This window comes from Capsicum annuum, chromosome 9 (assembly GCF_002878395.1).
Source record: "Capsicum annuum cultivar UCD-10X-F1 chromosome 9, UCD10Xv1.1, whole genome shotgun sequence".
Classification (NCBI taxonomy): domain Eukaryota; kingdom Viridiplantae; phylum Streptophyta; class Magnoliopsida; order Solanales; family Solanaceae; genus Capsicum; species Capsicum annuum.
The window spans coordinates 1,906,222-1,978,310 of NC_061119.1; the positions used below are offsets into that span (position 1 = coordinate 1,906,222).

At 34.8% G+C, this 72,089-nt stretch overlaps 5 protein-coding genes and 2 pseudogenes across 8 annotated transcripts; 4 read left to right on the plus strand and 3 right to left on the minus strand.

The window, feature by feature from the left end:
• Positions 1–838: 838 nt before the first annotated feature.
• On the minus strand, positions 839–1,718 carry LOC107841736. Its single transcript, XM_016685576.2, has 2 exons — positions 1,368–1,718; positions 839–1,282 (listed from the first exon to the last, which is right to left on the minus strand). Exons 1-2 carry the CDS (start codon positions 1,716–1,718, stop codon positions 839–841), a joined length of 795 nt encoding a protein of 264 aa, XP_016541062.2.
• A 3,592-nt stretch (positions 1,719–5,310) lies between these two features.
• LOC107843214 (protein SCO1 homolog 1, mitochondrial) lies at positions 5,311–16,466 on the plus strand. The gene is made up of 8 exons (XM_016687443.2): positions 5,311–5,467; positions 7,691–7,913; positions 8,061–8,195; positions 9,822–9,912; positions 11,186–11,398; positions 11,711–11,800; positions 11,888–12,020; positions 16,047–16,466. The coding sequence occupies exons 2-8, from the start codon at positions 7,752–7,754 to the stop codon at positions 16,165–16,167; spliced, it is 945 nt and encodes a 314-aa protein (XP_016542929.1). The 5' UTR covers positions 5,311–5,467; positions 7,691–7,751; the 3' UTR covers positions 16,168–16,466.
• Positions 16,467–19,351: 2,885 nt separating this feature from the next.
• Positions 19,352–25,219, plus strand: LOC107843212 (monodehydroascorbate reductase). The gene is made up of 10 exons (XM_016687442.2): positions 19,352–19,511; positions 21,563–21,634; positions 22,188–22,239; positions 22,574–22,654; positions 22,809–22,927; positions 23,007–23,226; positions 23,366–23,484; positions 23,570–23,695; positions 24,193–24,333; positions 24,684–25,219. Exons 1-10 carry the CDS (start codon positions 19,461–19,463, stop codon positions 25,002–25,004), a joined length of 1,302 nt encoding a protein of 433 aa, XP_016542928.1. The 5' UTR covers positions 19,352–19,460; the 3' UTR covers positions 25,005–25,219.
• A 1,709-nt stretch (positions 25,220–26,928) lies between these two features.
• LOC107843213 lies at positions 26,929–32,059 on the plus strand (annotated as a pseudogene).
• Positions 32,060–32,382: 323 nt separating this feature from the next.
• Positions 32,383–36,730, minus strand: LOC107843211 (APO protein 3, mitochondrial). The gene is made up of 3 exons (XM_016687441.2): positions 35,489–36,730; positions 33,433–33,863; positions 32,383–33,086 (listed from the first exon to the last, which is right to left on the minus strand). Exons 1-3 carry the CDS (start codon positions 35,815–35,817, stop codon positions 32,677–32,679), a joined length of 1,170 nt encoding a protein of 389 aa, XP_016542927.1. The 5' UTR covers positions 35,818–36,730; the 3' UTR covers positions 32,383–32,676.
• LOC107843210 lies at positions 35,834–48,851 on the plus strand (annotated as a pseudogene).
• Positions 48,852–55,175: 6,324 nt separating this feature from the next.
• Positions 55,176–68,878, minus strand: LOC107843209 (cell division protein FtsZ homolog 2-1, chloroplastic). 4 transcript variants are annotated; one of them, XM_047395949.1, is made up of 10 exons: positions 68,687–68,839; positions 67,198–67,308; positions 66,352–67,090; positions 64,190–64,489; positions 62,281–62,371; positions 58,590–58,714; positions 57,758–57,850; positions 56,023–56,088; positions 55,766–55,918; positions 55,176–55,506 (listed from the first exon to the last, which is right to left on the minus strand). In XM_047395949.1, exons 3-9 carry the CDS (start codon positions 66,979–66,981, stop codon positions 55,787–55,789), a joined length of 1,437 nt encoding a protein of 478 aa, XP_047251905.1. In that variant the 5' UTR covers positions 66,982–67,090; positions 67,198–67,308; positions 68,687–68,839; the 3' UTR covers positions 55,176–55,506; positions 55,766–55,786. The 4 variants fall into 4 exon arrangements, with proteins under 4 accessions (XP_047251905.1, XP_047251904.1, XP_047251903.1 ...); XM_047395948.1 differs by lacking the exon at positions 67,198–67,308 and having other exon boundaries at positions 68,687–68,844; XM_047395947.1 differs by lacking the exon at positions 55,176–55,506 and having other exon boundaries at positions 55,519–55,918; positions 68,687–68,836.
• Positions 68,879–72,089: the final 3,211 nt, after the last annotated feature.

The window sequence follows — 72,089 nt, forward strand, 5'->3', positions numbered from 1 at the left end:
TGGAATGTTGGTTTTTGGGCAACATTATATGGATGGCAGTTATTGGTTTTAATACATTTACATAAACTCTTTTTTACTTATTCTATCTTATTTGTTAATTACTCATTTAAACTAACTTGATATTAAAAAGACTGTATAACAACATTTTACATATGTAAAATGTCACATATGTATAGTAAATTAAATGTATGTAAAACATTATTTTTTTCCGACATTAAAGAAGTAAATATTATATTATGAGTTAATTATACATTGAACAGGTATCAATTTATTTTTAAGAAATTCAGTAGACAACATCATACATGTTGAAACGTCTCATTGCTTAATTGAAAACAACTTCATATTCAATTTTTTTTTTTTCAAAAATAACAATACATCGTAAATTGTAAACAAACTTAATTTATCAACATTTATACATAATACTAATAACAAAACAAAAAAAAAATTTACTCTCATACATAGATCTTAATGTATAATCCATAATCCGCACACAAATTCGTTTTGATTCATATTATTATTAGTTGTTATGCTTTTAAAAAATATTTACATAAAAGTCATACATGTTGTCAACGTATAATATCAGACATGTTAAATATATTATACATTAATATTACATATTACTGCGCTGCAATAATAAGCAGTAAAGTCATAAACTGTAAGAATTCAAAACTGTGTGATATTGTTTTCAAAATATCAAACATTCATTCATAATTAAAAAGCACATAACAAATAAAAACATAAAATAAATGTCAACAAGCAAAGAAACAAAAAAAAAAATTGACGTTTTGTAGTTATATCCAAACAATCACTTAGCATTTAGAAAAACAAACTAAAATCTTCAACTTTCTTTAGGGAATAAACTGCACTTCCTACGGTTGTGGCCTGCACGCCCGCATTTACCGCAATGGTTTGAACTTATAAGTGATTCACTAGATTTCAAATGTCTTCCTTTTTTTGGCCTCCCGGGAGGTCTTCTGTATTTGGGTAGCAAGACTTCATCTGCATCAACAAAATCTGGTACAATCCAATATTTCATATCTGACATAGGAATTATGGGGAGTTCATACGTCTTTACAATGGTGTTTGGATAGTACAGTTCTGAATAGTAACGCCCATACTCTTTTACATCTATATTTATACTCTTCAAAATCGCAATTGCGTGTGCACATAGAATTTCATCAATTTGATACCGACAACAGCTACACGTGCCATGCTCAATATCAACAATGTACCTCCTTCTTGATTCATACACACAGTACAGATAATTACCAGTTGCTTTAACCTGTAATCAATGATTAATTTTATACATTTAACAATACAAAAATTAATAACAAATAAAAAATAGATTCAACTATCAGAATACATACCGTCATCCGCAACGATTTAACCCCATTATCAGTTAGTATTTCTTGAAATCTTCTCCCAAGCGGTGTGTTTGTATAAGATGCAATTTCACTGTTCTTACAATTCCATGCAGCAAATAGAATCCTCACTTCTTCAAGGAAACCTAAAATAGGAAGTACTCTAGCCTCTACCAAACAACCATTAATACATTCAGCTATATTAGAGGTCATCATTCTACCTCTATTAACAGGGGCGTGACATCGAGACCATTTCTCATAACCAGGTTCTTTCAAATATTCCTTAACCCTTGGATCAACCTTTCCAACCTTTGACATAATGTAATCAAAATCTTCTTTTCTATACGCTTTAGCCATGGAATAATAAAGGTCACTAAGTCTATCTTTGCTTTTTGTAAAATATTTACAAATATTTTTTCATAAATGCCAAATACAAGCAAGATGGGGGACATTAGGATAAACAATGCTCACACCTTTAATAATACTTTTGTTACGATCCGATACAACACACATGTTGTGCCATTCTCCAAATGCTTCTGTAAATTGATGAAAAAACCAAGTCCACGAATTGTCATTTTCAGAGTCCACTACACCATACGCTAATGGAAGAATACATCCTAAACAAAAAAAAACAACAACAGTTCTATTAAATCTGTACACCATTGCACAGATCTGTAATTATTTTTCACTTAGATAATACATGACATCATACATGTTGTCCCACCAGTATCACTATGTTGAAATCAAATAAAATATATAACTCCACACATTTTAATAACGTATAACAGTACATCATACATCGTAAACATACTGTTAGGGAATTATATACTAAATATAAAATATATAACAAAGTATGAATATTTTACAACATCATACATACACCATTGAGTAGAATAGATAATCATACACAAAGCACAAAAAACAAAATCTACTTACATTATACTCGTTCAATTTTAAAATGAAAATGAAATTTCTAAGGTTGTTTAAACAGAAACTAGCATCCACTTTATAGAAAACATCAAAAACACAAAATAAAAGGCGTATATTGGTATTTTATGTACTCATTAAGCAAGTTCAATTTTTATTATACATACTAGAGCAACATATAACCTGCTAGGACGCATGCACAATGCTGAAATACCAAATGTAAATACTTCAAAGTATAATACCTGCACCATCAAGAGTGCTCGTCTATACAAACGTTCCTTGATATGGCCCGCTTAAATGTGCACCATCTACAACTTCCACTGGACGACAAAATTCGAACATGTAAGACAATAAACAAGTATTTAAACTCGTTATGTAATGTCTTATGCATTCGAATATATGATCCAGGATATACCTGGTTCAACATATATATATAATGGGGCATTTTTCGATATCCATCAGTTGGTCCACCTCTAAGCATCGCAATTGCCTTTTCTTTTGCCCGCCAAGCCATCATGTAGTTAATATCAACACCGTATACAACCTTCATCTCTTCAATTATGTCCGTCGGTGTGTGTATTTTCTTGTAATTAATTAACTTTGGTGCAGTAAACTCACTGACAAAAGCTGTTGTTGCAACCAAATTATTCAGAACTCTATCACTCAAGCTGCAACTATGTTTCGAAACAAATATCTTTATCACAAAGATTTTCGAATGATTCATCGAATACGCCTTCAGGACCCATTTACAATCTTTGACACGACAATGTAACACATAGTTGCAAATACATTTTAAAACATGTTGTCCATTTAATCACATACATATAAAATCTTTACTTTAAATAAGAAAGTCATAACTAAATTGTTATAGTTTTATTATACATTCGCATGCATGTATGATGGAATATTATACATAAGAACTGTAACCTTTTTTTATGCAAACAACAAAGTCAGAAATTACAGTCAATAATAAAACTCGTTTAACAAATGCTATTACAACACAACAACATCCTTCACAACATCTACAAATAAAAATTAATAAATTATTCCACACCTGTGTATATCAGATCGTTTAGTAAAGGTGTTAAATCCATTCGATATCGCATATTTCACCATAACCGATACCAAAGTTTGCTTATCCTTATAAAGTTGGTTCACTTTTATTTCAGTGTTCTTGCAATCAGTAATGAAATTATTAACTTCAAATTCTGGAACGTATAATGAATACTGATTCTGCGTTTCAACAACAGTTAACACAACCGAATCAGATTCACTACCTTCAATACACATTACAATCCCAGTTTTGCTATCAAACTCGATATCCTTAATCGATTTGTTGGAAGTTGTTATACATAGCGGAAAACTTATAAGCCCAGAACACTGTTTCTTTAACTCAATATAAACCTTGACTCCATTATCATTTCTTATGATAATTGGTGAAGAATTACCATCAACAATATATTTTACTTCAATTTTTTTTCGAACATCATCAATACCCAATTCCATCGCGATTGTCGCAACCAATTTCGCAAAGTTAATACTTTCAGAAACAACAATAGCATCACTTTTGTATGCTTTAAAACTTATTTTCGTCTCCCATAAACTTGAATGACGCAACAATATTGGGATGTTCATATTTTTTCTCACAAGAACGTACGAGAATTTTTTTTTTTACACAGAAAAGTAAATCATAAAAGAAGACAATTAAATGTAATGTTTAAGATTTTTTGTTTTTGAAATTCAAATTTCAATTACTATTTTAACTCATACAATAATTAATATCAGGTAATTAAATAACGTAATTTAAGGAATAGTGATACATTTACTGATTCCTTATCCCTTAATTTTAGGTAAATCAGATTTATCATACATTCAGCGAATGTGTAACAATCAACTGAATGTATGACAATATTTTGGATACAAGGAAAAGAGAAAACCTCAATTAGAAATTATGTAAATAGTTTCACTTTTGCAGTATATATGTTGTTTATACTATTGTGTAGTGGTAATAGTGTTAACAGGTTGAAGAAGAAATATGTCAAGTTTTAGTGGGCCGGATCCTAGGTTGGGCCTAACTACACGCAGGTATAATTAGCTGGATCTTTTGTAAAGATATATAATTAGCTAGCGATACATTTTTTTGATTTTGAGTCTATTGAGACATACTATTAGCTCTTGATACGTCCAGCAAAGTTACATAATTAGTTGAATTTTTCGTAGTTACTTTGTAAGAGTGATCATTTGAATCTATATGTTAAGGTGTAAGTTTATGTTATTTTTTCCTTTGTAAAGATATATAATTAGGTGTTTATGTTATTTTTTTTCCTTTGTAAAGATATAATTAACTCCCGATATTTTTATTTTTTTTTGAGTCTATCAAGATACACAATTAGCTCTTGATATATCCAACGAAGTTATATAATTAGATGAATTTTTCGTAATTACTTTGTAAGAGTGATTACTTGAATAAATATGTTAAGTTAAGGTGTATGTTTGTGTTATTTTTTTCTTTGTAAATATATATAATTAGCTGTTTATGTTATTTTTTTTCCTTTTTAAAGATATATAATTAGCTCCCGATATTTTTTTTTTATTTTGGGTCTATCGAGATACATAATTAGATCTCGATACATCCAAAGAAGTTACATAATTAACTATTTTTTTTGTAATTACTTTATAAGAGTGATCATTTGAATAAATATGCTAAGTTAAGGTGTATGTTTATGTTATTTTTTTTTCCCTTGTAAAGATATATAATTAGCTCTCGATATATTTTTTTTATTTTGAGTCTATCGATATATGTAATTAACTCCAGATATATTCAACGAAGATATATAATTAGCTGAGAATTTCGTCATTTCTTTGTAAGAGTGGTCATTTAAATAAATATGTTAAGTTAAGGTGTATGTTTATGTTATTTTTTAAAAATATTACCTTTAGTGCAAATCACACATAGCAAAGGGCTATCCATGCACAATTGTATAATGGATCAGGCCTTGTGGATCCATATATAGCTTTCAGGCCCAATTCATTCGACCCAATTAATTAGCCCTAAATTTCAAAATTCGCGCCGACTTCTTCCGCCAGTCGCCACCGTAGTCCACCGGACTGTAAAACTTTGCGCTCTTTTCTCCCAATTTCTCGCGGCGGCGATCTCCTTCTCCGGCTAATTTTAATTTGTAATCCTCTTAAACCCTAATTACTACTACTTTTTTTTTTTTTTTTGATTTGGTGAAATTTGAATTTTGGAATTGGAGATTCTTAGTATTCAATTTCTATTAGCTGTTTGTGAATATTTTGTTGTTTAGTTTGCATTTTTAGCTGCAAAGTAAAAAATATGTGTTTATAATAAGTTTGAAATTTATTGAGGTGAAGAGGTAGTGCTTGCAAGGATTCAATTTCTATTAACTGTTTGTGAATATTTTACTGTTTAATTTGCATTTTTAGCTGCAAAGTAAAAAAATATGTGTTTATAATAAGTTTGAAATTGATTGAGGTGAAGAGGTAGTGGTTGCAAGGATTCAATTTCTATTAACTGTTCGTGAATATTTTGCTGTTTAATTTGCATTTTTAGCTGCAAAGTAAAAAAATATGTGTTTATAATAAGTTTGAAATTGATTGAGGTGAAGAGGTAGTGCTTGCAAGGATTAAAGTACAATGGTTCGGGTTTTCGGTTACCTATGCAACAAAAAGAAACTCAATGTAGTCGCGAAAGTGGGGTCTGGGGAGGGTAGAGTGTATGCACACGTTATCAATACCTCGAGGAGGTAGTGAGGCTCGAGTAATGAACATCAGAGCAGCTAAAAAAAATGTATTTATAATAAGTTTGAAATTGATTGCGGTGAAGAGGTAGTGCTTGCGAGGATTAAAGTACAATGGCTTGGGCTCGACCTATGCAACAAAAAGGAACTCAGTGTAGTTCCGAAAGTGGGGTATGGGGAGGGTAGAGTGTATGCACACGTTATCAATACCTCGAGGAGGTAGTGAGGCTCGAGTAATGAACATCAGAGCAGCTAAAAAATGTATTTATGATAAGTTTGAAATTGATTGCGGTGAAGAGGTAGTGCTAGCGAGGATTAAAGTACAATGGTTTGGGCTCGACCTATGCAACAAAAAGGAACTCAGTGTAGTCCTGAAAGTGGGGTCTGGGGAGGATAAAGTGTATGTAGACCTTATCCCTATGTCGAGGAGGTAGAGAGGCTTGAGTAACTAACATCGGAGCAGCTAAAAGAAAAATACAAAAGTAAAGAGGACATGGAAAACATAACTTAGCATTCAAAAAAAGATCAATAGAAATAACAATAACCAACTAATGTGATAATTGATGAAATGATATTTAAAATCAAAGTGAATTTAGAAGGACTCTTTAATTGGAAAACTCTTTTTTTAACTTATAAGGTGGGGTAGATTAGTTTAGATGATGCAAGCAGCATGATTTTGCAATCATTGAGGCCAATCTTTATGTCTTGATTAGGTTTCGATGTAAGTTATATAATGGCGATCTTCTAACTTAGTGAGTAAAGCAGGTATTGGTTCAAGACCTCCTGTGGAAAATTACATTACATTGTTTATACATGGTTAAAATTATTTTGTTTATGTATATATAGTAGATGTTGACCCTCCCCCCCACCCCCCACCCCGTGGCGCTTCTTCATGTGTTTACTTGTTCAATTTTGACACCCGTAATGAAAATATTGGCTCCAACATTTGTCCGATCTTCTAACTTAGTGAGTATAGTAGGTAAGGATTGAAGGACTTTAGTCCTGTTAGGTCTTTGTGGTGATCTTCTAACTAATTGAGTGTAGTAGTGAGTTGATTTACAATAGGTAACTCTTCATCAAAAAATAGAGTAATAACTCGATATAATGAGTTAAATTGTACTACTTAACAGTATAAAAATGAATTAACATTTAAAAATGTGAAAAGATAAAGCAGCTGGAAGAAGAGATATGTATACCAAAGTTGGGAGCGAAAATAGGAGGAAGATTATCCTTTTCTGCAGCTAACATTGGTAGTAAAACCAAAAAAAGAGAGAAATAATTACTAAATTTGGAGAAAGCCATCTTCTCTAATTAAGCCAAAAATTAATATTTTTTTTTTTGTCGTGTTTATTTTATTTTATTTTTTTGTGAGGAGAGTGGAGAATGTGAAGGAGAGAATGTATACTTTGTGTCCAATGAGATGTAAATTTATAGAGGAAGTTTGTGTTGAATTTTTCTTCACCGAAGCTGCTACTTTTATCAAAATTTCAGGAAATTGGTTGTATGAATTTTCCACAAAATTCTTAAAAAATAAGTGTCAAACCTCATTGAATTGAGCACTTCTCATAAATTAAATTATCACTTGAAGAACCATAAAACCAAAATAAAGAAATAATTTCCACTTGTTTCTTCTTTTGGTAGGGCGTTTGAGCTCTGTGCAGTTTTCAGCAAAACTTTCAGCGTGCGATTGTACAACAGAGGAATGGCGAAAGCAATAACAACAACAACAAGAAACCAACAAATTCGCTATCTCTATCACTCCCTTTCTTCCCAGCAATGCCGTTCAACCAACCCTTTCTTTCATCGCATCCATTCCCTTTCAAATACTTCCACCGCCACCAAATCTCTACCCCGTTCTCCATTGGTTAGTCTTCCTTTATTCTAATCTTAAGTTTTCAATTTCTTTTCTTTCTAATATCGGTTTAATAAAATCATCTTTTTTTGTTATCTTTGAATAGTACGGTTTCTTTTTCATGTATCTAAAAAAATTTCTCTATTTCTTGGATTACAGGCTCTGCGTTTGGATCGAATGGAAAATGGATTGATTTCTTACAGGTTTCTCTGTACCTCAACTCCTACTAATCAATCAAATTCTGGAAACAGCTCGAGCTCTGGTGGTTCACAGGGAAAGTCTATTCGGGGTAGTGTAAGTTATACTTGCTTTATTTACAAACATATAATGCTCCCACTACTCATATGGTGCACTAAGCTTCCGCTATGCACGGGTCTGGGAATGGATGAACCATAATGGGTCTACTGTATGCAGGCTAACCATGCATTTATGCAAGTTGTTGTTTTTACATGTCAACAACTTTACCAATTCCGATGCCCCTTCGCTATTCAATATGCTCAGTGGCGGAGTCGGGATTTTCATTGCGGGGGTTCAACATCTACTATATAGCATAAAAAATATTTTTAACCATGTAAAAATAGTATAAAACCAATATAATTTTCTGTCGAAGGGGGTTCATGGAGCAATGGTGGCTCCGCCATTGCATATGCTACTCTGGGCACAAAATTAGTACAAACTAAAAACATGGAAATTTAGTGTGTGTGTGTGTTTAATGTATGTATGCATATTGAGTATGGAGGTAGTGTGTTCTGAAAACCTGTTGACTAACACTTGCAATGCAAGATGCTGTTTCCACATGACAACATCTTTACCAATTACACCCCTTCACTTTTCATATGCTACACTGGGCACAAAATTAATACAAACTAAAAACATGGAAATTTAGTGTGTGAGTGTGTGTGTAATGTACGTATGCATATTGAGTCTGGAGGTAGTGTGTTCTGAAAACTGCAGACTAATACTTGCATCTGGGCGATGTTTTATGTGTTATGTTTTGGTAAAAGTTATGTTTTGATCATACTTGGAGCTGCTGTTTACTTGGATATTGAGATTGTCGCTCGATTTCATGAGGCAATCTACATCGATGTAATGAACGTGAGGACCCACGACAATGACAATAGCTAGACAGAAATAAAGGGGAATGTTTATGCATATCGGCCCACTATGTGGGAATATACTGGTTTTTTTTTTTTGTTGTTGTTTATGTATATCGGATTCAATTGTCAACTGCCCTGCAGACTTTTTGCTTTTTTTGTGTGATTGCGAGTTCCATTTCTCTCTTTTGCTTTGGATAACTGCATTTTTAATGAAATGTAACAGTATGGATTCAGATGCAATCAGGGGTGGCTCAATGGTAAAGCTAGTAAAGCCTTCGCTTTAGGCCCCAAAAATTTTGAGGCCTCAAAATTTTAATAATAAACTCTGTGATTTCAATTTCATTTGAAATAATAATGAAGATTATGAAATACATTTTTAAAAATTATCTAAATAATAATAATAAAAAAAAAAGTTTTCATTTTTACAAGAAATATTTTAGAACTTTAAACTAAACAACTCAAACTTTATATTAATAAATAAAGTTTTAACAACAATATCTAAATTTATGCAGTGCAAACAAATGACAAACATCTTATTAACTAGAAATAATCTTTAACTTTTATTAATAAGCATTAACATGTGAAGTTAAAAGTCATGTATCTCTTAAAAATACTATACCAGTATTTTTGTATTTATGTTTTGGCTTTGGGCCACTAATTTTATTGAGACGCCTGCATCACTCTATTACCAGTATTTTTGTATTTATGTTTTGGCTTTGGGCCACTAATTTTATTGAGACGCCTGCATAACTCTATCTGTTTATGTTTATAGTAGGGTGTAAAAGATTTTTATTTCTGTTGAGTAATATTTTGATATGTGCAGCCTGTTTCATGGATGAGCTTCTTTCTACTTGTTTGCACTGGAGCTGGATTGGTTTACTATTATGACAGGGAAAAGAAACGGCATATTGAAGGTAGATTACTATGGTGAGTTGTATTAGTTTTAGGAAAACAATTGTGGTAGGCTAATCCAACACAGCTCAATAGTAAATCTTTTTGGGCTCATTAGACTTTGGGTTTGAAGGCACGAAGGAGGATTATTTTTTGTTTCAAAAGTTGCATTTACAATGCCACATGTTTGATTAGGCCGCGAATTTAGGTTTCTGGTTATACCACTGCCTCGTTCCAAATATAGTGCGACAATGGTCGTGCCTATGTGTTTATAGGCAGATATGTCAGAATACAGTCTTAGTAATTGAACAACATATTTCAAAAGTCAACTTTTGTTTGTTCCCTTTGTCACATAAACAGATATGTTAGAATACAGTCTTAGTAAAAGTGAACTTTTGTTTGTTCCTTTTGTCACCAGTAAGATTAGATCACAAATCACATCACTTCTAGAGTAATAATTTGGCATCAATCCACTTGTCACGTGTGCAAAACTTCTGAGTATGCTTCGTTTTGTGGTCCATGACTAAACTAATGTGCTCTTAAAGGAAAAACACATGCTGGAAATTGTTTTTTGCCTAGGTTGGGTTTTGTAGAGATATAATGTGGTATCGTTTTTTCTTTTTGTCTTTTTTTATAGCGTAAATGTGCATTTTCAGTCGTGTTTTATATCGGTAAAACACTGTTAAATGGTTGCTTTTACTGATACTATCACCATAGGTTCTGCTTAGTATTACTTGCGATAGCGTCTGTATTTGTATTTAATGGAACAGAACAACTTTGAGGTTTAAATACTCATTTTATGAAATTATTTTTTAAGAAGAAAGTCAGATTAGGTAGTCCATCTTTTACTTCAAATACTCCCTTCGTTTCGACATGTTTGTGCTATTTTCTTTTTTAGTCCGTCCGTTTAAAAAAGAATGCCTCTTTCCTCTTTTGGCAACTCTTTGGTTCTAACTTTCCACGTGACATATTTAAGACTACAAGATTAGAGGGTATTTATGCACATTCTACATATTTTTAGTTTAAGACCCAAGGTTCAGAATTTTCTTTTATTTTCTTAGACTCTGTGCCAAGTCAAAATTAGAATAACAAATTGAAACAAAGGGAGTAACAAACAATTGTATTTACTAATATTTCTCCTTTGTTCCTGTTGTTCAGGAAGCCTTAAGTTTGTTGTACTAATTTTTTGAAGATTGTACGATCATAGGCTACAACGTGTGTTCTTGCCTTGCCTCTGAGTTCCTATCATTCTAGTTTTCTAGTTTGCTGATTAAGCTTGTTAATTAATTGTTACAGAAATCACCAATGCCTCAACTTCCGTGAAAGAAGGACCTTCAGTGGGAAAAGCAGCCATTGGTGGTCCATTTAATCTTATTGATCATAATGGAAAATCAGTAACTGAGAAAGACTTCTTTGGCAAGTGGACAGTTGTGTATTTTGGTTTTACTCACTGTCCAGATATATGCCCGGAGGAGCTACAGAAACTCGCTGCTGCAGTTGATAAAATTAGTAAGCCTTCTCAGCAATATTAAGTATCATGTGAACTAAGAGCATGAAGTGCATAAACTCAAATGTTGCTTCAATTGTTACTCCATGTTGTGCATGAAAATGTTCAAACTGGTTTAAACATGAAACTGTTTCAAACTGGTTAGATAATCGTAGCGGACTACAATAAGGCAGTTGACTGTATGGTTACAATTTTTTGTTGTGAGAGAGAAGCCCATAAGCTCTAATCTTTAGCTGTCATGATGTCTTTTTCCTTTAAATTTAAGCATACAGGGATGTATTCATCTTCTAATTTGTAATATATTCAATATGCAGAGGAGAAGTCTGGAATCCAAATAGTACCTGTATTTATCTCGGTTGATCCTGAAAGAGATACGGTTGAACAAGTAGGCGAATATGTTAAAGGTGTGTTTCAGATTGAACTGATTATATATTGTGCATTATTAGATATACTTGTAATGTTGTAACCGACAACTTGCACTCAATGTTTAGAGTTCCACCCAAACTTGATTGGCCTCACTGGTAGCCCCGAAGAGATAAAGAAAACAGCACGTGCTTATCGGGTTTACTATATGAAGACAGAAGAAGAAGGCTCAGATTACCTTGTTGATCACTCAATAGTCATGTATGTGTTACTTGATCCTTCTTATCCTAGTATGATTGCACGTGTCAGTTTTGATTGCTTCTTTATTTTCAATGTCTACAAACTGCACTCCTTTGATTTTTCTGCAAAATGATCCGATATCCTGCATACGTAGTCTTTTAAATTTAAACACTTTAAACCTTTAGATGATGTGGTTTGCATATTAATGCGGGCATTATTCAAATTTATTTATACAAGTATACTGGTAATACCATAAACAGTACGCATAAGAAAACTAAATTTATTACAGTGGTGACCGTTTTCTTTATATTTTTTCTTTATGTATCTTCTATCTGGAAAGCACTACTTATATAGTGGTTGTATCCCCTCAGTTTCCTTTTGATCACTTCAAAAGTCCGCCTGCATTCTTGGTAATCATTTTCGATTAAAAAAAAAAATGCCTGCATTAGGACCTATGTGCGTGAACAAAGTCTTGTAGAGTTGGATATATACTTCCTTTTCGTATCTTCTATTTGGAAAGCACTACTTATATAGTGGTTGTATCCCCTCTGTTTCCGTTTGATCACTTCAAAAGTCCGCCTGCATTCTTGGTAATCATTTTCGATTAAAAAAAAATATGCCTGCATTAGGACCTATGTGCGAGCGGAGTCTTGTAGAGTTGGATATATACTGATGTGTGGAATGGGAGTGGAAATATCGTTGAAGTTGGAAGTGGTAGCTGGGAGGGAGCTCAAAGAGGTGTTAGCTTTTTGTTGGGAGATTGTGTGCTAATGGCTTGTTGGGAGAAGATATGGGTTGGTTTTTGATTAACTAAACTAATTCTTGTAGTTTGCATAAATGATTAGAACATGATTTACCATAAACTTATATTTAATGATGAAATTCATTTTATACTAAACTAAGTTGTGCGGACTCTTCACTTTTGATGCCGCACCCATGTCGGATTCTCCAAAAATACACCACTTTTGGAGAATCCGATATGCACCCGTTGATATTTTTGAAGAGTTCGAACAACATAGATATTAAATACAAAGATACTCCATCTAGGAATCAAGTACTTCATAGTCCAAACAACTAACTGGGAGACGTAATTTAAGCACTCTTGTCAAGCTGCTCGCTGCCGTTCATATTATGTGGTGTTTTTAGGTTGGACACACCCTTTAAGAAATCCACTAGCCCCTTCGAAGTAAGAGGTGTTTTCACTAAATTACCGTTAATTAGATAGTAGTACCTATTTACTATGGTTTCTTGAGCATCTAAAAGTTAACTATTTTGGACTAAATAAGTGCAAATCTAAAAACATAATGTACTATGGACTGGAGGGAGTAGTTTGTATTACTGGTTACTCGCAGATGACTTCTTCTCTGTACCCACTTAGATGCTACATTGATGGACATATATATCACCGTTTGGCCGTGACTATGATTTATATTTGAAATAATATTTGAAGGCAATTTCAAGTAAGTGTTTGATTATCATCAATTTGGTCCATTATTTGAACTTCAAACTAAAGATTTTGAAGCTTGATAATTAGTTTTAGGATCATTTCAAGTTGTTACTCACAAAAGTTTTAACTTTTTCTCCATTCGCAAACACCAACAAATCCAAATGCTCTTTCAATTACTCATTTTTTTCAAATTTCAACCAAATCATGCCCAAATGCTCGAGGCTTTTAGCATATAGAAGGTTTCTTGCAAAAGTGTTGTGATCCATATTGTAACTTGATGTGAAGTTCCAACCTAAAGTGATTCTTTGAGCTTAAAATAGTCCAGTATAATGTACCAGAAATTTTTAATATTTCAGTATAAGCTTCGTCTTGAGCCGGGGGTCTATCGGAAACAGCCTCTCTACTTTTTCGGAGGTAGCGGTATGAACTGCGCACATTTTACCCTCCCCAGACCCCTGTTTTTTGTTGTTGTTGTTGTTGTCAGCTTCAAAATTAGATGGGAGCAGCTGAGATGATTTGATAGAACAGATCAATGGATTTTACTTATACGCAATACAAAGAAATGAAGTAATAGTACATTGAGAAATTGTATCAAATAGCAGAAATCCTTGAACTTGTTAAGGAAACAAATATTTTTCTTCTCAAACCAAACCTGTGTGTTCTTGTTGAGCTATGGCTGTCTGTTTCTTGTTTCTACTTTCTATCTTAATTACAACACATTGTGTCATGTTCCATTCAAACGAGTGTTACCTCTGTCCTTTCCATTTCTGCCCTAACGGTGACCGGATCTTTGACCCATATCGGAATTGTGTAGACGTTTCCACTGTTTGTGGGCTAATCTCTCTCGAAACTTTCCTTCCATCTCCCCAGACCTTGATGTGAGCACAGTGTAGGTGGTTCTTGAGAGTAGTCTCCTCTTCTGTTTCAATAAAACCACCACAATGGTCGCTGGCTATTTTGAAGATCTTCTCTGACCACAGATTTAGCGGGAGTCGTAGAAGTCGGATCCGCACCCAATCCCTCTTGATCTCTGCCGGCCAACATCCTGTTGAGGGTTTCCACCATTCCAAGGGGATCTTTCTCTTCTTCCAGATCCATTCTCCCGACAGTACATGTTCTGCTTCTTTCTTTGAAGGCATTTCGAAGAGGAAGTGACTATCGTTCATCGCAAAGACATTGATTCCAAAGACCGTCTTCCATGTACTGCTTGCCCATCTTCTGATGTCGTTTAGGGTGACCGGCTCTTGTGTTGAAATCTGGAATTTGCCTACTAAATATCTGCTCAATAGGTCCTTTTCCGATGTAGCTGCACCTCCGCTTATTTTGATGCTATCATCCTGGATCTGTATCTGTGCTGATCTCGTATTTTCCGTCGTCCATCTATTGCCTCTGCAAGCCTCCACTTCTTAATGACATTCCCCTGTACTTTGGATGCTTTAATGAATACGTTCACTAACCACTTTAAAATTTTTGAGCTAATCTTAACTCTCATTAAATACATGCGACGTTCCACCCATTCATACCATGTATCTGCACCACCAGCTTGGCATCTAGATATGTCATATGCCTTGAAACTTGCGCTGTAGAAAGTGATGTTCTCCTCGTTGTCCCCTTTTCTGGCCATGACTGCCGGAAAGACCATCTAAGCAATGGACAGGAACTGTGTCACGACCCGAGCCGAGGCCCTGGCCGCGGCGAGCATCTCGAATCATCAAGGTCCAAGATACCCCTGAACTCCTCAACCCACCAGTGATATTGTCCGTTCTGGGCCCAGGCCCTCACAGCTTTAAAACGCGTCACTAGGGAGTAAGACTTACTTACTTATATACCCAGCATCCCTCCTTTGTTTCTGTCGATGTTGGACTCCTTCTCCTATGTTGGGGTGTCACAAACTGACTTTAGGCTTGGAAAGTGACTGTCATAGGGATTCGTGCCTGGGAGCGTTTATACTTACACATTAGAGTAAGTACTCTAATAGTTGAAATAATATTTGAAGATAATTTCAAGTAGGTGTTTGATTATCAATTTGGTCCATTATTTGAATTTCAAACTGAAGATTTTGAAGCTTGATAATTAGTTTTAGGAGCATTTCGAGTTGTTACTCACGAAAGTTTTTAACTTTTTCTCCATTCGCAAACACCAACAAATCCAAATGCTCTTTCAATTGCTCATTTTTTTCAAATTTCAACCAAATCATGCGTAAATGCTCGAGGCATTTCGCATATTTAAGGTTTCTTGCAAAAGTGTTATGATCCATATTGTAATTTGCTGGGAATTTCCAGCCTAAAGTGATTCTTTGAGGTTGTTTATGCCTTTTAAAACTTGAAATCTTATGACATCTCTTACAAGGGTTCAGACCAGTGGTGGATCTAGCATATATCCAGGGGTTCATTCGAAACCCGTTCGGCGAAAAATTACACTATTTATACATGGTTAAAAAATTTTTTTACGCATATATTGTATATGTTAAACCCCCTTCGGCTAGTTCATGTGTGCACTTTCGAACCCCCTTAATGAACTTTTTTTGGCTCCGCCACTGGTTCGGACGTGAATGTTAGTATGGCATGTGAATTTGATGAGTTTGTTGATACAATATGCAGGTATCTTATGGATCCTAAGATGGATTTTGTCAAGTTTTTTGGGAAGAACAACGATGTCAACATGCTTGCTGATGGAATAATTAAGGAGATAAAGCAATACAAAGCGCGAGTCAAGGCGTAATACGCTTGGACTATGTTGCCCGACTCTTCAAAAATGTCATGAGGTGAGCGTCGGATCCTTCAAAACTAGTGCATTTTTTAAGGATCCGACACAGGTGCGGCCACATTTTCGGAGATTCCGAGCAACTTAGCTCTCGGTAAGGTCTAGTTGTTGCTAGAGCATTGAGCATTGCATTCATGGAAGTTTTTGTGTACACACTTAAGAAATTTCGAGTATGTTAGGTCTTTATACAATATTCTCTCTCTTGTTTGAATTTTATTATATGAAACAACCTCTCTACTTCTTCGGAGGTAGCGGTATAGACTGCGTACATTTTACCCTCCCCAGACCTCACTTTGTGGGAATACACTGGGACTGCTGTTGTTGTTGGTTGAATTTCATTGTTCGGAATTAGCTATCCGGGATTAATATTATGCTTATATTATATGATAGAAAATGAGATAAGCATCCAGTATCCTTTAAACTATGATAAAAGTTGCTACGACACATTCCAACTTCACAGGGATTTTATTACCCCTCTCAATTTTAGCGTATTTTTATTATCCTTTTATGCTGATGTGACATCTTTATTCCATAAAATAGGTCCTGCATCAGCTAAAATAGTTGACAAAATATGTCATGTCAACACAAAAGGGTGACAAGAATACGCTAAAATTAAGTTCAGGGAGTGATAAGACGCTCGTAGAGTTGGGAGTGTGCCGTAACAACTTTGGCCATTGTTCGAGAGGGTACTGGATGCTTTACTCATAAAAAAGTTATATTTTATATTTTTCTGGAAATTTCATGGTCAAAATTTTAGCGTATTTTTGTTATTCTTTTGTGCTGATGCGACACCTTTATTACATGAAATGAGGCTACTTCAAAGGTATCACGTCAGCTAAAATGATTGACAAAAGGTGTCATGTCAGCAACAAAGGGTAACAAAAATACGCTAAAATTAAGTTGTGAAGTTGGAGTGTGTCGTAGCAACTTTGACCATAGTTTGAGGGGGTTGTGGATGCTTTTACTCATAAAAATATTTATATTTTGTATTCTTCTGGAAATTTTCTGGTCAAAATTTTGTTTTGACCTTTCTTGTTCTAAGGTCAGCCATCAAAGAAGGATTTGGTAGTTGGGTATCTCATCATTTATACCATTCACACTTCAGAGTAGCTTTTCCCTTTATTTTTTACTAAATTTTTAATGTAATACTAATTCGTTATCTGATATTCACTGATTCGACTAATTAAAAGTGCATTATATAAGTGCATTATATAAGATTCATTAAAAAGAAAATATTGTCAAATGAGTCGTGAATATTATTGGTCTATGATGGATACGTCGGATTCAACTCATCAGGTTACCGATTAAGCGAGGATCTACGAATCAACGATATAATATATGATTTATATAAAACAATAACTTTTATCTACATCCGTACTCGATTGCTACGTTAATTTGCTTTATTCAACAAAACGATCAAACTTTTTTAGCCATCGAATCGATCTTGTTACTGCGTCGCTAAAATAGTAATTTCTGACTTTATCAATCATCAATCTAACTTCAGACGTTAAAAAAAAAGAAAATTCTTTCTCAATGCTCAAAACTTGAGATTTTTTTATTTTATTTTAATAATTTTGCAAAAGTGGTTTTGAGGGGTTTTATATGAAAAATGGTTTAATTTATTAATTTAGTTTTAATAATATATTATTAGTTGATATTTGACCAAGATGCCTTTCACACTTTCTTTACCAAAATTAAAAATAAAATAAAATATCTTTCATTCTTGGACTATTAGCTTTATGGTACAATTCTATTGTCTAGGCAATGACATCAATGATTATGACTTTTCCACAAAATTCTTAAAAAGACAAGTGTCAAACCTTATTTAATTGAAAATAAATGTACTAAAAAGTCATTAAAAAAAAAGAAAAGAAAAGAGCACTTCTCATAAATTAAATTATCACTTCAAAAAAACAAAATAAAGAAATAATTCCCACTTGTTCACTTTATTACTAGTTTCTAGAACAATAATTTCGAATTCTCTATCAAAAATAATTTTTTTATCATATAAAATTAAGACTAAGATTTATCGTTTACGTATAATTTATTCTTTTTAAACTTTACTTATGAAGTTATATCAAATATGTTATTATTGTAAAAACACTTTTTGAATAGAATTTAATAATTTATTATTCTCAAGCGTTACAAATAGATAAGACCCAACTTTAAAGTTAGTTCATTTATCACATTTTATTTGAAAAATATTTAACTTATTGGTGTGTGCTCATAATATCTTGTATTAATTTATATCAAAAGTTTTCTTTAATTGTACACAATAAATAAAGTAATATTATTATTTTTAAAAATAGTTAACATCTACACATATCTTATCTTCTTCTCATATTTCATTTATGAAATTACATTGTATATGGTTATTGTAATAAAAACACTTTTGGATAGACTTTTATCATTTTATTTCCGAAGTCTGAAAAATAATGATTAAAAATTTGAGCATTAATTAAAAATAGATAAGATCCAACTTTATGCCAATCGATTCATTTATCACATTTTATTTGTATTGAATTATATTAAATGTGTTCTTTAATTTTACATCCATAAATAAAGTATTTACTATTTTTGTGTACATTTCCTTTTCTTTTATCCAACTATCGTGGCAATGACAAAGTCCAATAAATCAAACGTTACACAACATGCCACGTGTACGTTCCTGATTGACTTACACAAATATTGTATACATTATGCATGATAAGTATATAACTTTAATTCATCAGTTTCCTCAAACAAAACTTCATATAATTTTTTTTTTTTCACATTAAATAATTTTCATCTTCAACAAAAAAAACTCAAAATTTAATCGTCGATTTACAATGGCGGAGAAATCATTCAAGTACGTTATCCTCGGTGGCGGTGTTTCTGCGGTGAGTATCTCGTCGATTGATTCATTATTACTTGAGTCAATTTAGTTCTTTTTATTTTTAATTAATTATGTAATCTACGTTTTTGATTTATTTCTAATTATTTATGACCAATTCATAAATATTTTTTATAACGTCAATGTATACTATAACGTCATATTCTTAATTTGACTTGATCTTCTATAGTCATCAAATCGAATGGCACATCACGTGCCACGTGTACGTTTGTTATTGACTTCCACAATGTTCCTCGTTTCAACCAATCACAAATCACCAAATGAGACTGTATCAAGTATAAATATTAGTCCACATCCATCATTTTCCTTCACAAAACTTTTCATATTTTTCCTTTAACAAAGCTCAAACAATTCATCAATGGCGGAGAAATCATTCAAATATGTGATTGTCGGTGGCGGTGTTGCTGCTGTGAGTATTTTGTTGATCGATTGTTCGTTAATTGAGTCAATTAAGTTCTTTTTATTATCGATTAATTTTTTGAGATTACGTGTTTGATTTTGAGTTTGGAATTACAATTATAGTTTTGTGGACTATTTTGTGATGATTTATATTGTGAGATTATTGATGTGCTAGATCTGAAAGTTAGCATAGTGAAATGACTTTGTGGACGTGATACCTGTCAGCCCACCAGCAACAGGTGCTAGGTAATTATGTCGACTGAGACTAGGATAGTCATAGAGGCGGATCCGGGATGTGGAACAGTAACGTATGTTGCATAATATTCACAAAGGAAGAGTGTACTTCATATTTATTAGCAAACATGTACAAAGAGTTTAGCCTTGTCGAGTTGGTTTATTCCACCTTTTAGCTCCCAACAGCAACAGGTTTCAGGTAACTCTGTCGACCGAAACTAGGATAGTAACAGTGGCGGATCCAGGATTTGTAATAGTAACGTATGAAGCATAATATTAAAAAAAGAAGTGTGTACTTAATATTTATTTGCAAACATTTACAAAAGGTTTAGCCTTGTCTAGTTGGTTTATTCCACGTTATACCTGTCAGCTCCCAACAGCAATAGGTGTCAGGTAACTTTGTCGACCGAAACTAGGATAGTAACAGAGGTGGATCCAGGATTTGGAATAGTAACGTATGAAGCATAATATTAAAAAAAGAAGTGTGTACTTAATATTTATTTGCAAACATTTACAAAAAGTTTAGCCTTGTCTCGTTGGTTTATTCCACGTGATACCTGTCAGCTCCCACCAACAGCAGGTTCTAGGTAATTCTATCGACCGCGACTAGGATAGTAACAGAGGCGGATTCCGTATTTGGAATAGTAACGTATGTAGCATAATATTCTCAAAGGAAGAGTGTGCTTAATATTTATTACTATAGAAAACATATACAAAAGTTTAGCCTTGTCGAGTTGGTTTAGTATAGGTTTTAGCTAGAAGAGGTTTAGGGTTCTATTCTACTTATCTACGATTCTTTTAACATGAATTTGCTACAAAAGGATGTCCGCATGATGTGTGTGAATGTGTTTTTTATATTTTTCAATGGTCAGTTGAAGGGGAGCCTTGGAGTAACTGGTAAAGTTGCCTCCATGTGACCAGGAGGTCACGGGTTCAAGCCTTGGAAATAGCCTCTGGCAGAAATGCAAGGTAAGATTGCGTATAATACACTCTTGTGGTGGGCCCTTCCCCGGACACCGCGCATAGCGGTAGCTTTAATGCACCGGGCTGCCCTTTTAATGGTCAAGTTGTTAGATTTTGGAGTGTGAGAGCTAGAATGTTGTTGTAGGTAAGCTTATCTCCTTGATTGTTTTGGTTTGTTGTTGAAATTGACTTGCTTCAAAATGGACTTGGAGGCGTGATACTAAGGTGTTAACCCCCCAAAAGGTGAATATTCTGGTGTTCTAACAATGGTAGATCAAACAACAACTTGATGAGCGAAACCTGGTGATTGAAAAAAAAGGAACTTTATGAATTCTGATGCCTAGCGCCCCTTGAAAACCTAGGTTTAGTGGTGGTAGGCTGATGTGGTATTTCGGAAACTGGGATTTGATGGTATGTGATGCTAGTGATTTGAAATGTAGAACATACTAGTTGTCTTATGGAGATACTGGGAGCAAGCGATCATGGCATAATTATTTCTATTTACTTTGGATGGTTATAACTAGTTGACACAAAATCAAACGTTTTTTGATGAGTTAAAGCTCCTCTATTTTGTCCGTTGGCATAGAAACTGTAGATATATTTGATTGATTGGATACTATAACTGTAAATCTTATATTATAATAGTGGAAATGGCATATAAGTTTCGTTATTTGTCATTCACTGTGAAGCATTTAGGCAGTTAGCTTCTTCTTTGGGATAACAAATGTTCCGGTTTCTTTGAAAAGAAAAGGATTATAACAACTTCCTCAAAATTCTCTAGTTTTGTCTGAGCTCTTTTTGGAACAAATCTTGCTGTTATTGAATAGTTGTAAATGAAATGAACAAGTTTGGGTGTATTTGCAGGGATATGCCGCTAGAGAATTCGCGAAACAAGGAGTTAAGCCTGGGGAACTGGCTATTATTTCCAAAGAGGCGGTAAGTATTTTTAATTTCTTTCTTGCCTTCACTAATTTCAATTGTAAATCAGAGTTGTTTGCTGCCTGCGTGGACTTAATTCTGGAGAAGGGAGCATTCATTTTGTCTTCTCTTAATATCATGTATTATATGTCACTAGATTTACCTTAGTATTCCAATTAGTTTTTATCTACAAGAATCTCTAAATTCTGTTATGTTTGGTGCTATGAGCTAATATTTCATCAGGTTATGCTTGTAAATTGCTTAAAAGCATTCATTCACTGTCTCATAGCTAATATACAAAATTGTAAATGACCCTTTGACATATGTTTGTCAATTTGGAAAGAAAAAATCTCTTAATCCTCTACCATCTGCTTAAGAATTTGTTCCTTCTTTGCTTTTGGAGTTTCTGATCACACCTCTCTTATCCCATAATGTGCTAGATGTTTTTCTTTGCTACTATCTACACTTTATCGCTATTTCTCATTAACTTTGTGTCTAACAATCTTTCCTTCTTTCAGTAAAATAGTGTTATATTTGATCTGATTTCTAAAAAATGTTTTTTCTACCTCAGGTGGCTCCTTATGAACGTCCGGCACTTAGCAAGGCATACCTTTTTCCTGAAGGCAAGTTTCTCTTTCCTTGGATATGACTTAAGTCTGTGGTGGTATGGACTTGAACAAAAGTTTGTATTAGATAGGACTGCAGAAAATGCATCTTATCTTTCTCCAGAGTAAAGTCCTGGCCGCTCGCTTTTTTCTTGTAGAATGATTATTCTCCTTGCGGCAAAGAAGATGATGGAAAGAAAAATTTGAGCATGATTTATTATACAGAATGTCATCTCATGTAATTTGTCATAAAAAGCTATTCCAAAAAGCAGCTGGACATATATATTCTTAATGTAACCTTGTATTAGAAATTCCTTTTCCCTAACATCTTAGATTGACCTTTATCTACCAGGAGCTGCTAGACTCCCAGGGTTTCATGTGTGCGTTGGAAGTGGTGGAGAGAGATTGCTTCCTGAGTGGTATGCAGAGAAAGGTAATAATTTCTTTGTGTTTATGCATTATTTGCAGACGTATGGTCGTGCATGACTTCTGTCAACTTTACATAATGGTGATAAATCTGGTTAAAAACACCTCTCTTATAAATTCCAGATTACATCTCTTTTGAACCATATGGTCTCGTTTTGCAGGCATATCGTTGATCCTGAGTACCGAAATAGTGAAAGCAGATCTTGCTTCAAAAACTCTTGTTAGTTCAGCTGGGGAATCTTTTAAATATCAGACACTTCTTATTGCAACTGGATCCACTGTGAGTCTCTTGGAATTGTGGCTCTGTCGTATATATTACTCTTGTCGTTACATGAACTTATTGTTCTGTTTATGTTCAGGTTCTGAAATTGTCAGATTTTGGAGTAAAAGGTGCTGATTCCAAGAACATCTTCTACTTGAGAGAAATTGATGACGCTGATCAGCTTGTGGAAGCATTAAAAGCTAAGAAAAATGGGAAGGCTGTAATTGTTGGGGGAGGGTACATCGGTCTTGAGCTTAGTGCTGTACTGAGACTAAACAACATTGAAGTCAATATGGTTTACCCGGAACCCTGGTGCAGTAAGTAAATTTCTTCTAGTTCCCACGCTGCATGCATACCATGAAACGTTAAAACTTTTCGATAGTAGTCAGTTATGGAGAATATATTCTCCTGCTTAATCGTATTCTAATCTTACTGTAATCCTCTTGCTTTTTGCAGTGCCTCGGCTTTTCACAGAGAGCATAGCTGCATTCTATGAAGGTTATTATAAGAACAAGGGAGTCAATATCATCAAGGGTACAGTGGCTGTTGGGTTTGATACGCATCCAAATGGAGAGGTTTTTCTCAAGACTGCACCATTTTGAGAAATCTTGTTGAGCTTTTAGAGCATTACCTCACAGCGTTCTTGTTTCCAATTTGCAGGTGAAGTCCGTCCAACTTAAAGATGGCAGAGTACTGGATGCTGACATAGTAGTCGTAGGAGTTGGAGCAAGACCACTCACGACTCTATTCAAAGGGCAAGTTGATGAGGACAAGGGAGGAATTAAGGTGTGTGCTCACTGCTCAGTACTCATCCTTTAATAAGTTCTGATTTGCGTGCTTTTCGATGATTTTGTCATTTTCACGGTAAAAAAAAGGGCAGCCCGGTGCACTAAAGTAGATGATTTTGTCATTTTCACGGTCAAACCTTAAAATAGTCCAGTATAATGTACCAGAAAAAATTTAATAGTTCAGTATAAGCTTCAAAAGTAGATGAGAGCTGCTGAGATGATTTGAAAGAACAGATCGATGGATTTTACTTTGCGCAATACAAAGAAATGAAATAATAATACATTTAGAAATTGTATCAAATAGTAGAAATCCTTGAACTTGCTGCTGACAAGGAAACAAATATTTTTTCTTCTCAAACCAAACCTGTGTGTTCTTGTCGAGCAATAAGCTGTCTGTTTCTTGTTTCTACTTTCTATCTTAATTATGACACATTGTGTCATGTTCCATTCAAACTTACTGAATTGCAATACTTACGCCTTGGCTTCTATTTGCAGACTGATGCCTTCTTCAAAACAAGTGTACCTGATGTGTACGCTGTAGGTGATGTTGCCACCTTCCCGATGAAAATGTACAATGATATTAGAAGAGTTGAGCATGTTGATCATTCTCGCAAATCTGCTGAGCAGGCTGTCAAGGTACGTGACAGCTCACTGATGCTGTCCCGAGTTATATTGTCGTCCTTCTTATAATACGTTATTCATCACTGATCACCTATGATTCTGCTCTAAATGAGTCATGATATAAACTGGATAGTTGAAACACAGTACACACGTAGATTAGGGTGTTCAAATACTGAAATACTCTCTCCATTCTACGTGCCTACTGGTTGTTTATGTCCTTGCTTCTGTATATTTGTTATTGCTGCATGAGTTAGAACAGCTCTCTACTCTTTCAATGAACTCGTGAAATGCAGTTTGAATCCTAAACTTCCCATTATTTATCGATGAAGTAAAAAATATTAATTCCTACATTGTTGCTGGTGCAGGCAATATTTGCCAGCGAGCAAGGGAAGTCCGTTGACGAATATGACTACCTTCCATACTTCTACTCCCGTGCCTTCGATTTGTCTTGGCAATTCTATGGTGATAATGTGGGCGAAACAGTGCTCTTTGGGGACTCTGATCCCAGCTCTGCAACTCACAAGTTCGGACAATACTGGATCAAAGATGGAAAGATCGTTGGTGCATTCCTCGAGAGTGGAACACCTGAAGAGAACAAGGCAATTGCTAAAGTTGCAAAAGTTCAACCAGCTGCTACCTTGGATCAGTTGGCAGAGGAGGGCATCGGCTTCGCCTCAAAGATCTAAAAACATCACTGTTTCCGCGATATTTACTATGTTGTGTAACCGTCTGACAGTTTTTCGTGCCTGGTTGATTGGTTAAATATGATGTTTCTTCATCTGAATTAAGTTGCAGAAGATCACTCTTTAAGGCATATATATACATACCTTAAGGAGTGTGACATATGAGCATGTATTTATATTATGTCACGCTTATTGAATGAAAAACACAGAGTTTATCACTTTGGTTAATGCACAAAGACAGTGAGTACTATGTGACACTGTTTACTTTTTGTTTTTGGGGGTTTCCCACCCGGTTTTCGGTGCCCGCATTGGAGCTCCGATTAATCCGGATCGCGCATTGCAGGGCACATTATGGGGGTAGCGCGTGACAATGTTTACTTTTTAGTCTGTTACAAAAGAACACCTTTCTACATTTATAAATAGTTTGACTTTGAACTTCACATTGTGAAGTGGAGACTTGGCATAACTGGTAAAGTCGTCGCTACGTGACTAGGAGCTCACAGGTTTGAGTTGTGAAAACGTCTGTAGCAATGCAAGATAAAGTTGCACACAATAGACCCTTGCCCAAAGATAAGGTTCCGACGCTGACGTGTTGTCTAAATGATCAGTTTGTAAATTAGTGTGTTCAACTGGTACAGTTGAGGCGTGTTGACGTACCTAGATATATATATTCAAAGTTCGAGTGTTTATTTGATAGCTAAGACCAAGTTCTATAGTTTGTTTATGTGTGTGTCATTTTAAAACTAAGGGGTATAATCATCAGCTTATAATGGAGCAAATTAAGGTGTCTAGATGTACATATTTAAAAAATTTAAGTGTTCACTTGACAGTTGAAACCAAATTTAAGTGTTTATTTACGTATTCTTTCAATTTTAAAACTAGTGAATAATCTCAAATGTCATCGAACTGTCAGAAATGACTCATCTATGTCATTCGTTAAGAGTTTGATTCATCTATGCCACTACTGTTACATAAAAGATTCATTTGTGCCATTTTTTCTAACGGTGGTTTTTCAAAACTATTTTTGTCGTGTGTCCTCTTATTAGAGGTCCACGTCACCAAATTTAAATCAACCAATATTACTTAAAATCAAAACTAAAAATCGAATCCATTAAAATTAAGCCAAAATAACATAAACATAGACCCTAACTTACCATATTTACATAATTCCGCACTCTTATAAAATAATTATAAAAATCTCAACCAATTGTATATCTTCGCTGGATGTATCGGGAGCTAATTTTGTATCTTGGCGGACCCAAAATTAGAAAAAATATATTGAAAGCTAATTGTGTATCTTTATAAAGAAAAAAATTGTATCTTCGTTGGATGTATTATGTATCTTGATAGTCCCAAAATCAAAAAAATTACATCAGAAGTTTATTATATATCTTGACAGACCCAAAATCGGGATTTCAATAAGTATGCAAAATGTCAGAATTTTATGTAATTAAGCTCTAAACTGTTAGAATTTATTTCATATGCCCTAAAATTAAACCCAACCCACAACAATACCGAATTAGTGGGTCCAATTTTTATTTTAACTAGATTAGTGTACCTGTTTTGCACGTGTCTCTCACATCAATCAATAGAATATACATAAGAATTAAGAATAATATTAAGAAAGTAGCAATATATTAACGTTAAAAAATGATACATCTATTTAAATAATATAAATAAATATTATATCTCAAATATATTATTGTATGATATTTTTCACTTCAACGTTTATTATAAACGAAAAGAACAAAGTTAATTTGAATTTCATGCAAATAAAACTCTTCTTTTCATGCAATATGATTTTCTACTTTAGTTATTTTAACTGAATCTATTTTTATTTAACTGAATCTATTTACTTATTTTGTCATTTTTAAACTATATAGGGGCCTAATTTTTAGCTTATAAATTTAGTAACTAGTTAACAAACCAAACCTATAAATACTCTTTCTTCTCTCATTTCATTTTCACATTAAATTTTCATCTTTAACAAAAAACTCAACAATTTTTCATCAATGGCAGATAAATCTTTCAAATACCTTATCGTCGGTGGCGGTGTTGCTGCGGTGAGTATATATATGTATATGTATATGTGTATATATATGTATATGTATATGTAAGTATGTATGTATGTATGTGTGGTATGTATGTATGTGTGTGTATATGAATATGTATATATGTATGTCTATGTATGTATATTTATATGTATGTATATATGTATATGTATGTATATGGTGATCAAGAGGCTTAATTTGTTGATTATTTTGTGATGATTTAGCACACATTTACTTCCTTTGTCACAGTTTATGTGTCACCCTTCAGATTTCGAGATTCAACCAAGTCTATCATGACCGTAATATTTTTCATGTGTTTTAAATGTTTTGAATTATCAATAATTGTGACTTATTAAGTAGTTTTATGTTTTACATATTTTGAATTGTCAATAATTGTGAGTTATTACGTACTTTTTACGTAGTTTTCAATTTTTTTTCATGTATTTTTTAAATATTTTGAATTGTCTATAATTGTGACTTATAACGTACCCTTTACGTAGTTTACAAATATATAAATTTCAATTCAAAAAGTTTGAAAATTTCATGTTCAAATTCACGGTCAAACTTAGATTGTTTGGCTCTCGAGAAGCAAAAAGTGCCACATAAATTGAGACAGAGTAAGTATACAACACATAAATGCACACAATTTGATGTATATGTGCATTTTTTCTTATGATAAATGTGAAATCCTTGAGGGATACGAATACATATAGTTCATTTTTTCGTACCAATACCATGTTTGTTTTGATCGTTACTTAAAAGAGATTGTATAATATGGTTTGATTCGATGTTTAGGTAACCACGAAAAGCCTCATTTTATCTGACCATCGATTTGATGGTATCGCGTCGTTTCCTTATTTAATAATCATATTTGATCATTCATCCTACCTTTTTATCGTAGCTCGACTTCGTATCCTACTTTTCGAGTAGATTTATCTATCGTTCAAATTATTGATGTGCGAGATTATGTAACGACTGAAAATGATACAATCTATCCAAATGTTGTATTCATTATAACAATATACTACCATACAATACAACCTAAGTTGCTCGGACTCTCCAAATATACTGCCGCACTCGTGTCGGATCCTCCAAAAATGCTCTACTTTTGAAGGATCCTACACGCGCCCGATGACATTCTTGAAGAGTCCGAGCAACATAGAATTTATACAACATAATACAATACAATACAATACAATACAATACAATACAATACGATACATTATGAAACAGTACGTAACAACCATAGATTATGGAGTCTGAAAGAGAGAATTATCTCCTTTCGAAGCTTTAGTCTGCTCTGGAGTAGTTGATTTGCTTCGCGAGGGAGTTGGTGGATTTGAGCACGAAGTGATTAGACACGGACACGTATGCTCATATACATATAAGTTGTGTGTGTGTGCGCGCGCGCTGGCTAGAATTTGTTGTAGATAAGCTTTATCTCTTTCGCTATTTTGTTTGCTGTTGAAATGAGTTGCTTCGAAATGGAGCGGGAAGCTTCGAGTACAAAGCAATTTGAAAATGTAGAACCTACGAGTTGCCTTGCGTAGATACTGAGAACAAGAGATCATGTCATAACTCTATCTTGTCGTTTGGCTTAGCAATAGTAGTCTTTCGGAAACAACCTCTATATCCTCCTCGGACTACACTTTGTGGGATTTCACTGCGTATGTTGTTGTTGTCGTTGCTTAGAAATAGTAGATGTCTTTGATTGGTTGGATACAAACAGACACATATGCTCGTATACATACGAGTTGTGTGTGTGTGCGCGCGTGTTTGCTAGAGTTTCGTTGTAGGTAAGCTCATCTCTTTCACTATTTTTGTTTGCTGTCGAAATGGAATTGGCATATAAGTTTCCTAATTTGGCATTCCTCGTGAAGCGTTTAACCAGTTAGCTTCTTATATGAGATAATATATGATTCGGATTCTTTCAGATATAATATGTATGGCTATTCAGATTTTTGAATTTGTGGTCGTAACTAGTAAAGTTACTGTCATGTGACTAGGAGGTCACGGGTTCAAGCCTTGGAAACAGCCTCTGGCCAGAAATGCAAGGTAAGGCTGCATACGATACACCCTTGTGGTGGGACCCTTCCCCGGACACCGCGCATAGCGGTAGCTTTAGTGCACCGGACTGCCTTTTTTTGTGGTCATAAATGAATTGAACAAGTTTGGTTGCATTCGCAGGGGTATGCCGCTAGAGAATTCGCAAAGCAGGGAGTTAAGCCTGGGGAACTGGCTATTATTTCCAAAGAAGCGGTAAGTATTCTTTGCGAAATGAGTTCCAATCACGATACTAATCCTCTCGGGTTGGAATATTTGCAACTTCGTATCTAACAATCTTTCCGTCTTTCAGAAAAATAGTGTTAGATTTGATCATATTGCGAAAAATGTATCTTTTTTCTACCTCAGGTGGCTCCTTATGAACGCCCCGCACTTAGCAAGGCATACCTTTTCCCTGAAGGCAAGTCTTCTTTCTACTTGGATAGTTAATTTCGACTTTAGTGTATGGTCGTATGGAGGCGGACTTGAGTAAAAGATGTGTTACACATCTGAAAATGTGCTTTACTCGATTTTGATATTCCATTTATCTACCAGGAGCTGCTAGACTCCCAGGGTTTCATGTGTGCGTTGGAAGTGGAGGAGAGAAACAGCTTCCCGAGTGGTATGCAGAGAAAGGTAATAATTTTGTTGTGTTTTCTTGCAGGCAATAATTTTTCGTGAATGTGTTGGAAGGTAATAATATGCAGACATATGGTCAAGCGTGACTTCTGTCGACTTTGTTGGAGTCTCGCATCGGTGGGTTAAAGGGTCTTTGGTCTCCTTGTATGGTCTTGGGTAATCCTCCCCTCATGAGCTAGCTTTTGAGGTTGAGTTAGGCTCGAGATCCATTCTTTAACATGGTATCAGAGTCAGCCCCACCCAATTCATCGTTTTCGTTGTTGGGTCCCCTATCTTATATTGTCCACGCGCCAGATGTCCAGTCCTTGGTATGCAGGGTGGGGGGGGAGGGGTTGGAGTCTCACATCGGTTGGTTAAAGGGTCCTTGGTCTCCTTATATGGTCTTGGCAATCCTCCCCTCACGAGCTACCTTTACATATAGTGGTATATCTCGTTGAAGACACATCTCTTATGAATCATATGATCTCTTCTTGCAGACATATCGTTGATCCTGAGTACCTATATAGTGAAAGCGGATCTTGCTTCAAAGACTCTTGTTAGTGCAGCCGGGGAATCTTTTAAATATGAAAAACTTGTTATCGCGACTGGATCCACTGTGAGTCTCTTGGAAATTTGGTTGTGTTGTATATTTTTACTTTTTGTCATATGTCATTACATGAACATTTCTTGTTCCGTGTCTGTTCAGGTTTTGAAGTTGTCAGATTTTGGTGTACAAGGTGCCGATTCCAAGAACATATTCTACTTGAGAGAAATCAATGACGCGGATAATATTGTGGAAGCATTAAAAGCTAACAAAAATGCAAAGGCCGTAGTTGTTGGAGGAGGGTAAATCGGTCTCGAGCTTACTGCTGTACTGAGAATGAACAATATTGAAGTCGATATGGTTTATCCAGAACCATGGTGCAGTAAGTAAATTTCTTCTAGTTCCCACACTGTACGCATAGCATGCAACGTTGAACTGTTTCATGATAGTCCTTTTGCTTTTTGCAGTACCTCGGCTTTTCACCGAGGGCATAGCTGCATTCTATGAAGGTTACTACAAGAAAAAGGGCGTCAATATGATCAGGGTACAACGGCTGTTGGATTCGATACCCATCCAAATGGAGAGGTTTTTCTAAAGACTGCACCATTTTGAGAAATCTCGTTGAGCTTTAGCGCATTACCTCACCGCATTCTTGTTTCCATTTTGCAGGTGAAGGCGGTCAAACTTAAAGACGGCAGAGTTTTGGAAGCTGACATAGTAGTCGTAGGAGTCGGAGCAATACCACTCACCAGTCTATTCGAAGGGCAAGTTGAAACCGATATAAGAGGAATTAAGGTGTGTGCTCGCTGTTCAGTACTCATCGTTCTAATAAAACCGGAAATCCTCGAACTTGTCGATAAGGAAACAACATAGTTTTCTTGTCCGACCAAAGCTGTGTTCTCGTCAGAGATATAAGCTGTCTGTTGCTAGTTTCTATCAAAATTACAGCGCGTTGTGTCATGTTCCATTCGAACTTACTGAATTTCAGTACTTATGCCGAGGCTTCTGTTTTGCAGACAAATGCTTTCTTCAAAACAAGTGCACCTGATGTGTACGCTGTAGGTGATGTTGCCACTTTCCCGATGAAAATGTACAACGATGTTAGAAGAGTTGAACATGTTGATCATTCTCGCAAATCTGCTGAGCAGGCTGTCAAGGTAAGCGACGGCTCCCTGATGCTGTCGAGAGTTAACATGAAAGCGTTATACTGTCATCCTGATTATAACATGTTATTCTTCACTGGTCTCATGAGTCATGATAGTAAATGTTAATGTTACGTTGTTGCTGGTGCAGGCGATATATGCCAACGAGCAAGGGAAGTCCATCGATGAATATGACTACCTTCCATACTTCTACTCCCGTGCCTTCGATTTGTCTTGGCAATTCTATGGTGACAACAAGGGTGAAACAGTGCTCTTTGGGGACACTGATCCCAACTCTGCAACTCACAAGTTCGGACAATACTGGATCAAAGATGGAAAGATCGTTGGCGCATTCCTCGAGAGTGGGACACCAGAAGAGAACAAGGCACTCGCTAAAGTTGCAAAAGTTCAACCTGCTGCTACCTTGGATCAATTGGCACAGGAGGGCATCGGCTTTGCCTCGAAGATCTGAGAACAGCAGCGATGTTTCTGCCTTATTTACTATGCTGTAACCGTTCGTGGCTGGTTGCAGAAGATCACCCTGTAAGGCATATATATGCATACCTTAAAAGTAACATATGAGCATGTATTTACTTGATTATGTTATGCTTTTTGAATGAAAACACAAGTTTATCACTTTGGTTATCCCGTTCAATTTATGCGACACTGTTTCCTTATTAGTCCGTTAAAACAAGATGTCTTTTTACAGTTTGAAATAGTTTTCACTTTAAGGGGAGTCTTGGAATAGCTAGTAAAGTTGTTGTCATGTGACCAGAAGCTCACGGGTTCGAGGTGTGGAAACAACCTCTTGCGGAAATGCAAGGGAAGATAGCATACAATAGACCCCTGTGGTCCGGCCCGGCCCGGCCTTTCTCGGTACTTCATACATAGTGGGAGCTTAGTGCGTTGTGCCCTTAATGACATGCTTTATAGACAGAAAGCTACAAATTCCAAATGTTTTCGATTTTTAAACTCCATGCATAGTAAAATTATGCCACATAAATTGAGACGAAGGACTAATAAATTAACTATGGCCTTGTTTACATTCTTGTTTAACACGACAAACTTCTTTTACATGTATTCACAACATTCTTTAAGGTTCATGTGAAGTTGAATTTCCAACTCCCAGAATCCGCGTAGATTACCCTAACAATCAACGAGCCCTTGCAACGATAGTCTTGGGTAATCCTCGCCAGCAACAATCAAACCAACGAAACAACAAGCTCGGTTCAATGATCCTTTTCCTCTGGCAATATGTTGGCCAGCATTTCAGAGCTTTATACAACAAATTTTTCTTCATCTAGTTCAGGAACTACGACATCTTCCCTCATCATGCGATAGTAATCATCTCCGACTTGTGCTCCAGCTTGACTAAACAGTTCAAGGACCGCAGGTAACTTTCCGTAATACCTCTTCAAAGAATCTACCAAAAGGTCACCAGCGTGTGGGTTTCGCACATGCCAGACATATACAGTAGCGAGAAGATCGTCTATCGTTGCTTCTTGCCAAGCATGCTGTCCATCCCTCATCTGGTGCTTGAAGGCTTGACATTGCCTAACCCGATGACCCTTCGGACCAACTTGCAACTCGGGACAATATCCACATGTTTGAACACCATACGTTTGCATGAGTTGTATGGCTCCAGTACGCAAAATTTCCCAAGCTTCCACTCCTCGCACAGCGAATCCTGGTGAAGAGATAAAAAGTAGCGGAAAATCAAACTAAAAGGTTCGGCATACCATAAGAAATACACCCTTCATTTCGATTTGTTTGTCTTGCTTTCCTTTTTAGTTCATTTTAAAAAGAATGTCTCTTTCCTATTCTGGCAACTCTTTAATTTCAACTTTCACATGACATGTTTAAGAGCACTAAAGGATATTTAGTTTAAGACCACAAGATTCAAAAGCCGTCTTTACTTTCTTAAACTCAGTGCAAATTCAAAATAAGTTTCATCTCCGGTGCGCCTCTTAATAGTTCACATTGAGAAATGACAACAATTATAAGAAAAAGCATTGTAGTAACATAAAACATACCTTTTATGTCATCATAGGGTAAATTCAAATGATTTTCATCTCCGATGGGCTTCTTAATAGTTCCCCTAGACCGAAAAGACTCTATGTCCTTCTCGGAAAAATCATCCTTGGGAAACCTCTTCTCAAAATCTATGAGTTTTCCAGCAACCCGGTAAACGGGGAACTTCCTTCTTCGGGTTGGATATTCAGGTAAGTCCACACCAGCCTGAATGCACAATTCCACAAGGGCTGGGATGCGATCAACTTGAAGTCGTTCATTATGTGAAACTGCTCTTCCCAACCTGTCGTAGAGATGAAAAGATTCTACGACAGGTAATACATGATCTACGCCCCCTCTTTTCCATGTATGTTCTTTGTTCTTCTGACTGCCGCTAACGTTGCAAGTTCTGATCTTATGTGGTGGATGACCAACATGAACTTCAGTACATAAGCTGCAAAAAAGGACAGAGATCACAACGATTTTAACTGTCGCATTTCATAATGAGTTGCCAGATAATCTTCCATCGATTAACTAGACCTCGACTCCAAATCAGCAGGAGTCAGCTATATGAATCTTCTATATCCGTTATGTTTTAGCCACTCACAAAATTTCAACTTTTCTCTAAGCGAAATTCACGTCAAAACATTTTTTTTTCAACTTGAACCAAATATTATCGAACCCCTTACCAAGTAATTTGCCTTCTACAGAAATTAGGATTCTTAATCTCACATATCTTGATAACTAGTTTAATCTGAACTGGTTGATATCGCCTATAAGGATCATTTACTTCTATCGCGTTGTGCTCTTAGCTAAGTCTCTGCATAACAATAAGTAACGAGTATCATATCTGACTAATAGTAAGCTAATCCTCAATCTACCACAAGTCCACAACCGTACACCTTTATTGGGACTTCAGATCAGTTTTCCTTCACAAAAATACGCTCTGCCCGGTAATACTATCAGCAACAATTCGCCATATTTTCTCCATGCTTCTCTTCTACTAAAACCGAGTTCCGGTTTACATAGAGTTAATTGCCATAAAAACACCTGAACTATCATTTTTCCGCGAATTTCACACCTTAACTATCAGTTGTTCCCTTATCTTACCTGAACTATGACGACTATGTGTTAAAACTCACCTAGTTGAGTATATAGTGATAATTCAGGTAGAAAAATGGAACAACTAGAAATTGTCCTAGCTAGCTTCGCGGTGTGTTTTAATTCAAAATTTGTTATGATTCAGAATTCAGATAGGAAAAGTGAGAATGGTGATAGTTTAGGTTGAAAAAGGTAAAAAAGCTGATAGTTGGCGGTTGTGGGACTCGCGAAAAAGATAAAGACTTCAGTTACAAACTCTAACTTCTCAGTCTAACATGGGCTAGTCCCTTCGCAAGCAAAAAAATCCTACTAACCAGACATAAAGTAAGCTTCCATTAACTATAAAAGTGCGACTGTCACGGATGTTTTTGACCATTAACTCCACCGAAGAGGAGTCACCAAACGTGGAAAAGACTAAAGAGCCCTTTTTCCTTACTCGAAGGAACCACTACCATAGGATGTAAGATCTTTTACATATGATTAGTTTCGACACACTATCAAAGTGCGACTTTTAGGCGTGTTTTTTACCATTAACACCATAGAGAGGAAGTCACCAGACGTGGAGGAGACTAAAGAGTCCCTTTTCCTTACTCGAAGGAGCCACTACCATAGGATGTAAGATCTTTTACATATAATTCGTTCCAAATCACTATTAAAGTGCAACTTTTAGGCGTGTTTTTGACCATCAACACCATAGAGGGGAAGTCACCAGGCGTGGAAGAGACTAAATAGTCCCTTTTCCTTACTTGAAGGAACCACTACCATAGGATGTAAAATCTTTTACATATGATTAGTTCCAACTCACTATCAAGGTGTGACTTTTAGGCGTGTGTTTGACCATTAACACCATAGAGGGGAAGCCACCAAGAGTGGGAAAGAGTACGTTTTTCTTCCTAGAATAAACCGCTACCATAGGATTTAAGATCTTTTACATGTCAGTTGCAATCAAGTAAGTTTAAATGCAAAATGAATCTTTACCTGCAAAAATAAATAGGAATATCCTCCGATATCCTCGAAACACAAGCTAACAACTGATTTCTTGAAGCTAAAACCTGATGAGCAACTGGTATTAGCTTTTCAACTAACAGTCCATTTTCCGGTGGCTGCAATGCAACTTCACGTACCACTCTTCTCTCTTGTTTGTCCACTCTTCCTCTCCGCTTAAGCTCGTGAATACTCGTCACCCACGGCTTCTTTTCCGCCTTTTTCAGCTTTCTTGGTAGAGCTTCCATTGCTGATTTACTTATAGTTGATAATGCTGCATTGCTACCAAGATTTAATATTGATACAACTCGTCTACGGAACATTCTAAAAAGCGACCGAATGCAAAATATGGTGCAGCCTCGTGGTCAATTAAGTGAGTTGAAAGCACGAGGTCTCAGGTTTGAATTCCAATGGAGACAAAACAACACTAGGTGATTCTTCTTATCTGTTCTAGCATTGCTGGATAGAGTTGCATGATATATATTGCTGGTGCAGATGGCAGGTATCTCTAGATTTAGTCGAGGTTCATGAAAGTTGGTCCAGACACTATGGATATGTTCTAGCGTTAGTAGAAAGAATTACGTGATATATGTTGCCAGTGAAGATGGCAGGTATCCTGTGGATTTAGTCAAGGTGCGTGAAAACTGATCCAGACACTATACATATGTTCTAGCATTAGTGGACAGAGTTACGTGATATTTGTTATGAGTGAGAGATGACAAGAGTTTCGCGGATTTAGTGGACATGCACAAAAGCTAGTCCAGACATTACGATTGTTAAAAAAAAAATATACTGAAAGTTGTTGAAGTTTATTTTGAATTGTATCAGCTAGGCATTATAACAAACAGTTGGTGTGCATATGGGCTGCAAAAGGTCAGCACCAACCACTAAGCTCGTTCGAGAAAAAAGTGGAACTATAAAAATCTACTGATTATGCATGTATTTAACTGACTACGTATGTAATAATTTTATCAGTTATGCTAAGACTATGAAGTAAAAGAAATTGAACAATTTTTAGTTGATGTATTGGCACTTTATAGGTAGAATATTAATATTAATTTTTAGAGCTAGTTTGATATGAGGGATTAGAATATTATTAACCACAAAATTATGTGCAAGTCATTTAAAGTGTTCGGTATTAAATTTTTTCTCTCAAATACTCGATCTTAAAATTTTATTTAGAGTTAATACATAAAAATAATTTTAAATTTGATACCAAATTAGAACTTTGATCTTACACTTTGATAGTGCACAAATAGAACCTTTAACTATTCAAAATCTGAACAAATATGACCTCTAATTTTATAATTCCATCCGTGAGTTTTACTCGCGCCTACGTGGAAAGGTAATCCAATCACACGGTGCCACATCGTTAAAAGGGTTGATTTGGAGGGAGGTCATATTTATGCAGTTTTAAATAATTAAAGGTCATATTTGTGCACTGTCAAAATTTTGTGTTAAAAAGGCATCGTTTTTATTATTATTATTATTATTTTTATTATTATTATTATTTTATTTCTATAGCTGCAACATCTAACTTTTTTTTTAATTAAAAAATCAAACCCGCGCAATAAGCTGAAGGAAGCGCCCAGGAAGAGCAAATAACACCACTGGACTATCTAAGTGTCTTGTTTCATGTGGTTCAACATTAACATACATACATACATATAGATTTTCTACCTTATATAGATAACGTATTTTTTTTACCGAGGGGGTTCAGGTGAACCCCATGGCAACCACGTAGGTCCGCCCCTGCATTAATTTAATAATATTTTAATAACGTTAATTTAATAACATTGTAATAACGCTAATTTAATATACTACTACTACTATTCTTAATAACGTTAATTTAATAACATTTTATTAAAACTATAATTTTTTTATTATTAGTATAGTTTCATCTTTAATTTAATATTTAAATAAATTATATTTAGATATATTATATAATTTAAATTCTCCTCTGCTTTATAATATATATACATACCCGCGCAATTTTTTCGTATGAGGCTGACCCACCTAATTAATAAATCTTCAATATTGCTTTTTTCTGCAATGACAAAAGAAATTAGATGTCATTTTCATCTTTGAGCCAAAAATAATTAAAAAATAATAGTGAAAAGTCATTTAAAGGTTATATTTATGCAGTTTTGAATAGTTAAATATCATATTTGTGCACTGTCAAAGTTTAAGGTTATATTTATGTATTATGTATTTAGATTTTAAGCTGGACGCGCCTAGTTTTGCATGTTAAACATGCGTTTTGCCCTAACTCTTTTATCTATTAAAGTGTATGATCTTAAATTTTTGTCGCCTTTTCTAACATTTGCATGTAAGATAGAATTTATGGTCAATCAAACAGATTCACTGTCATAAAATATTTTAAACATCTGTCAAAAGTTATTAAGTCTGTCTTATGAATAACATATCTAAGTTCTTATTATCATTGCCTGTAAGATAGAATTTCTGATCGATTTTATAAGTTTATTGCCTTGAAATATGATGAATATCAAACATGTCTATATGCAATGTTTATTTGACAATATTAAACAGTATACATGTATTTCTTTAAGATAAAATCTATGTTATTGATTAGCTAATTCAAAAATCATGAAATTAAATCTCATTCACACAAAAAGAAAAGTAAAAAACAATAGACCCCACATAAAAAAGAAAATTATACATGGACTTATTTACACAAATAGATCACCTCAAAAGTCAAAATCAGCTATAATAGTCAAGTAATTAATTTCTCTTTATTATAGTAAAAATTACCTAAATTAGATAAGATTTTTTATTAAGGTAAATGTCCTAATTTAGATGATACTCTTAATTATAGTAAAGACTCAAAATTAAGACCCAAAATTCTTTTATTATTTTAACATATTTATTCTAAGATCATTATACTATTTGAATTATAAAAAGTTATTAAACAATTATTCAAATTTAATCTCAACTTCCAAATAAGTGCTTCATCTTTGAGACTGTTCATCTAAACACCTCGACTCATAATTAGATACTCCAATTTATCTGTACTATGTCTCGCGGGCATCCAATGTTGATGTTCGCATGATAAATAAATTTTGGAGGTATGTAAATTTCAACTAGTACAGTAGAAACGACTTGAGATATCTAGATATGCATATTCAAAGTTGAATTGTTTACTTGACAGTCGAGATCAAGTTTGAGTGTTTGTTTACGTATGTTTTTTACAATATAAATAAACACTCAAACTTCACCTCAACTGACACGTAAACACTCAAACTTTGAGAAATATACATTCAGACACCTCAACTCATCTCCTCTGTTACAAAACGATCTATCTAAACTCCTCCAAAATTTATGTGTCACATCAGCATCACGTATCCATAAGGCACAATAGTGGTGGACCCAAGATTTAGGGATCGTGGGTGCTTGGGAGGTTCAAACACGTATATTGTTGTTCAAAGTTTTAATGTTTACTTGAAAACTAAAGCACTAAATATCTTCTTGATTTACTTGGTGTTTTTCTATGTCTTATACCAACTTTTATGCATTTTTTCATATAATTATACCTAACCTGCCTCAAATTTAACCAGCGTCGGAGCACCAAAAAGATGGTCATAGGTCCGTCCCTGGATACAATAAGCGTGCACTCTCAAAGTCTGAGTTCCTACCTGCTAGTTGAGACTAACTTTAAGTATCTATTTATGTATTACATTGTTTACGTAACATGTCATTTTAAAATCCATAGGGGTCTAACTATCATTTTAAAAACTATAGGGGTCTAACTGAGCTTATAAAGCTAGTAACTAACTTCCTAAACCTATAAATATTCCTTTTCATCTCCATTCACACTTCCTCTTAAGACTCAAAGATACACCAAAATCTGCTAAATTTCCCCAAAAAATCTGAAAATAACTTGCTAGATTTATTAAGAAAAATTGTTAATTTCACCGCGGAAATTCCACCGCGATGATCAATTTCAACATGATGATTTTGAATTGAAGGATATTCAAAAGCTTGAAGGACACACTGGTAAAGGTTTTAGGCATTGCTTGGAAGAAGGGTACCGGGGTATGGGGTTCTCCGGATGTAATCGCATCGTGTAGTGATGATAAAACTGTACGAGTCTGGGAACAGAATCTCTCTGGTTCATTCGTGTGTAAGGTTTGTTTTCTTTTTTTTTTTTCATTTCAAAATTGTTCATTTGTATGGTTATTACTATAATTTACCTGATATCTGTTGCTGGTGAGAGGTGGTAGATATCCTATGGATTTAGTACAGGTCACAAGAGGTTCGATTTCTTTTTTTTCATTTCAAAATTGCTCATTTGTAAGGTTATAAGTTACCTGATATCTGTTGTTGGTGAGAGGTGGTAATGGATTTAGTATAGGTCGCAAAAGGTTTGATTTTCTTTTTTTTTCATGTCAATTTGTTCATTTGTAAGGTTATAAGTTACCTGATATCTGTGGTGAGAGGTGGTAGGTATCCTATGGATTTAGTATAGGTCACAAGAGGTTTGATTTCTTTTTTTCATTTCAAAATTGTTCATTTGTAAGGTTATAAGTTGTCTGATATCTGTTGCTGGTGAGCGGTGGTAATGAATTTAGTATAGGTTGCAAAAGGTTTGATTTTCTTTTTTTTCATGTCAATTTGTTCAGTTGTAAGTTTATAAGTTACTTGATATCTGTTGTTAGTGAGAGGCGATAGATTTAGTATAGGTCGCAAGAGGTTTGATTTTTTTTCATTTCAAAATTGTTCATTTGTAAGGTTGTAAGTTACCTCTGTTGCTGGTGAGAGGTGGTAGGTATTCTATGGATTTAGTATTGGTCGCAAAAGGTTTGATTTCTTTTTTCATTTCAATTTTGTTCATTTGTAAGGTTATAAGTTACCTGATATGATATCTGTTGCTGGTGAGAGGTGGTAGGTATTCTATGGATTTAGTATGGATTACTAGAGGTTTGATTTTTTTTTTCATTTCAATTTTGTTCATCTGTAAGGTTATAAGTTACCTGATATCTGTTGCTAGTGAGAGGTGGTAGGTATTCTGTGGATTAAGTATAGGTCGCAAGAGGTTTGATTTATTTTTTTCATTTCAATTTTGTTCATTTGTAAGGTTATAAGTTACCTGATATTTGTTGCTGGTGAGAGGTGGTAGGTATCCCTTGTATTTAGTATAGGTCACAAAAGCTGGCCTTGACACTACTGTTATATAAAAAAAATCTACTCCATCCGTCCATTTTTACTTGTCCGCTTTCTTATTGGCACATGAATTAAGAAGTAGTAAATGATAGGGATAATTTTACCATATTACCTTTTGAATAATAATAAATTTAATAATTTGGGAAATGCATTAGCGAATGAATCATGTTTAATGTTACCTGATGATATCTGTTGCTGGCAAGAGGTGGTAAGTATCCCGTGGATTTAGTCTAGGTCACAATAGCTGGCCTTGACACCATGGGTACCATGGGTATCCAAAAAAGGAAAAAAATCAAGTGTGAATTTTTTAATTAGGAGCCTGTTTGGATTAGTTGATCGTAAATAACTACTCCCTTCGTTTTAAAACGAATGACCTACTTTTCGTTTTAGTCAGTTTCAAAAAGAATGACCTTTTCCTTGTTTGACAATACTTGAATTACAACTTTTCACGTGACATTTTAAGACCACAAGATCAAAAGGTAATTTGGTACATTTGATATAACTTTAATTTAAGATCACGAGATTCAAAAGTTTTTTTTATTTTCTTAAACTCCGTGCCAAGTCAAAATAGACAATTTTTTTGAAACGGAGGGAGTGTGAAGCTTAAGTGTTGAAACTGATTTTATAAAGGCATAATATATAAATAAACGCCTCAAATTTGACTTCAACTGACAAGTAAACACTTTGAGGGCTCGTCTAGTTGGGAATAAATTATTTTGGGATTAATTATCCCGGATTGTTATCCCACCATTAACGTGGGACAAAAATAATATTACAATCCCAAGATAACTAATTTGGCGATAAGTTATTCCATGATTTTATCCCAACCAAACATGGGATAAAATCATCCTAAAATTAATCTCAAGATTAGATATCAGTTATCCCTCGTACCAAACGAGCGATGAGAGTGCACATGTAGACATCACTACTTGGTCTCCATTGGCAACTAGAATCTCCATTTGTCCCTATTGTATACCATGGACAACCCTTGGGAGGCATCTAGATTATTATCTTGTAAGTTGGAGAATTTACTGATACAGTGGAGACGATTGAGGTGTCTAGATGTGCGGAGTCAAAGTTGGAGTGTATATTTGCCAACTGAGGTCAAGTTTGAGTGTTTGTTTATTTATTATGCGTTTTATAAATAAATACTTACGTGTTTGGGATAGAAATGCTGAAATTCTTAATAAGCAGTTGATGTGTTTGCTAAAAAAGTTTTGATAAGTTGTTCTTTTGTTAAAAATGACTAAAATTCCCTTAATTTTCTTTCAAAAACTTGTAAATTTAGAGGGTGTTTGGCTAAACTTATAAACTGGTCAAATGGACGTATAAGCACTTTTTAGCTTATCTACACTTTTGGTAAACCCCACGTTTGCAGGCTGTTTTGGAGGTATCATCTATGGTTAGATCCTGTGCTTGGTCACCAGAATGCAAATTGTTGGCAGCAGCTTGCTCTAATGCCACCACTGTCATTTGGAAAGATGACGGGGTTCATGCATATGAGTGTATCTACACTTTGAAGGTACAACGACTTTCTGAGTGAAATGCTCTTAGTTGACTGACGATATGAGAAATTAACTCTCTGTAAATACTGCAACACAAACTTCAGACAATTTGTCAGCAGAATAAGGGAATTTACAACTGCGGAGTTGTTTTGATTTGCCTTTTATTGATTCGTGATCCTAATTTAGATACTAAAATCCTGTCTGCTTTCTTACATTTCTTATGCTGGATAATGTCCAGGGTCATGAAAATGAAGTGAGAAGTGTTTCCTGGAATGAAAGAGGGCAACTTCTTGCGACGTGTGGAGGTGATAAGTCAGTCTGGGTATGGGAAGTTTTGCCCGGAGATGAGTTTGATTGTGCTACAGTGTTACAAGGACACACAGACGATGTTAATACTGTTGAATGGTATTATGATGATCTATTCTCGGCTAGTTGTGATAACACAATTAAGGTATATATTTGATGTTTAACTTCACGTTGTGTGCGTGTCGTGTGTTACTTGCTTTGAGAAATTCTTGCGTGCTTGCTTTTCATACCTCTATTACGTGTAAGGCAGAGAATTGGTAGTGAATGGAATTCGATCCTTTGCTAGTGAAAATATCTAATCTTTAGTGTTGCTTGAAAACTTTAGGCTTGGAGAGAGAGACGTGATAACGACGGTGTTTGGAATTGTATTATAAATTTGGGTGAGTCTGACAGGTAAGAATCATTATTGGGCATTACAAAACCTTGACTTTATTTTATTTACTGGAGGAGCAAAAAATGTACACCTGAACAATGTCATATTACTTTGTTTATCAAATTTGTAGTGTCTTGACTGCATTTTTACTGGGTTTTTTGTATTTCCTCGTGGCCTTTGGCCTAAGTTATCGTGTTTTTGAGTAGCTGCAGAAACGGAAAAAGGTAGTTTCCCACGGAGGCACTCTTTGGAACCATGATCAAACACAAATTATTGCTCTAATATTGGCAAAAGCTATGTTGCTCCGACTCTTTAAATGCCGATGGTGTGTACCGGATCCTTCCAAAATTGTGCATTTTTGGGCGGTTTGATATAGGTGTGGCAATAATTTTTTGGAGAGTCTAAGCAACATAGGACAAAAGTGTTTTTCAAATTAATTAGCCAAAAACAAGCTTCTAATCGTCAAAAGTAACTTTTCTAAAAACACTGCACAAAATAATTAGATTTTGGAAGTTTGGCCAAGAAGGCAATCAGTAACGTCGTTTAAGATTGTTTGGGAGCTTATGCCACTACATTGTTGAACTTTCAGCGGACATACATCTACTGTGCGGTCTCTCTCTGTCAGTAAGTATAGAGAATATATGGTATCTTGCAGGTATGGCTTTCTTTTCTGCTGAATTCATTTTAGAATATACGCTCTCAAGTCTTGGGTGTATCTTAAATAGGATATGTGTTTTAGTCACTACTAAACAGATCTTCCATTGAATTCTCTAACTTGCAGTGATGATCTTACCATTAAGATATGGATTTGCGAAACAGATAAACTCTATCTCACGGATTTTATTGGCCATTGGTAAGCCCCATCTTATCTTCACTTTCATAAGAATAATGCTATCTTATATAGTTGATTCACGGACTTATAGAGTCTGGCTTTACGTCTCAGAAGGGAAAGAGGATTGGCCTCATGCGCACATGAGAACTATGCTGCAAGGAAAAATGGTCGATTTGTGTCCGCAACCCCCTCCCCCCACCTCTCCTAGGCTCAAGGCTTGATCCAAGTCACATTTTGAATCCCGGGGAATTTCTGTTCTCCATATATTTTTCTATTAACTTAGCACACGGAAGTGTTTGCAACCACCAGTGTAATGGAGCACGGTGCTTTAAGAAGCCATCCTTGTTTATCCTCTGGGTAAATGTAAGCCTCCGGATGCCTCAAAGCACGCAACGGTCTTTTCGGGGTTATCTCCGCGCATTCAACCCATTCTACGTGACAGTGGTGGTGCCCTGAAACAAAGGGGCAGTCTTTGCCTTGCCGGGGAATACAGGTCTTAAGCTTAAGCTTTGACGAATTGAAAGACCTTACATATCTCCTAGTGTATGAAAGAGTGAAAAGGTGCTTTCATTGCTGTGGAATTATAAGCCTTTGTGTATTCTTATTTTTTCAAAAGAAAGGGTGATGCATTCGGGTGGACAAATATTTTTGTTCTCCTAAGAGACTGCATTTAGTGCTTTGGCTATTTTTATCCTCAATCCAAGAGCGGTCTTCATTTGTTTAATAAACTATGTTTGATGTAATCGTTATCAGCAATTACTAAGTTTTCAGAGCCTAGGATCTATTTGAAACAACCTCTCTACCCCCCGAAGATCCTACTGTGTGAGACTACACTGGGTATTCCGTATGTTGTTGTAATTACTATGTTTTCCAACTCCTGATTTACGACCATCTCCTTTATGTGCTTGTTAGGGTATGTGCTTGCACTCTATCTGGATATCACGACACAACAATTTTCTCAGTTGACTGGTTGAGGTAGCTACTTTATATCTATTTGTTATCATGCTCAGGCTAATATATGTTTTTTTCTGTTTGCACTCCTTAATATTACCTTTCTTTGAGCAGGGGATCTGGGTGGGTGGTGGTGGTGGTTGGGGGTTTACGATATACCATCTATTTTCCATGAATCAAGAGTTTCGTAACTTGTTTTACTGTCTAGAGTTCATGTTTGATCTCTTTTGCAAATTATAGCCATTCCTGAAGGCTAACATACTTGATATTCTAATATGTTAGAGATTTACGCAGTAGGGTAGTGCTGGATGAGCGGGACCCAAATATAATTGCGAGTTCAGGAGCTGATGATGCTATACGTGTATTCATCGAGAATAAGGACAAAGAGGTATCGGAAAACCTTCTATATCCCTTATACCGTTTAGTACTTCAGGTGCTTATGTTGCGTATAATGTTAATCCCTTAGTGGATCAATTCCAACGAGCCTTTTAAACTGGTACTACTAGTAATCGATTCTATAGCTTTTTCCATAAACACTGATCTTTTGATCATGTTTTGAGCTCCATCTCCAAAAACCGCCTCCTATTAACCCAAATTTCTTGTGGAGTGGGACGATTTTGGGGTGTGCTTCTACAACACTATGTGTGAACCCTTCAGATCCATCTTTGTCCGGCAAGATTATCTTGGTTTCCTCTGATTGTAAGCTATACATGCTGCCCCATCAATTAGTTGAGATGCACACAAACTTCCCCAGATTCACATGAATGATATTGTCCATATAAGCTAATGGTGATCATCTAATATCGTCTCTTCCAGCCTTATTTGGTATAATAAATTTACTTTTTCCGATGACAGGTTGATGGACTTACATTTAAACTACTTTTGAAGAAGGAGAAGGCTCATGAAACAAATATAAATTCTGTGAATTGGCATTCTGGGGTAAGTCACTCACTGGAATAATCGTGTTACCGATCATAGATGAATCTAGGATTAAAGTCATTTGCATTCAACCTTTAAGGTTCTTAGCGTTGGAACACACTGCATTCTAAAGTTATGGTTTCATCTACTACGTGTCACAATTTTCCTGATTCTTTGACATAAATTTCGTGCTCCACATCAAAAATATTGGTTCATATGAAGCCGGTCACAATACTCCACCTGTTACGGATCCACATAGGTGGTAAGATGTGTATGTCAGAGCTGACAAATGGTGCTTTGGACAAAAAATATGTTCGGCATTGCAATCGTTGTTGTATGTTTTTTCAAGGAGATAAAATGTTTTTGTCAACTACAAGGGTGAATTCACTCTCTAATGCTTACTACCCTTTAGTTTGATTGGTATCTGTCTTAGTACGACCCTTTATTCGAGTTTTTTTTCTTCATCACATTGTTCGTGGCTACGTGTTTGCCTATTTTGAGCTTCTCTTCTATTTCCCTAACAAAATCGAAAGCAAGATTCTTTTTTGTCCTGCAATATATTAACTTTCTTCTGTCAAAACCTTGCAGGATAAAAGGCTTTTGGCATCGGCCAGTGATGATGGGACATTGAAGATATGGGAATTTATTTGCCCGTGGCCACTGGCCGCATATTGACAACTGATACAGACGCCACACATCGTAATCTATATATAGCAATATCATTACTACCTTTTTTTTTTGCTCGAACCAAAGACCTCTGCTTAACGGTAGAGGGACCCTATATATCCCCTACCATCCTCAGTGATTCATTACTACATATTTTACTGAGGAAATGCAATTTTTCTCAATATTTGGTACTCTATCTCTGTAAGATATTCCTATGCATGTTATATGACAAATCTGCTGTCAACATTACAACAAAGATGGTATCCAGAATTTGAAGTTTATGAGTTTCTGGCAATTCCTTGCTATGCTACCGGATTAACATTTGGTTGTATGTACGTATTTAGTAGATTTATCAACAGATAAACAGGTTTTGAGCGAAAGCTATTGGATTATATCGAACCTGTACCATATGCTCCCTGACTTGAAGCTGGGACCATTTACATTTTGGGAGCCTTGGAGTAACCGGTAAAGTTGCGGTCATGTAACCAGGAGGTCACAGATTCAAGCCTTGGAAACAGCCTCTGGCAGAAATGCAAGGTAAGACTGCGTACAAGACACCCTTGTGGTGGAATCTTCAGTGCACCGGCCTGCCCTTTTTTTTTAACTCTCATGCATGTTGTATGACAAGTTGGACTTTAGCATCCATGGATGCATCTCTCCATCAACCACATTGTGTGATCTATATTTCATGTTGAAATTCTATTTTGGCTTTTTCTAATCTTCTTTGATTTCTCATTCAATGTCCGTATTCATTTTGGGGCCTGTCGACTGTTTTGGATTCATGTCGGGAAGTCCTATTTGAGAGGTAAGGTGTTTCATACAAATCGAAATCAGAATTTACCTATAAACTAAGGACCAAGAATGCTAATATTGACATGGAAATACACAATTATTATGATAATAAAACAATAATTCAAGCATAACATATTTCCTACATAAACTCACCAAAAACACATTTTTAAAATTAATTAAAAGACAGATTGCACTAAACCATATATCACACATATCGAAATCAGAATTTACCTATAATCCAAGAACCAAAAGCGCTCGTATTAACATGAAAATACACAATTATAATGATAACAAAACAGAATTCAAGTATAACACATTTCCTACATAAACTCACCAAAAACACATTTTTAAAATTAATTAAAGAAAAATTATACCAAACCATATATCACACAGATCGAAATCAGTATTCACTTATAATCGAAGAACCAAAAGTACTCGTATTAACACGGAAATACACAATTATAATGATAACAAATAACATATTTCCTATATAAAGTAACAAAAAACACAATTTTGAAATTAATTAAAGATAAATTATACCAAATCATATATCACACAAATCGAAATCAGAAATTACTTATAATCCAAGGACCAAAAGTGCTGGTATTAACATGGAAATACACAATTATAATAATAACAAATCAGAATTCAAGGATAACATATTTTCTACATAAAGTCACAAAAACACATTTTTAAAATTAATTAACGATAAAACATATATCATACAGTTCGAAATCAAAATTTACCTATAATCCAAGAACCAAAAGTGCTCATATTAACATGGAAATACACAATTATAATGATAACAATCTACATAAAGTCACAAAAAATCACACTTTTGAAATTAATTAAAAATAAACTATATCAAACTATATATCACACAGATCGAATTCAAAATTTAACAATAATCCAAGAACCAAAAGTGCTCGTATTAACATGAAAATGCACAATTATAACAATAACAAAACAAAATTCAAGTATAACATATTTTCTACATAAAATCACAAACAAAAAAACATATTTTCGAAATTAATTATCGATAAAATATACCTTACACAGATCGAAATCAGAATTTACCTATAATCCAAGAAGGACCAAAAGTGCTAATATCAACATGGAAATACATTATTATGATAATAAAACAGATCAACTACAGTAAAAAGACCATAAAAAATAGAAATCATAATTATTATTTTTTTCAAAATAATAACTTTTTTCTGAAAAAAAAACCTCATCTTTTTTTTTTTTGTGGAGCATATTTCAATAACTATTTTCAATTCTCAATCTTCTTCTTTCTTCAACCAAAGCACTTTTAGCTGACATTATTTTATTATTATTCATTAATGTTGAATCAAATGCATTACAATCAATCCAATCTTTTAATAATTCTTCTTGTCCCCAAATTTCTGGTATCCATACATGTCCTGCCACTTCAACTCTATGTCTTTTCAATCTCTCTCTTCCATTTTCTGGATTATTATCTGTCCTCATTGGCCCGCCCTCGTTATGCACATGCATGGTTGCATGCCCCACTACATGCACACCTGACACACCTCCTGCATCGTTGAATCTCTTTGGCTCCTGACGATTTTCTTGATGATCGCGCTTGATAGTTTTATTACTTGGTGGTCTTGTTGACTCGATCTTGTTATTTTCTCGTTTGTTTGTCATAATGAACGTATTGATAAACTTCTGGTGGTGATGGTCGTCGTCGTCTTGAATGAATTTGAAGAAAATTGTTGAAGGACGAAATAATTTTTTTTTTTTTTCTGGTTTTGGCTAGTCTCCAAACTATTGTGTTGTTTGGAGCTAGCCAAGACTCAAAGAGAGAGAGTTGTTTAGAAGGGAGAAATGATGGTTTTATTTAGTTCTTCAAAAGAATAATGTAAAAAGAGAGAATATATTGTTGTGTTGGAGAATAATGCTATATGAGGGGATTTACTAGTATTAACATTTTGTGAGGGGGAAAGGGCAAAGATTTATAATTAATATTGTGGGTGAGGGAAAGGACCAAAGATTTATAATTGGGGTGGGGTAATGAGTTTTTTTTTTTAATTATTTTGAAAAATAAATTATAGTAGTACTCTGTGGGTATTTTATTTTCTTTATTATCTAGCAGTGTGTTATCTGATCTTATTATGTGTTTTTATGTTATTTTTTTGTTGTATTATTATATGTTTTAAGTCGGGAGTCTATCGAAAACAGTCTCTCCACTCCATCTAAGATAATGGTATGGACTGCTTACACTTTACCCTTCTCAAACCCTACTTTGTGGAAATAAACTGAGTATGTTGTTGTTTTCATTGATATCTGATATCTGTATTGAAATTTGATTGACTAATTCGAATTCATGAGTTGTAGAATGCATTTCTCATGCATCACAAACTCCGATCCTGGAGATGATGCTTCCAATAAGATTGTTTTTCGTATTCAAGATTCGATCTTAAAATTTCTTATTTGGGACGGAAAAATCTTAACACCATTCAACCACAACCTTTAAGGAGGGGGGCGCAGGGTACAGTGACGGAGCCAAAAAATTGACAAAGAGTATGCAGATTTTCTTCTCGATTCTGTTAAGGGTATACAAAATTAAATACATATTTATATTAGCTAATATTTAATCTATATATACAATATAATTTTTTGACAAAAAATATACATCTGGCCACACTTTGATCTAATTGACTCCACCCAAGGTCATGACCACAAAGTGTGTAAATCTTTTTTTTTTAATTTATTTTTTTGTAAGGCAAGTGAGAATAGTACGTGTCTTTTGTGTGGAGATTTGATGCTCAAATTTGTGTGGTTAACTTCAAATCATTTTTTAAAAAATATATATATATACTATTACCAAAAAGTGAATGGAAAAAGATAGGCTCTACGTGTCTTTTGTGTGGAGATTTGATGCTCAAATTTGTGTGGTTAACTTCAAATCATTTTTTAAAAAATATATATATATACTATTACCAAAAAGTGAATGGAAAAAGATAGGCCTCTTATTAAACAACCAAGAGGAATACATTAATTGGTTAGTACATTTTTGGAGGATTCTGAGGTTGACACTGATTTTTCAGTAGTGGGGCTAGTGTAGGGAGGTTCGAAGCAGAGGCGGAGCCAGGATTTCAACAAAGGAGGTTCCATATTCAAAGAAAACTTAGTTGAAGGGGGGTCAACACCTACTATAACGATATAAAAAATAATTTTAATCATGTATAAATAGTATATTTTTCCGTCGAAGGGGGTTCGGCCGAACCCCCGAACAGAAGGCTGGCTTCGCCCCTGTTCGAAGGGTCAATAAATGTGTTCTAGTGTGTTGTAGATTCTTATTTGGGACGGAGTATATAGCTCGTTTTAGATTTTCGGCCAACGAAAATATAGATTTTGATATAAGGCCGATTTATATAGCTTGTTTCAGGTTTTTGGCCGATAAAAATATAGATTTTGATATAGATTCAGGAGCGAAAGTAACTTTACAACATCTTATTTATGTGAATTTACGTATAAAAAATTTATTACACTTAATCGGTGATTCTTTAAACGATTGTGACGTTGATATATAATTTTTCAATAGTGGGGGTAGGGTAGGGAGGTTGAAGGGTCAATAAGCGCATTCTAGTGCGTCGTAGATTCTTATTTAGGGTGGAGTATATAGCTTGTTTTAAGTTTTTCGGACAATAAAAATACAGATTTTAGTATACGTGATTCAGGAGCAAAGGTAAGTTTATGATATCTAACTCATGTGAATTTAATATTTTTGATATAGTACATAAACTTAATCGGGCGATTCTTTAAATGATTGTGAGGTTAACATGATTTTTCAGTAGTGGGGGTAGGGTAGGGAGGTTGAAGGGTCAACAAGGGCGTTCTAGTGCATTGTACATTCTTTTTTAGGGTGGAATATATAGTTCGTTCTAAGTTTTTCGGTCAATGAAAATATAGATTTTGATACAGGTGATACAGGAGCAAAAGTAATTTTACGAGATCTAATTCATGAGAATTTAATATTTTTGATACGGTACATAAATTTACATCGGTGATTCTTTAAAGAATTGTAAGGTTGACATTGATATTTGGGTGGAAGTCATTTATGAGTTTTTGATCAGTAAAAGTATAGATTTGATATAAAAGATTCAGGAGCGAAAGTAACTTTACGATATCTAATTCATGTGAATTTAATATTTTTGATATAGTAGATAAATTTTAAGCACAAAGATTTATTAAACTTAATCAAAGATTCTTTAAAGAATTGTGAAGTTGATATTGATTTTTATTGGAAGTCATTTCTTAGTTTTTTGGCCAGTATATTCAGAGGTGAATATAAATTTACAACGTCAAATTTATATGAATTCAGTACTCTGAATATAAAATGTAAACTTATGTGCAAAATTTAGGGCAAATTTTATATGTTTAAATTTACGACATAGATTTATATGAATTCAAAACTACTGATAAAGAGAGCGTAAATTTATGTGTAAAAATATACTATTAAATTTGATAAGTCAATTTTAGAGTATGGTGAGGTTGACATTGATTTTTGAGTGGGGATGAGGAATATATAAAGTTATTTCTGAGTTTATCACCCAATAAAAATGTAGAATTTGATACAGAAGATTCAGAGGCACATGCAACTTTGCGACATCAATTTATAGAATTAAATATTTTTCATGCGAACGTAAAATTTATTAAACTCAATTCATTGAATTTTTTGAAGAATTGTGAGGTTGACATTGATTTTTGATATGTGGTTGAGTTGGGAGTGGGAGTAGGGAATTGAGTTATATTTGTATCTTTTTATCAATAAAAATATATGAGATTTAGAGGCGAATGCAATTCTATTGTATTAAATTTATATAAATTTAATTATGAAAATTATATTATTTTTAATTACATGCGTCGAAATAAAATTATAAGTGTTTGTAGTGTGGGGAGTGATGGAATAAAGTGTTTCTAAGTTTTTTGGTCGATGGCAATCTAGAATTTGATATAGAGAATTCAGAGGCGAATGCAGTTTCATGGTATCAAAGTTCATACGAATTCAGTATTTTTCGACAAAGTCATTTCGATCGAGGGTTAATAAATCTATTCTGATTTTTTTTTCAAAATAATTTTTATATTATTTTTAATTAAACGTGTTTGAAACAAAATTATAATCTTTTAGGTTCCGGGGAGTGAGGGAATAAAATATTTCTAAGCTTTTTAGCCAATGACAATCTAGAATTTGATACGAGGATTCAGAGGTGGATGCAGTTCCGTGATATCAGAGTTCATGTCAATTCAACATTTTCGACTGAGGGCTAATAGATCTATTATGATCTTTTCTCAAAATAATTTTTTATATTATTTTTGATTAAATCCGATTGAAACAAAATTAGTATAATCATTTTGGGTCATGGGCGTGGAAAGAATAAAGTATTTCTAAGCTTTTTAGCGAATGATAATCTAGAATTTGGTAAGAAAAATCAGAACTGCATGCGATTTTGTAGTATCAAAATTCATATGAATTTCATATTTTTGATGTGAAACATAACTTCATGTACTTAAAATTACACAAAATAATAGGTATGAGCGCATAATGTTAAGTATTCTATAAATTCATTTTAATCTGGTCTTAAAATAACTGTATAAAATTTAAATTTTGAATTAAAAATTGTGGTGTATGTGTTTCACACTTATAAGGGCTTCTTGTGAGCTAGCTGTATCCAATCATTTAATGAGATTGAGACTAGTTTGGAAAAAAATGTGAGAAGATATTTATTTTAATAAAAAAAATTCATTTATTATTTTTTTTCAAAAATAATATATATTTTTTTTCATATTGTCAATATGTATGAAAAATTCTTGTCATTTTGAATTTTCAAAAACAGAAAAAAGATTGAAAATCATTTTTGATGGCTAATTACAATTTAAATAGAAAAATATAATTTTATAAAGATCTTATATTTTTTAAAACATGATAAGTAAATTTTATTTTCACTCAGTCTATATCAACTTGACTAATGATTTGGTATGTGAAAATAATTATTTTTGTACCCTAAAAAAAACAAAATTCTTGTCATGTTAGTTTTGATATGTACCATTTTGATCTTTTCTACTGAATTTCAACATCATAATAATGAGCCAAATTACCCAATTATACAATGAAAAAAATAAAAATGGAACAATTAAATATATTTTTTACCCATAAAGAAGATGTTTAGGACATTTCAAAAGAGTGAATCTGTTCAATTAATCACGACTTCTGCCTTGTAGTTAAATTTTAAAACTTACTAAGTGGAAATAATAATTCAACACCATACAATCTGCAGAACGATAATTCAAAATTGAATATTTGAAGGACCAAAATTTAAGGCCGAACACTTTAGGGACGCTAGTCATAATGGTATCCACTTTAGAGTCTGATTACTTTTCTTTCGCCAAAATACGTCCTGCCAAAGAGAATTTCCTTCTCAAAATTAGAGTTCGATATATCTAATTAAGAATAAAAAGATATTTACCGTCCCATCACAATCTTTGATTAATTCCTTTTTGTTCACTCTTTTATTCTTTGATTTTGTACCAAGGAGTATTTAAATTTCTTTTCTTTATTATTATTATTATTATTATTATTATTATTATTATTATTATTATTTTGTTTTATGTGAGGGTCACCACTTTTCTTTGTCAAGTCATTGTATAACAATGCATCCCACATGGGCTTGTCCACAATTGTGGACCTATTGGCAATTTGTCACATCAAATATTTGTATATTTTCTTGAATTTATATCAGCACTGTTAAAATTCGATTAATTCCAAATACCTAAGTTCATTTCTAGCAACTATTCTCTTAAAAAATAAATTATTTTTTCATTTTTTTGTGGAACTATTGCTAATTTGTCACATCAAATATTTATAGATTTTCTTGAATTTACATCAAAATATCCGAATTAAAATTCGATTAATATCAAAATACCTAAGTTCATTTCTAGCGACGACGCTCTTACAAAAAATTATTTTTTCATTTTTGAACGTTTAAATTTGAGATATTTAATTAAAAATAGAAATCGCAATCATCCCACCCTGACTCATAAATGCACATAAAAGAATAAGTTTGTATGGTCATGTCAAAGCCACTTGTGGAAATTGAAAAGACAAGTACAAATTCTTTTTTTTTTCAATTTTTTGTCGAATTTAGTAAATGCTTCATGTTTTGTCTACTTGATATTTATATTATTTTACATAATCAACTTACTTAGAAAGAGTTAAAATTAATAAATCTAGATTAGCGATATAGACAAAAAGAATATATTTGGCAATTTAAATATTTGAGATCTTTTTCTTTGAATAAGACCTTAGTTTCCGCGTCGTTTCAATTTTTGTTGTAATTGGTCGACATTATAGTGTTATAGAATAATAAAAAAGTCAAAAAAATAATCTTTTATTAGGTAGGAGCAAAATTTACGCATACGATATTCTCCTCAGACCTCACTAATAAGATTGTACTGTGTTTTTTGTTCTTTTCGTATTCCATTGTTACGAAGGAAAATCTTTTTATTGCATCTAAAGCTTCTATTCTCGATGAGATTGATATTGATGACAGTGACAAACTTGATGCTAGTGACAATATCGATAACCAATCAAAACCTTAATTTGAAGTTAGAATTGTGAACTAGAATGAATACGCTAACTATATATATGATACAACAACAATATAGCGGTGTGATCCGACAAGTGGGCTCTAAGAACGGTCGAGTGTGTGATACAACAACAATATATGCAGTGTGATCTGACAAATGGAGTCTGAGAACGGTCGAGTGTGCACAAACCTTATTCCACCTTGTGTGAGGTAGATGGGTTGTTTCTGATAGGCCCTCGGCAAATAGGACTCCGCTATGTCATATGACAATCGTTCCATGTATATAATTTGAAACGTCGTGTAATTCTTCTTTCTCGCTCTGAGAAATGCATCGTCGAAACTGGATTGGATCGACAAGTAGCTCTATACTCGGAGAGTAGGGTCGTTTATCGAATAGTTCAAATTACATGTTTGAACGAGGATAAATTTGATCCTAAAGTACGACAATGAGAGTAAATTTAACTCAAAAATACGACAGACGGTATGTTTAGCTAATTTTTTAAAGTAGAGGAACATATTTGATCCTTTTCCCTATATCTATTGAACGGTGATAGTTTTTTTTTTTTTTTTTTCCTTTTTTACTATATTCAATATTGTCAAAACGAAAATAAAATCATAAAATTAAAGATTAAAATTTTTTGAGGCCCCGAGATTTTGGAGGTCTAAAAGCAAAGGATTTACTAGCCTCACCGTTGAGCCACCCCTGTAGAACAGTCAGTATCTCAACATACCATTTCCAAAAAGATGCTATACATCTAAGTTGCGTGGACTCTTCACTCTCGATGCAGCACCCATTGGATTCTTCAAAAATGCACCAACTTTGGTGAATCCGAAGCGCACTCGTTGACATTTTTGACGAGTCCGAACAACATAATCTGCACATCTGATGAACATGTTAAAAACTGATCCTAAATCACATATATGTGCAGAATTACAGCAACATTTTACAGATCACAGAGTAAAGATTGTGCTTCTAGCAAACTAACATGTATAGGCACTACTACATTATTATCGAGAAAAACTCGATATTTGATGCATAACCAAAGATCCTGTATGTATAACGCGTGTATATCACTTTGAAATATAGCGATGGAACTCTGCGGAGAGCAGGAGGAAAAGGGGAAGTAACTATACATATAGGAAAAACGGACTAAGTTAAGCTCTTGGATAGCGCGATCGCCCTTTTTTCCTGAGGAACTCGGGAATTTCCACTGAACCACCTTCCAAAAAGGACGCAGGTCGTCTGTTACTTCCAAGAGAAGCATCTCCCTGTGCTAGTTGGTTTCCCTGTAATTGAACACGGTGGAATGTACATCATGAGATGATCGCCAAAACAAAGGTTTTTCACATGTAGCGTAGATGTGAAGGGAGACGGTGGAAGAGAGGAATACCTGGAGGGGCCTCATATCACTTTCTTCTTGGCGCTTGAAACCCGTGGCAATCAAAGTTATGCTGACCTGCATCACATGGATTACGATGGGATTAACCATGAAGCGAAACGTAGATTCGTTGGGAGTTCCGGGGAAGCAACAGATTCAAATTTGTAGTGAAACAGTACCACAAACAATTGATCGTCTACGCCTCAATACCGGTGAGACGAATTAGAGATCTTTACAACTAGAAGTTCTCTAAATCTCGTCTTATCCTTACACTAAACTACAACCCTCAAACCGGAAAAAGAACAAATGAAGACTCTGCAAACATCGAACTTAATGCAATTGTAACAAATAAGCGTTAATCCTAACAAGATTATTTTGCATGTATGGATGGATCCTTTACTTCCAGTTTACTTGTGAGTCGAGGGTCCATTGGAAACGGACTTGCTATCTTCACAAGGTAGGGGTAAGGCTACGTACACACCACCCTCGCCAGACCCTACTTAAGGGATTACACTGAGTATGTTGTTGTTGTTGGATCCGTTACTTCCATTGTATTCCATTCTTAGTAAAAATTTATATTCCATGACATTCATCTTGTGGATATCTAACATTTACCGTCATATAATATTGCTAGTCTCACAACTGTCTAAATTAACACAACCTCGTCCTATATATACTGCTAAAGAGCTGATCCATAACAAAGGTACACAAGTATAGGCTCATGTATACTATTCATTAGTTCGTTCATAACTAACTAAATGTACAATGATGATAAATTATGAGAATGGACTAGTGTCATGAGCTGATAAAGAAAAATGATGTATTAAATGAAGCCAAAGTCACATCAGCTGCATTTTTTTAATGGAATAATAGGTTCACATCAATGGCACGGAAGGCAGTATTGTTATTGTGTAGCGCAAGTTTTTATGTTCTCTAAGCATTTAATCTATCAACTAGACGATGTTTTGGTCAGGCAGGGACCATAAGGCTGCCTCCTCGTAGGCTGAACTTATTTAGGTCCTTGTGAAAATCGTGAAGGCTCTGATTCCGTGTATCAAAAAAGAAAACTGAAGGAAGGAGTTCACATAAATAACCATATTTGTTTTCATCCTTACCTCCGGTGCTAACCACCGGCACCCCCCACACTGTCCTAGCTTGCGCTCTTTTTTTTTTCTTTTTTGATAACCGTGGTGCTCAGGCCAGCTTATGCGCACCTCGACTCATTCCACGGAGTACCTGCTACCCCCCTCCAACACAAGTACCCGGAAACTCTGTCCACCAAAGCTTAGACAAAGGTAGGAAGAAATCACCTACTGTTTTGCTCTCATTTACTAGCAACCCTGAAAAAATACCAAGTTTCTTCATACCTAGCCCTTCTTAGTTTCTCTTGATTAGTCCTAGATGTCATGATCCCACTTCATCGAGATAGTTCGTATAGAATAGTAACCCATGAAGCACCGTCAAGATATCTCACCTATCCATTCAACTTTTGGATAACCTCGTGCACTATATAATGTAGTCAACTATTTATGCTTTCTGGTCTCATATTAAATTCAAGATGAGTCTCCCAACGTGGGAGCCTCCCACTTTGTGGGAATATACTGGGTATGTTGTTGTTATTGTTGTAGTCTCGCAATGTATGATATAACTGCTCTAAATACTTTCTAGCTTCAATGCATGTCAAAATCTGCAAAGAATCACGTCACCGAAAAGAAATATTATAACCTAGTGAGAGATACGAACATACCTGTCCACTTATCGATGGGTCTATCACCGCCCCAAAAATGAGGTTAGCACTTGGATCCACAAGGTCATATATAACCTCTGCTGCAGCATTTACCTAAAAATAGTGCAAAGAGGACATGCAAGGGTATTAGAGCCGACTTCTCGAATCAGATAAGACAGAGATTGAAAAGATGACATGCAGGATCCGACGTGGAGACACTTTGAAAGTCGGAGCATAATTCCACGAGCACAGATATTTCATATTTGTACATAATCCTTGTCATGGATTGAATATGCCCCAAAAATTAGTAACTATAAACAACATATTTCATCTATTTTACAAACCAAAACCAAAATTTTGGTTTAATGCCTCGTTAATTGGAGAGTAACTTATAATCTTGGCGTCCCTTCCAAATTATATTTGGTGTGTGCAGCAGATAAGTAAGCAGCAGGGACCAGAAGAATAGGTCTTTGGATTTTCACAACACGGATGCGCCTTTAATTAAGGCTTCTCTCGTTTTTACTTTCTAAGAAGCAACCACACGAAAAAATTCACACAATTATGCATGCTATCTTCAACAGAAATCTCTACACTGAAAAAGTAAAAGGCTTTTACCGCAGATCTTTTCTTCATTCTGTAATACTCCGTCTAACTTTTACGGTCAGCAAGAGGTGCAGGCTAAGGATGATTAATAAGTGTATGAGCGGAGAGTGGAGAAAGGCAAGGGCTGCGTACAATACACCCTTGTGGTGGGTCCCTTCCCCGGACACCGCGCATAGCGGTAGCATTAGTGCACCGGGCTGCTCTTTTTTTTAGCGGAGAGAGAAGAACAAGAGAAAAAATAGTTGGGTACCTCAAATAATGTTAGATCACTACCACCAGTCATATTCCACACAATTCCGGTGGCCCTCTCAATACCAATGTCCAGCAAAGGAGATTGAATGGCGTTCAGCGCTGCATCTCTGGCTCTAGTCTTTCCTGTAATATCAACAAACAATATCAATTGTATTCTTGAATAGTCAGTAGCAGCATCAACAGATCAACCCATTCTCGCAGAAAACATATCTTGTTAGCAGTAGCCTCACTACTAAATCCAACTATTTGGGAGATGCACAAAACCATACGTAGATAATATACATATCTGAAATCTTAAAAAAGGGCAACCCGGTGCACTAAAGCTACTGCTATGCGCAGTGTCCAGGGAAGGGCCCCACCACAAGGGTGCATCGTACGCAACCTTACCTTGCATTTCTGCTAGAGGCTGTTTCCAAGGCTTGAACCTGTGACATCCTGGTCACATGGCAACAACTTCACCAGTTACTACAAGGCTCCCCTTCACATATCTGAAATCTTGATATGCATAATTTTTCATGCAAACCTACTGGAACGACAGATGAGATATGTTGGAACTTTTATTTAAATATAAGTTATTTACAAAGAGTTCTAAGGCAAGGTGTCTTTTAGTCAAAGAGTGTATTTTTCTAATTTACCGTAACTTCTTTTGTTTATTTATAGACGTTGTGGTTTTGAAGTAAGATTAAAACGTCAATTTTCTTTTCGAAGTCTACATACTTCTAAGTCTCGTCTTCCTAGCTACCAAATTCGATTTTTCTTCTACAAAAATCTTGCTCTTGAAGACCAGAAAAGTTCTTGCTTTCCTAAGTTGGATTTTCTAATGTTTTGCTCAGCTCGATTTTTCATTTCTTCATTCGTAATTACAAGCATTTATCTTTGTGTTCTTGGATCATATTTTCCCACAAGATTTAGCTTCTTTTCATTGGACATGAAATATTTTCAAATAGCCATTGCAACGCAGAAAATGCATATAGTTTCTAATTTCCGCAACAGGAAAAGCCAGAAGTAAGAGGAGGTCAACCAAAAAATGGACCATCGATCACCACTTTCAACAAGTGACTGAATTGAAAAGAATCTTCACATGCCCGAACCATCTCTCGGAACCATCCAGAACAACCTCTCACACCTCAACATTTGAGCATCCATGCATCTCCTCTTCACATGCCCGCACCATCTGAGTCTCACTCCCCACATCTTGTCCTCCATGGAGGCCACTCCCACCTTGACGCAGATATCTCCATTTCTAATCTTATCTCTCCTCATACACACATCCATCTCAACAACCTCATTTACGCAACTTTCATCTTCTAAACACGAGAATTTTTTTACTGGAAAACAGTCCGTCGGGTACAACATAGTTGGTCTAACCACCACTCTATAGAACTTGCCATTAAGTTTTGGTGGCACCTTATCACACAAGACTCCAGATGTGAAACCCCATTTCCTCAACCCTACTCCAACACGATGTGTGACATCATCGTCAATCTCCTTCAACTTTGGATAATAGACCCAAGATATGCCAAAGAGAACTCCAACAACAGAAAAGATATAACTTGAGCATACCATATTGAAACCAAAGATTATAATAAAACTCGACAGTGAAATTGTAAAATGAAAGAGAGGCATTAATAGTAAGCTAGACAAAGTTGAATAACATTTTGAATTCCTCTATTTGCTAAACCCCCCCCCCCCCCCCCGCCCAAATAGCTAGCGTTCAATATAGAGTGAAATTGCAACATGCAAGCAGCCACACAACAGAAAAAGAAAAGGAAAAAAGTAATATAACATTGTTTTTGAATTGCAACTACTTAAAGCTAATCATCAAGGGTATCACAATCATCTGCATCTAATATTAAGAGGAGCATCCTTTGCTTCATGTAGAGAAATTGGAACCACCCTGATGATCTTGGTTGTCCAGATTCTTTAGCCTTCTCAAAGCCTGCGCAGCTTCGGCTTTAGCTGACAGAGCTTCCTTGATCCTATCCTCGGCGTTAATCCTGGCCATAACAGCGACATTGCGGATAGACTCAGAAGCAATGGTAGCAGCGGCAACCAACTCTTTAGCCAAATGGAGATCGATTTCAATGGCGTTATTAGCAGGATTGGGGGTAACATAGAAGAAAGTGAAATTAGGGTTAGAACAGGGAGGGCACAAGTAACCAAGGGAGGAGGAAGCAGCATCAGCGACGCAAGAGAGGTGTGAGATAGAGGGGCATTTTGAGCATCGGACATGGAGGTGAGGGGGAGGAGGGTTGTGGAGGAAGACTTCAAAGCAAATGGGACAAAAGGAACCGGGGTGGGAGTCCAGTACGCAGGCAGTGCAAAGATGGCGATGGATACCTCTGAAGGGGATGAGGTGGAGGATGAAGGGGCGAGAGCAAATCGCACATCGGCGGCCGGAAACACCTTCCGATGGCTGCTCTTCCATCTGCTGCATCATCAGAATAAACAATTTGTTGCTAATGCCTCTTCTTTCTAGATAGATCTGGAAAGCTTCGCCTATTCAAAGGGCTTCTTATTTAGAACCCTTTTTTTTGCTTAGTTGTGAGTAAGTGTCGGTTGGAGCGGCGGGATGATGACGAGATTAATCAATAAAGACCAAAAAAGAATAAATGTATCCCTTTGGTCTATCATAATTCGCATTTATTTATACGAGCCAATATAGGAAACTAGTTGAGATTCTAAGAATCCAACCTCCTCATTTGCTCTCCTATGTTCTCTGTAGGCATTCATGACTGATTGTAATAGATACATATTTCCTTTTTTTTTCATGGAAATTCCAAAATATCATACAAATTATTACGGTTATCTGCAGCAGCCACTTCTCTTCGTTACTAAAAGAAATTCTTTGAAATGCAAAGAGAAAATATTTTGTCTACTAAACATGACCTTCATTTCGCCTCAACTTCCACATTTCAATAAGTCGCTATATACACAAAAAAAAGAGCGCACCGCAGAAACATCTCAGGAAATCAGTCTCAAACTTATTTGTTATTTCAGTTTGGATTGTTACAATTCTTGTAAACCTTGAAATATGTCAAGGGCTGCACTTTTGCACAAGCGAATGGCACTGATGAAAAAATATGTCGTGTCTTCAACAGGTACAGGCACGACTAGTATATTACACTAGACTTTCTCAGAATATAATATTTTAGTCAACTGGTGGATAATTTTTATAAGTAAAAGTGCATAAATTTAGTCAATATGGATAAATTCTGACAGTTACATATGTCCTTTTTTTGTGATAACCATAGTGTCTGCGTTAGTTTGCACGCATCTCGACTAATTCCACCGGGTACCTGCTAACTCCCACCAGCACAAGTACCGGATAACTCTATTCACCAAGGCTTCTAATATGGGAAGAAATAACCTAATGTTTTGCCTCCGTTGAGAATTGAACCTGCGACCTCATGGTTCTCAACCCAATTTGTTGACCTCTAGGCCACACCCTTGCGTGTCATACGCCCGTTTCATCAGTTACAATACATTGGTTCTTTTAATTTAATGCCTTTCGAGGTTTTACGCGCATAAATAATGATTTAGCCATGTAGGCTGTCTGCATGTCTCATTAGGCCACATCAGTACATCACACAGAGACTTTAAATCACGTGACATTACGAATTAAAAGGAAACCAACAAAGAGAAATGGCTTAGCGCCAACAACTATTAAAATGGCTTTGGGAACTTACCCGTAGCAGTTCCTATTCCCATTAAAGAGGACCCAGCATTTGCCATAATAGCCCGCACATCAGCAAAATCCACATTTACTAACCCAGGAATCTGTAATTCATGCAGATATATCATGAATAATAAACACAGGCCTTGATATTCGCCCACTTAATAGAAGAACACACTTTTGGAAAGAAAATCCAATTTATGTAGACGGATAGAATATGCCAAATATAAAAAATTGACATGTATCTGCTACATTAAGGTCCATAAGTTCCGATGCATTTAAGTGAAGATGAACGCATGTAGAGTACATGGAGTTATCCTCCTTAGGCGAGTGATATGAGTACTTATGAGCCTCATTTGCTTTCAAAGTAGTACGAGGATCGAATCGTATGATGCATAAGCTTTTAGCAATAGATGAGTCGTCATTTCACATTATTGATAACATAACACACCTAGCGCTAGCAAATGGGCGGGTCGGAGTGTGATGGAATTGCCCTTTCCACTTACTAATACCAAGATCAAAACATTAAAAAGTAACAAGGGCAACCATCATTTGTGAGCCAGGTTTCATCGAATGACACCCCCTCGAGTTATATTTCACGTCACAGGGGGGCCTTAGTTTCCGTCGATCCACCTGTGGGATTACACTACTCCTTTAAAGTTCTATTTCACATCACAGGGGGCCTTAGTTTTATCCTCTCTACCCTCCACAGATTCAACTGTGTGTGTGTGGGATTACACTGGGTATGATATTGTTTGTTTGTTGTTTGTAAGGGCCTTAATATTTTTCATTCAAGTAAATATGTTTCATTCATAAACATGACCAAATTAACCGTCTATGCAAGGGGTAAACCAACAGGTAAAGAATCTACAACATAGGATTCGCTACAAATTCCACTCAATCACCTATACAACACGGAACTTTCTGTTTGCACCAAAAGAAAATAAGGGAGTAGAGACTACTCAACAGCGAGAAACTCGACTCTCGACTCTGTACCTTCAAAATCTCTCATATTTCTCGCTCTCTCCAAACTACCCATGGAATCACGTTCCAAGCCCTTCATCTTTTCCTCCTTCTCCCGCTCTTCCAACTTAACATAAAATTCTTTCACCATTTTTGGCATTGTCCATGAAATGCCAAACCACCTAAACATACCTCAATTCCCACCATAACCTCGTGGTTGCCCCACAACGTAGTAGAAGATGATTCACGTTCTATCAGAAACATCCTCTCTATCTTGACAAGGTAGGATCAAGGTTGCGTACACACCACCCTCCCAAGACCCCACTTGTGAGATTACACTGGGTATGGTGTTGTTAACATCTTTCGTTTTACATTAAGGCGCACGGAAATACAGAGATTTATACTTCATTTGTGTATAGCTTATGATTTTCCTTCAAAGCACAAACATAGCACATCCTGGTGATGCATATCAAAGTAGGATCCTAGATGTAAAGTATAATCAATTTTGGTCAGATTATTGACCCGTCATTTATTAGCTCAGCTCATCAAATTTTGGGCTGATATCTAACCCAAATTGGTCCATGAGAATCTTGTCAAAATATTTTCAAAAGGACTTCTTATTTTATCTGATATGTTATATATAGTCATAATAAAGAAAAAAGATTATTTTATAAGGTACTAAAATATTATTTAAAAAAAACAAATAAAGCAATTAAAACTTAGTAAGAGTTAAGCGGGTTGGGCTATGATCGCATTTAGCCCAGTTCAACCCAACCCATTTCAGCCCAAGAAACTTTTGGGCAAGTCAATAACCTGCCCATTTATTGACTCAGCCCATTTCAACCCACCCAAATTCAGCCTAACCCACTCGTTTGCCACCTATAATCACGCAAATGCTTACTTAGGATCCTTGGCACTATGCAAGCAGAAAACAGTAAGACTATGACCGACATACTTACCGTAATTATATCTGAAATACCACGAACACCTTGCCGAAGAATATCATCAGCCAGGTTAAAAGCTTCAGTTACTGGGGTCGATGGAGAAACAGCTGTCAATAATTTGTCATTTGGAATGACAATTAGAGTATCAACATTTTCTCTCAAAGCTGCAATTCCTTCTTGGGCTTGAACTGCTCTTCTTCGTCCCTCAAAAGAAAAGGGCGTCGTAACAATACCGACAGTTAAGATACCCATTGATTTGGCAGTTCCTGCAATTATCGGAGCTGCACCAGTCCCTGTTCCTCCACCCATTCCAGCCTGTATATGACATGTTGGAGACCACATATGAGGAAGGAACAAAAAGTGAGAGAATAAAGCCTCCGGAAAGTCCAAAGATATCTGAGGTATTTAAGTTGCACATAGCAACATGTACTCATCCTACATTTAGCTTTACAGCGCTTTAAGAAAAATATATCCTTAGTATTGAATGCAGCGTTATCAAATGCAAGAAGGCGCAAAAAAGATCTAAGGTTCGTTGAGGCTTCAAGTGCAAATGAAGTGTGGGCTAATTAAAAAAGGCGCAAAAGGAGAAAAATACAATATCTATGTTTAGTTCAACACTAACAATTATAAGCATGAATGACAAATATATGAACAAAGAAATTGCGGGAAAAGAAATACGATAAAGGGAATTATCAATTGTTCAGTGTCGCCTCTTCAGAAAAGGGATGCTCAATGGCAAGAAAAAGTATGTCTCAGAACCTTGATGAGAACCTTGATGACGACACCGAAGGGCACATTAAGCGAGGTGAAGCACTCAACATGTTTTGAACCTCACTTCAGCGTTTCATAAGCACACCCTTGACAGCACTGATTGAATGACATTTACACCATATCAAGGGGGCTGGACTCCTTCTCAAGGGTGGTAAGGATGGCACAGGAACCAAGAAACAGGAGATTAGATCCCTCTCCTACACCCAGAAACGTCCTGATACCATCTCGAATGAGAGGTAGGTATGACACTTTTTTATGGCGCAGTCTATGATGCCCTTCTATGCTTATAGTGTTTGATAATTGACAAGGCTAATGCATGCTAACAAGGTCTTGGAACCAAAAATTCATGGGAGAAATTTTAATTACATTCTAGGGTACATCTTTTTTATGAGTACGCTAAAAAATGTCTCTTCACATTAAGAAACTTAACTGTGACTTCCATTAATCATTTGAAGTTCAAAAAAAAACTTGGTATTGGACTTTGTTGATACTAAGATCTAGCCAAGCACCATTTTAGTTACCATCCGTTTACCCTCGCACATTGTATCAATATAGCCTCTTAATTAATTATGGTATTATGGTAGTACTTAATCATGCTTTGTTTTGAAAGTTCATCAACTCTTTGCAAGGATGATAAAGTAAAACAGATCCTTCCCTCCACTAATTCTCCGGGAATCTTAGTATCTCATTTGGTTGGCTACCTAAACTTTCACCTTGTTGGTGACGGTTCGACTCCCCACCTTGTAATCCCCTCCCCCATTTCCGCTTCCCCTCCCCAATTTTTTTTTAAAAAAAAAAACGCAATACGAAGGCAATAGGCAGGCAGACACATTTCAGGTTGCTCATAGTATCAGTAAATTGTTAGCATTTTGAAGTTGGTCGATCAGAGAGACTGTAAGGGATGGAGCAGACTAATGTGACACCTATCTTTCTAATGAGCACCAAAGGACACTGAGTTTCATTTATAAAAAGGCATCTTTAAGGTGTATTTTCCTCCAACAGTCATCCTTTACTGTATCCAGTGTCTTTGCTTTGCTGGACGGGGAAAGAATTCAGAAAGTTTACAAAAGGGGGGTGGGAGGAAGAGCATTGCCAGATTTAAGTGAGTATAGTTTAACTGCCACTTCATTACATAAAGTTACATTTAACATAGGAATTCTGCATGTTATGTAACCAATGCAATCTGGTAATATAAGTAGAAAAATCAATTCAGCTGTTCAGCACAATGTGACAAAAATCAGTGCCTGGCAAAAGAAGTTAACTTCATTTTACTATAACAGAAAAAAATCAGAAGTTGCCATACAATAGTATATGATATATGAAATCTAGGTTGCTGACAAACGAGGGGGGGGGGGGGGGGGGGGGGACTGCATTTCCAATAAGGTAATTACATAGGTTGAACTTACAGTAACAAAAACCATGTCTGAGCCGTAAACTGCTTCCTCAATGGCCTGTTTGCTCTCGTTGGCAGCATTCATCCCAATATCTGGATTACCACCTGCACCAAGTCCCCTTGTGAGTTCTTGACCAATTGGCAGTCGATGCTCAGGCATTACAGGTGACATCTTCATTGCTTGAATATCAGTGTTCACAATCCAAAACTCTACACCGTTCATCGAGCTCTCAATCATGCGATTAACTGCATTTGAGCCACCACCTCCAACACCAACCACCTTGATTTTGGCCTCATTAAAATTGTTTGAGCTTGACGAATCCATCAAGCTCTCAGCGGCATTTCCACTTGAGTTTTCTTGTCTAGAGGTAGTCATTGTATTGTTACCTTCGCCTCTAAGCATAGAAATTTCGGGATGTAGATTTAGAAAGGAGTCTTTCTTTTGATACTGGTTGACACTGTGGGAATTGGCCGAACACTTGAATTGAGGCAAACTTGACATGCCCTTTTGGGTAACACCCAAATATCCAATCTTCTCATCCTGAATTTTCAACGGGCAAAATCTACCACCAAGAACAGTCAATACCCCACGTAACCGTCGCGTATCAGGAGGCATAAACACAGCTGACGTACAAGTAGCCATGACAGCAAAATCCCACACTCAACTCAAACTAATCTAATTAATCCGGAAAAAATATAACCAACCACCTAGACAATAGCTGAAATTCCAGTCCAATTTTTTCTTTAAGGTCCTGCAAATCAATAAAACATGAAAAGAAAAGCACATATTATTTAAAGGAAGCTCGTAAACGGTAGCTATAAAACGGGTTCTAATCCTCAACAATCTAAATTGACTTACACATACGAGTCAAACTCCAAAACTATGCCACAATTTCATATTTAGCGAGTATAGTACAGCACGAAGTTAACACACCCCAAATATTACATTGTCCATGAAATGCCAAACCACCTAAACATAACTCAAGTCCCACCATAAAATGTGAAACACATTTTAAAAAAATGTCCAAAAAATAATAATAATAAGAAAGAGAAAAAGTTATATCATTTTTACAAGAAATATTGTAGAACTTTGAACTAAACAATTCAAACTTTATATTAATAAATAAAGTTTTAACAACAATATCCAAGTTAATGCATTGCAAACAAATGGCTAACATCTTATTAACAAGAATTAATCCTTAATAATCATATTAATATGTAAAGTTAAAGGTTAAGTTTCTTTTAAAATACTACATCGAAACAATTACTGTGCAATAACAAATAAGACAACTCTAAATTATTAGAGTGAAATAATTACTGTGCAATAACAAATAAGACAACTCTAAATTATTAGAGTGAAATTTTTTTATGTATGTTTATATATGTAAGATTTATATATATATATATGTAACACCTCCTACTAAAATTTCGCTTTAAATCACTAATTTTATCGGGATGCCTCTGCACTAACCTGCAAAGAAAACAACCCATAAAAAATGAACCTCACAATTGTATAGATTGATGAGAAAATGCGACAAAACGCAATCTTTAGCAAGTAGCATTACACAAACACAAAAAAGAAAACAACCCCAAGAGAATAAACAACCTCACAATTATACAAATTGAGCAAACTCAATAGCAGAACCAAAAACATTAGCATTAGATAAACTCAAAAAAAAAAAAACAATGCTATAAAAATAAACAACCTCATAATTGTATACATTGACAAAACTAAAACGAAAACAACCAAAAGAATAAAAAGAATAAAGAAGCTTAAAATGCAATAGCAGAAAGAAAATAGACAATATTTATCAAGTAGCATTACACAAACCCAAAAAGAAAACAAACCACAAGTATAAATTGAGTGAATTGAGCAAATACAGTAGCAGAAAAAAAAAAGAAAAAAGTTCAATCTAGTATTACACAAAACAACCTCAAAATGCAATAGAAGAACAAATAAATACAATCTTTATCAAATAGCATTACACAAAACCAATAAGAAAACAACCCACATAAATAAAGAACCTCAAGAATGTACAAATTGAGCAAATTTAATAGCAGGAACCAAAAAAAATACAATCTTCATTAACCAACGCTACACAAAACCAACAACAAAACAACCTCAAAATGCAATAGCAAGTATAAAAAAACAAAACAAAACAACCCCGAAAATAAATAACCTCACAATTATATACATAGACAAAATTCAATACCATGAAAAAAAAGCTTTACACAAACACACAAATAAAACAACCCACAATAATAAAGCACCTCAAAATTGCATAGATTCAGCCAGAAACTCTGAAAAAACAACATAAAAATAGAGAAAGAAAGAATCAAAGTGCCACCTGAAATTGAATTCTTGATTAAAATTGGTAGAGTTTTGGCTACTGTTGGTGGTGTTGTAGTTGTTGTACTCAACTCAAAAAGTAGAATAGGACTAAGAGAAATGTTGGCAATTTCCCTTTTTCATTTTTTTGTTAGTTTCTAGGGGAATAATTCATCTTTGCTTAACTTTTTTTTTTTTTAATAATAGTGGTGTTCCGAATAACTTTTAAATTTTTAGAACTATAGTGTTCAACTTGAAATGAAGCTTTGGAGTAGTCGTTAAAGTTATTGTCACGTGATTAGCAGGTCATGAATTCAAGTCTTGAAAATAAATTTTGACAGAAATATAAGATAAGATTGCATGATCGAGTTCTTCCTCGGATCCTGTGCATAGCGCAAACTTTAATGCACTGAACTGCCTTTTTTTTTATAATGTCCAAACTAGTTATAGCACACCCTGACCAACCGTTTATATCAAGCTAGAACATATGAAAAGAACCATCTAACATTTTTTTCGTCTCTGCTAGGACTTAAATCTCGTGTTTTCAATTCACTTTATTGACTATTCAGTCACCCTCTTGAGTATATCATTTATTTCAATTTATTACGTGGCACATTTGAATTTCGAAAGGTAAACAATTTAATTTAATTATAAATTCAAACATAAATTTTTAAGTTTTTTGAAATAAAATTTACATATTCAAATTACGTATAAAAAAAGTGCTATCAGCCTCAATAATTTATAATTCAATATATATATATATATATATATATATATAATCAAAAAAATTATTTAAATCTCAAAATTTAATATATATCACGTAAATTGAAACTAAATGAGTAATAAGATCTGACAATGGCCAAATGTTGTTTTGTGTTATTGTTTACCCTTGTCCTATTTGAAGAAAATATCTTTGCACTTTCTACAAAAACTATTTCCCTCATTCACATAAATTGCTTTAGAATCACTCCACCTTTTTGCCTTCTTCTCTTATCAAATTTATTTATTCCTATCTAATTGAATGATATGGAATCAAATAACAAGAATATAATTGAAACTCTACTTTACTAAAAAGAAAAAATAAATATAAGAATTTATAGTTCTCACTTTCTTTAAAAAAATATATTTGCAAAAAGGAGATAACATATTTCATTTATGGATAAATATGGTTTTAGCCCAATCTAAGGTTCTAGAGAGGGATTATAATAGAAACGAAATCAGATTGTGCGTTTTAGATAGAACGAAAAAAAGGAAAAAAATATATTCTACAAAAAAATATTAAAGTACTATTAATTATAAGAATATTTATCAAATATTTTGAAACAAATTATAATAAATAGTATATAAACTTTCTTACTATCAAATATTTAGAATAAATTTAGCTTGTTAAAATAATTAAAATTTGGACTTATTAGATAAACTAACATGTGATATCCCTTTGCCTAATAAAAAAGATGGTGACATGTTAAGATACAAACATTTATGCCATGTTTATGATTGATACTTTAGTATGTATTTTCATTTTCTTGAGACATTATCTTATCTTGTCTATGATTTCCTACTCTATTAATATTATTATTAGGATCTCGATCAGATTTAAATTCGATAAATTATTTTATATTTACTAATAACGATGGTTTTATATCTAAGTCTCAACCAAAAAATCTTATTAAAAGATAAAGTACTCTCTCCGTTCCATTTTATGTGTCATTATTTCCTTTTTTGTCCGTCCCAAAAAGAATATCACCTTTCCTTATTTGGTTATTATTTAAAGACACAATTACACTTTTACTCTTATTGTTCCCACTTATAAGGGTCCACTTAATTAAAAATAATAATAGTACACTGTTTTAATGAAGGACAATTTGGTAAAAAACATCAAGTTTTTACTTATTTCTTAAACTCCGTGCCCGGTCAAATGGCGACACATAAAATGGAACGAAGGGAGTAATATATTTATCATTCTGCTACGATTTTGTTGATACTGTTTCTTGTCCTGATAGAAGAAAAATGTCATTTATAACTTATCTGAATGAAAATCTGAAACTTTATTTTTCTCGGGTCATGAGAAAAAGTGAGTGAAATACGAAACATTAATTAACGACAGAATATTTTTTAAAATACCAAATCATATATACCTAATTAGTTTAATATATAATGATAAAATATTTTTAAAAATAAAATTCAAAATTACTGAAATAAATATCTTACCATACCCACCCCTAAATCTAAATAGCAAAATCCCATTAATGGTGTTAATCAAATGTTCTCATATCAAAAAAATCCCATTAGTGGTGTTAGTCAAATGTTCATATCAAAATCCCATTAATGGTGTTAATCAAATGTTGTCATATTCCAATCTTACTTCTTCCCCTTTTTTAAAAAACTATCTTTCAAAATCAAAAATCTCACAAAGAGGCAAATCAGAGAAGATAATAAAACTTAAACTATATTCATTATGCAAAAAGAGTAATTATACGTTAAAGTAAGGTATTTTTATGGTGGAACTTTGGACTTTTCGACTAATCTGGAGTTGCTTGAGTTGTACATCGTGATTGACTATTGTATCATAGAGAGGATAAATCAAAAGATATATTGCTGGATCAGTATAGATTATGCCACAATGGACTTGAATCTCTTTAAAGAAAGTGAGATACCTGTGCCTCAGCCTGAAGACACTTTTATTCATTTTGTTCATTTCACCTTCAACTGTAATTTATTGTAATTGTGATATATCACACCAATACTATCTTTCAACAATCAAAATCTGACAAAGAAGCATACCACAATTATTTTTTTTCTAAATATATTTGAAATTATTCCAAAATAAAATGTACTAAGTAATTAAAAAGGTAAAAAGTTGCAACTAAAATGGACTATAGTTAATTTCTATAACAAATTTAACCTACAACCAATACTAATTCGGATCGCGCGTTGTAGGGCTTATTAAAGGAGTAGCGCTCCCAACAAAATTTTGACTTGAACTCGAGATCTCTGGTTAAGGATGAAACTGTCCCACCACTCTACCACAACCCATGTTTGTCTAAAATCAGCACTAAATTAGTGTGTTAATTGTTTCCAAAATGGAATTTGGTGCTTTAAAAGTGCATATGGTGAGATTAAATATGATAATGAATATATGACTGCTGATTATGATCTTTCTGTGCTTTATGAACAAGTATATACATGTGATTATTATTTAAATATTGTGATGGATCTTGAATCCACTTCCCCTCCATCATACAATTTTTGATTATATAATTTTTGAACTCTTTTGATGTATGATTATAATCAATGCATTGAGTAATTTCTTTGTTTATACTTTGTTTTATTTTTTTATTTTTTTCTTGAGATAAGCAGTACATCAGCACTCCCCGAATTATGACCAAAGTTTCTACGACACACTCCAACTTGACAGTGGT

Bases quoted from the DNA above. Each gene is read 5' to 3' on its own strand.
- LOC107841736 (XM_016685576.2), bottom strand. From the start codon at position 1,718: ATGGCTAAAGCGTATAGAAAAGAAGATTTTGATTACATTATGTCAAAG. The intron at 1,283-1,367 runs GTATGTATTCTG...CATTGATTACAG, and splicing joins TTAAATCGTTGCGGATGACG to GTTAAAGCAACTGGTAATTA.
- LOC107843214 (XM_016687443.2), top strand. From the start codon at position 7,752: ATGGCGAAAGCAATAACAACAACAACAAGAAACCAACAAATTCGCTAT. The intron at 9,913-11,185 runs GTAGATTACTAT...TAATTGTTACAG, and splicing joins AAAGAAACGGCATATTGAAG to AAATCACCAATGCCTCAACT. The intron at 12,021-16,046 runs GTATGTGTTACT...TACAATATGCAG, and splicing joins GTTGATCACTCAATAGTCAT to GTATCTTATGGATCCTAAGA.
- LOC107843212 (XM_016687442.2), top strand. From the start codon at position 19,461: ATGGCGGAGAAATCATTCAAATATGTGATTGTCGGTGGCGGTGTTGCT. The intron at 19,512-21,562 runs GTGAGTATTTTG...GTGTATTTGCAG, and splicing joins TCGGTGGCGGTGTTGCTGCT to GGATATGCCGCTAGAGAATT. The intron at 24,334-24,683 runs GTACGTGACAGC...TTGCTGGTGCAG, and splicing joins CTGCTGAGCAGGCTGTCAAG to GCAATATTTGCCAGCGAGCA.
- LOC107843211 (XM_016687441.2), bottom strand. From the start codon at position 35,817: ATGTTCCGTAGACGAGTTGTATCAATATTAAATCTTGGTAGCAATGCA. The intron at 33,864-35,488 runs GTAAAGATTCAT...CCTTTTTTGCAG, and splicing joins ATTCCTATTTATTTTTGCAG to CTTATGTACTGAAGTTCATG. The intron at 33,087-33,432 runs GTATGTTTTATG...TCTCTTCACCAG, and splicing joins ACCCTATGATGACATAAAAG to GATTCGCTGTGCGAGGAGTG.
- LOC107843209 (XM_047395948.1), bottom strand. From the start codon at position 66,981: ATGGCTACTTGTACGTCAGCTGTGTTTATGCCTCCTGATACGCGACGG. The intron at 64,490-66,351 runs GTAAGTTCAACC...TGTCATATACAG, and splicing joins CAGACATGGTTTTTGTTACT to GCTGGAATGGGTGGAGGAAC. The intron at 62,372-64,189 runs GTAAGTATGTCG...CATGAATTACAG, and splicing joins GTATTTCAGATATAATTACG to ATTCCTGGGTTAGTAAATGT.